Source organism: Miscanthus floridulus, chromosome 18 (assembly GCF_019320115.1).
Source record: "Miscanthus floridulus cultivar M001 chromosome 18, ASM1932011v1, whole genome shotgun sequence".
Lineage (NCBI taxonomy): Eukaryota > Viridiplantae > Streptophyta > Magnoliopsida > Poales > Poaceae > Miscanthus > Miscanthus floridulus.
The window spans coordinates 96,305,190-96,374,758 of record NC_089597.1 but is presented as its reverse complement, the minus strand read 5'-3'; the positions used below and the strand labels follow the sequence as shown (position 1 = coordinate 96,374,758).

Below are 69,569 nucleotides of genomic sequence, written 5' to 3'. Positions count from 1 at the left end.
GTGCTACGGAAAGACAATCATAACAAGTTTGTGTTTCACAATACATGTTTTAGAATCTATTCTACAATTAAGAATCTAATCTCTCAATAGTTCGACTAAGAGAACGTGCTTTGCACGAATACCATGGAGGCTGATAACCTAGATCAGAGAAAGTAATATCTGAGCGACCTCCGCGAGGGCACCGGCGACGAGGACCTCACCCTGGCCCTGCCAGCGGACCCCGGCTCCACGGGCTTCCGGCGCCACCGCACGCTGCCACTACGGCGACCCGAGGTGGCGACGGAGTAGCTGAGGGTCTGCACGAGCTCAAGGATGCCGAGTTCCTGCATCCGCTCCATGTTCTCCTGGATCCTCGCGGCCCACTCTCGCTCGTAGTCCCTAATCACCTCCACCTCGGCCGCCGCCAGCGGGGACGCCGGGCTACCCGATGGCTGGTCGAGGGCAGGGTTCTTCGGCGGCCGGCCCCGCCGTCTTGGGGCCGGAGCAGCACATGGAGGCGGCGTGCACGCGGTAGCGGCAGCCGGTAGGATTGGAACCGCACGTCCTCCAGGCGTCACGGAGCAGCACGGGCAGGAGGTGTACCACGAGGTCCTCTAGTCCCTCCCGCGATAGCCGGCTATGGATGGATCGGCTGGTGAGGAAGATGGAGGACGTCAAAGGCGAGGGCGATGATGGCGAGGACTGCCCGCGATGGTGATGACCGCGCAAGATCCTAGAGGGTGACGGCGACGACGGGGTGGCGGATGAGGACGACGGCAGCCACGCATGGAGAGCAATTGTCTGTCTGCGGTCGAATCTCAGGGCGCGAGCTGGATGACGATTCCTTTTCTCATGGATGAATCACGGGGAGGGACGCGGATGGTGGCGGACGAATCGCGGGGGAGCGACGCGGATGGCGGTTTCCTTTTATATCGCGCGGGGGAAGCGCGGTGAAAGCAGGCGGGGTCGCAGGGGCAGACCGACGACCCGAAGCGGTGATTGTGGCACCAAAAAAATGTCCTATCATAGGGAATTGATTTTTGCCTTCCTGATTTGTTACAGCTGTTATGGGGATTGAGCTGATCGCATGAAACGAGTGCGCGTTGCCTTCCTGATCTGATCGCATGGAGCAGCTTTGGTGTCGCACCTGTGGACGGAATAGTTATGAATGTTTTAGTTGTATATATAGGGGCGATATAAATTTTGCCTATGCCTATAACGACGCACAGCTTATAGCTTTCACGAATCTTTAGGCCTAAAAAATAACCAACATTGTTTTTAAAAAAAAACTAACGTTGTTAGTCACGCTTCACCTGCATGCTGAAAAGAAGCATCAGAACTGGTACACCTACACTTGCGTCCTCCTCATCCTACACTGAGTTGATGAAAAGCTGATGAATCGCTTGATGATACAATAGAAAACAAGCACCAGAGCGGCAGAGCCGCTAGAAGCTCAGAGGAACACAAGGACCTGCTGCTAAGCAGCAAAAGCAGTTCCTGCTGCAACTGCGCTAGATGCATGAATAAATCGACTAAATTAGAAGCAATACAGTCGAGGAACTAACCAGGGCCAACACTAAAAGAAATAGCACCAAAAGAATCAACTGCGGGTGGCATACGTGATGAAATTTTTTATCCTGCTCGCCTGGCGTCTGTGTCTCCTTCGGTCGTTCCACTTTCCCCTTCTGCTGGCTGCTGCTCTTGTTATGTAGCGGATGGGCATCAAAATCCGGAACTGCTGCCGCTTGGCAAGCTGCTCCTGCGCGAGCTCGCCTGCTTCCTCGGTGCCTCCATCTCTTCCCTATCTCGTATTGCTTTAATTCTCGTTCTCTCCCGAGTCCTCCCTCCAGAGAGGAAACCTAAGTTCAGCTCGAAGTTGTTCCCACCGCCGGCGCCCAATGATGCAACACCTGACGTTGTTACATGCTGCCATGGCTCCATCCTCCTCCCTGCTTATCAGCCGAGAAGTCCACCTTTCCCTTCATAGGGTCCATGAGGCAGGCAAGAACACCTCATCGGTGGCGTTCAAGAGGTCAAGAACTCCCGCTTCTCCATAGCTTCCCGGTAATGTCCCTATCCTCCTTCCGTGGCTCCTTCTCCCTTTAGGGAGATGCGGATCTCTGCGGAGCAGCGGTAGGTCCTTCTGACGAAGAGCCACGCGTCTCTGGCAGAGCAGCGGCAGGTCCTTGCAGACGAAGCGTTGGGCCTCGTATCTATGGAGAGAAGTTGGCTGATGAACGATCAGTTTCCTTGTCCAACGTGATTCGTGGATACATACAAGAAGGAAAAGTAAAGGAAAGGGAAGGGGAGGCATGATCTACGGGCTTCCTTTTGTGTCGCTTTCGTTGGATTGGAGGGGGCGACAAGATCACGTAGGACACGGAATTTTACCGGGGAACGAGCGGAGCGATATGGAGGGGCGATGACCGTGTGATATTCACGTCAGGGTGGAACGTCGGGTGCGCACACTAAACTGTCGTTGGACGAAACCCATACGTATTTTTTAGATGGAGCAAATAAGGGAATATTGATTTTTGCCTTCCTGATTTGCTGCGACTGTTATGGGATTGAGCTGATCGCATGGAGCGAGTGCGTGTTGTCTTCCTGATTTAATCGCATGGAGAGGTTTTGATGTTGCACCTGTGGACGGAATAGTTATTGTAGAATAACACCGCACACCCTAATCAGGGGGGTGACCTTCATTATATAGCCTAATAGGCTAGGGTTACAATGTACAAGGCCAATGGGCCATACACCCAATATGGGCTGTTACTATTATATTCTAACATCCTCCCTCAGTCTAAGCGGGAGTGTCACGAACACAAAGACTGGACCTAAAGTCAGTGAACAACTGTATAGGTAACCCTTTGGTCATAATGTCCACGAACTGATGAGACGATGGAACATGGAGCACCCGAACCTGTCCCAAAGCAACCTTCTCACGGATGAAGTGAATATCTATCTCAATATGCTTCGTGCGACGATGATGAACTGGATTGGCGGTCATGTAGACAGCACTGACATTGTCGCAGTAGACGATCGTCGCCGAAGAGATGGGTGCGTGGAGCTCTTGAAGTAACTGACGAAGCCAACAAGTCTCAGCCACAGCGTGCGCAACAACACGATACTCAGCCTCCGCACTCGAACGAGAGACCGTAGTCCGTCGTTTGGAGGACCAAGAGACTAAGTTGTCGCCGAGGAAGACATAGTAGCCTGAAGTGGAGCGCCGAGAGTCTGGACAACCAGCCCAATCAGCATCGGAGTAGGCGGTCAAGCTAGTGATGCTGCATGTGCCGATGTGAAGCCCGGTGGACAGGGTGCCCTTGACATACCGCAGGACACGCTTGAGCATCGCAAGATGAGGCTCTCGCGGGTCGTGCATGAAGAGGCAGACCTGCTGAACTGCATAGGCGAGGTCCGGACGAGTCAGCGTGAGATACTGTAGCGCACCGGCGAGGCTACGGTACTGAGTGGCATCCGCCACCGGAGCGCCGTCCATAGCAGAGAGCTTGGCATGAGTGTCAACAGGAGTCGCCGTAGAATGACACTCAGCCATGCCGGCGCGCTAGAGCAGGTCCACAGCGTACTGGCGCTGAGACAGGAAGAGGCCGTCAGCAGAACGCGTGACAGAGATCCCGAGGAAGTGATGAAGATCCCCGAGATCTGTCATGGCGAACTCGGAGTGAAGGAGCTCGGTGATGCGACGAAGAAGCGGGGTCGACGAGGCTGTCAGGATGATGTCGTCGACATAGAGCATCAAGTAGGCGATGTCGGCACCCGCTTTATAAACAAAGAGGGATGTATCGGAGGTCGAAGCAGTGAAGCCGGACTGCTGGACGAAGCCGGAGAACCGCTGGTGCCACGCCCTGGGCGCCTGCTTGTGTCCGTACAAGGACTTTTGCAGGAGACAGACGTGGTCAGGAGCCGCCGGGTCAACGAAGCCGGGCGGCTGCTGGCAGTAGACTGTCTCGTTCAGATGGCCATGAAGAAAAGCGTTCTTCACGTCCAGCTGATGTATCGGCCAGGAGCGAGAGGCGGCGATGCTGAGGACGACCCGGATGGTGGCCGGTTTGACAACCGGGCTGAACGTCTCGTCGTAGTCGATGCCGTACTGCTGTGAGAACCCACGAACAACCCATCTGGCTTTATGACGAGCCAGAGAGCCGTCAGCACGAAACTTGTGCTTGAAGACCCACTTGCCGGTGATGACGTTGGCACGAGGCGGTCGAGGAACAAGACGCTAGGTGCCATTGTCCACGAGCGCCTTGTATTCTTCGGCCATGGCCGCGCGCCAATTCGCATCGGCGAGCGCGGCGCGAGAGTTGCCCGACAACGGAGAAGCCAGACTGGAGGCCACCGCGGTGAAGCCATACCGCTGCATGGGCGGCGGCAGGGAACCCGTCTGGGAACGAGTCGCCCGTGTAGGAGGCTCTGGAGCCCAGGGCACCACTGCCTGCGGCTCTGGGGCCGGAGGTACCGCCGACGGCGGCTGTGGAGCCGGTGCCGGATGCTGACGACGGCTGTAGTGGATGCCATACCGCTGCCGGACAGGGGCAGGGGCGACGGCACCTGCTGGCGGAGGAGGTGCAGGAGCCATGGCCTGCCGAGGCGCCTGGGGTAGCCGGTGGGCAGCACCGTGCCACCTGTAGCACTGTAGCATTTCGTTTTTATTTAGTAATAATTGTCCAATCGTTGACTAATTAGACTCAAAACGTTCGTCTCGCAAAGTACAACCAAACTGTGCAATTAGTTTTTGATTTCGTCAACATTTGGTACTCCATGTATGCACCGCAAGTTTGATATGATAGGAAATCTTCTTTTTACATAGTGCCAAAGTTTGGATCGTGGAGTAACTAAACAAAGGCCTCGTGGGATAGCGAACCAGGCGGCTGCCGATTGGTTCAAAAACTTGGCCGCCACGGAAAAGGGGAAGTCTTTTCTGGTAAAAGAATTGGCGCCCAAAGTTCAAAAAAAAAAAAAAGAATTGGCGCCCACGAAACCCATATATCTTTTTGGGCCGCAGCCCAGGGTCATTGAAAGAGAGACCGCCACTTCCGGGTCGCCGCGTGCTCTTCTGTTGTACTGTGACCAGAAATGCTTCGGGATGAAGCAAGATACGATCAATAATCAGTTGCGTGAATATCCTTATTATTTTCCATCTGGATATACTACTAAAAAAGCGCACATCTTAATTTTCAAGAATTCAATCAATTTTAAATTTATTCAAGTTTATACAAAAAATACTAACATTTTATAGTACCACAGGTATCTATAATATAATTTTGTAGTAATTATAGTTGGAAACATAAATATTAATACTACTCCCTCTATCTAAAAAAGATGCAAATTACATCGTTTTTAGCCAGGGATAGTATTTTGAGTTAAATGCACAAGAAACACTCGAACTTGTAAGTGTGTGTTACATAGGTCCATGAACTTTAAAAATGCATTTCTGGATCTCTAAACTTGTTAAGTGGTGTACAACAGATCATACTAGTCATGTGGATATTTTTTTTTTGCTGACGTGGCGTGCTAATATGGCATATATTTTACATTTAACACCTCACATTTATTTTTCTAATAAAAAATAGAACCTTCCTTCTCTCTCATCTCCCATGGCTGGCTCGGCTCGCGCGTCTCGCTGGCTCCATCACCATCGTCCGGACGCGACAATCAGGACGACCTTGCCTACTTGCTGATTGAGGCGGAAGAGGGGCTGAATGACCACAAGGTGATCGTGTGCACCATCGAGGGGACGCCACCAATCCCGCCGTTCTCCTGGCGCACTTTCATATATTCCGGCGGCAACGTGTGCCACATCTCGAGATCGGGTACATGAACAACTAAGACAGCCTCTTCGGCTTCGACTGCCCTACCTGGACCTGCGAGCGGCATTTCTCGACATTAACCGACGAGGCGCTCGCGTGGGCCATCAGTGTCATTTCGACACCGTGCGGCAGCCGCACCAGCAGTGCCATCGCCGTGCAACACGATGCCGTTGCTGCCTCTTCTGGCCGTCCCCTTCCTCCCGCCTCCCCTAGTTGCGGCGGTGGCTCTCTCCTCCCTAGCCTATCTCGTCCTCGCCACCGATGACCTCTCCGAGGAGGAGGTCAACCACGCCAGCTGCACTGTATAAAAGTACGACAACGCCACCGGCACGAACGAGCGCGCGCGTCCACGGCCTGCGCGTGGTGTGCCCTCGACCACTCTACATCAATGCCGACGCCGACATAGAAGCCACCGTGGCCTCCGGACACCACGTCTTCTATGAAGAGCTCACACACATGGACTACAAGGAGAAAATCTAAAGACAGCGGCTTGCGTTGGTGATCAAAGCACGTCGCGGCTGGAGGAGGCAGGGCGTCCCTTGGGCGTGGGCGTGCTGGTGTTGCTGGCGCTGTTGCCTGCGTTCATGAGCAGGGCGCGCTAGGGCCTATTTTTTATGAGAAAAATAGATGTAAGGGGTTAAATGAAAAATATATGCCATGCTAACACGACACGTCAGCAAATAGATGTGCACATGGTTGTTATGGACCTGTTGTGCACCTCTTAACAAGTTTAGGGACCTAGAAATGCATTTTTAAAGTTCAAAGACCCACGTGACACACACTTACAAGTTCGAGGGCCACTGGTGCGTTTAGCTCTAGTATTTTTATGAACTTAGTTAAGTTTAAGATTGATTGACTTATTATAAAACAAGATGAGCTCTTTTTCAGATGGATAGATAGGTGGGAATTCGGTAGGTGGAGACTCAAAAGGGACAATATTTTTTAGAACCTCCCATCTTCACACTCACCAACTTGGAATATGCATACCTATATCTATTTAAATTTAAATTTAAATGTGCGTATTGGTGTTTTAAATACGAAGGTGAATCTATGCACCCACACTTTCACCATTGACTCATTTACCATACTCACTAAGAGGAAGTATAACAAGGTGACATAAGCATGCTGTATGAGTTGCTGCGTCAAATTTATACTAAGATACAGGGAATTCTTGTGAGAGAGTGGCATAGACCCATGCATTAATCGTGCGGTATGTATCAAGATCTAACTATTATGCAAGTGGGCTGTTAGATGAGTTGTCATGGCACTAGCATATAGCCACCAACTGGCTAAATCATTAGCCATGCTCTAAAGGGAATATAAATCTTTTTTTCGAGTGGCCAATTAATCTCAAGCCTCATTAGGTTTATAGAAAATAGCATAAATATTTATATATCTTACACATTAAAAAATATATAATTTTTTTATATATTTAATCAAACTTGATATTGATTGATTCTTTGAAAAGTGAAACTTATATTTTGTTATAGAACGATGGAATAGAATTCTAAATACAATAAGTTTGAAAACCGTGAACTATTGAACTACTGTAAAGTTTATGATAGTGGGAAGACAATCCAAACCTGGTCCCATGTTATTACCAACGGTCTACCGAACATTTATCTCTACTATAAGGGATCAATCTAAACTATACTAGGTCCACCAAAAAAAATGTCCCTGCTGAGTGGTTCCAACCATAAGCACCAAAGAAATTGCACCTAGAAAATCGTCTTTATTAAAATCAAGGGCTACAAATCACCCTGAGAGGCTTCAACCCAATCATGTGGCCATGGTTATTTGGATCAAATCAGGCTTCAACGCGTGGCACCGCAAGGCTTCAACGCGTGTCTACCGTAGAACCACCCACGATCGAACCCTCCTATCACTGAAAAAATGAAAAAAAAACAAACGCGCAGAGGACGCCGCCGACGCCGCCAACCAGGCCGCTATCGCCGGCCGAAGAACCCTGTTGGCCGCTCACGGCTACTGCCGGCCGGCCACATCGACGGCAACGCATAGATTGCAGGCCTAGACGCGACATCGCCGAGGACGACGCCGACGCCGACGGGCTGCACCTAGGGCCTGGACGCGGCATCCTCCCGACCATCACGCGCGCGACGGACAGGGGCGCTGGCGGTGACCATGACCGGCCGAGGAACCCTGCTGCCCGCCCACGTCTACTGTCGGCTGCCTACGATGCGACAGTTTTTCTCTGGTAGAAAATTTTGTTTCTGTTTTCTCGGTGTCCTGCCATCTTGCCAATTTTGATTCTCCTTCCTTGTTTGATCGAATGGCAGATTGGATCTCGAGATTTTTTTGCTATGGATAACCAACGACAAGCTGGTGTTATTCTGCAAGTTCGATTTGATTATTATGCAGCCTGCTGTTGGCATACTCGGTGTCTGATCAAGCGTAATGGGAGAAGCTCTAAATGATTAATAGAATTTCTTCTTCTCAAATTCGGACGGTGGAATGATCCTTATATATTGAAGGTGACATTTACTGTTTTGTGTTTACCTGAAAATAGTTTATCTAGATGTTGTCCTTGTTTATATTATTTGTAGCTGATCCACAATTTGAAAGCTGGATGCGTGAGGGAAATCAAACCTGTTTCTGAGGGGGAAGAAATAAAGCAACTCCTCCTTTCGGTTGGAACAGATGAAAGTAATATTCTAAAATTACAACCTTCATTATTAGTAGTATTGCAAGAAGTTGATTGCTTTTCTGGATTCTTGTTCTAAACTACTACTATATTGGCCTCTTTCAGTGGCTGGGCATGTTAAGTGATACATCAAATGCTGAATCACGATTTGATGTCGATGATTTTGGTCCATCATTTGTTCAAAAAGTTCCGGACTATGGTTGCTTGACTATGGTTTAGGGTGCGGTCGGACCGACTCTGCATGGTGGCTGGGCTGCCGCCACTGCGGTCTCCGCTGGATCTGCCTTCCAAAGGCCTGGATATGATCCACCCCAAGGTCGCCTGATGCGCAGAGCGTCGTCGTCTCCCAGCCTGCCTTGCTGCTGCGCGTAGCCATGGGCGTGGACGGACCCGCCGCCGGTGTGGCTAGACCCGCTCTGCATGGTGATCAGCTACATCTGCTGTTACTAGTAACAATATTAATATTGCAGTTGTAGACATGGCTTTAATCCATTCATATTACTATTGCAGGTGCGCTCATTCGGTGGTCATGGTTGGGTTGCAGTTCCAAATTTTACACTCAATGAGTGCTGAATCAAATCTTTTTGTGTGGTATGTTAACTTCATGGAATATATTTGCAGAAAGAATTTGAAAATGGTTGTGTATCCAACAATGTAGTACGAAGTTTCATTTCTTTTTGCATGAATCTTAAAATTACCATTTTATTCTTGAATATGTAAGCATAATCTTTTTGTTATTTTTAAATACATCACTAAATGTCGTCGTATCATTAGCACAGGCATTCTACTATGGCTGTGTTTAGTTCCTAAAAAGTTTCCCAAAAAGTGCTACAGTATCTATTACATCGAATCTTGCGATACGTACATGGAGCATTAAATGTAGACGAAAAAAAAACTAATTGCATAGTTTGGTTGGAAATCGCGAGACGAACGTTTTGAGCCTAATTAGTCCATGATTGAACACTAATTGTCAAATAAAAACGAAAGTGCTACGGTTACCAAATTCTTAAATTTCGCGAACTAAACACAGCCTATGTCAATAATACTACAGTTATTTTAGCTACCTCAAAAATTAAAGGAAAGATGTGTTTCTAAGGGGGTGTTTTATGTTTGCACGGAGCTTGGCAGGTCACACAAACACGCAAGCTTGGTAGAGGTTGTGCACTTTGATATAGCAGAGGAACTTATATATAAGATAAAAAAGATCTAAAGATTCTCTACTTGCAGTTGGATGAGGTTGCCACTTGCCCACTTGCATTGTTCTATCCGCAGTTAGCCCCGCAAAAAGCACAACGGTAATCTCCCTTCCTCTTCGTGCTAATTGGTGTCCTTTCTAGGGCAATCATGCCAACAAATGGATGATTAGTTATTATAGTAGCATACCCGTGCTAATGCTATGGTAAAAGCAAAAAAAACATTTTTTTAACTAAAGTAAATAGTGAGATAGGTTAAGATTCATGCCAAAAGAAATTAATCCTGCAGTTCCACTAAGTATAATCTAGGTGCCGGTGGTGGCCTAGGTGTTCCAAATGCCCCAATATGTCATGATAAAGACTGAGTATTGTTTTCAGTTTTGTGTCAAGAGTCTTGTTTTATAATGATATTGTTGAATCCGTGATAATAAAGTTCTTTTTGGCAAAGAGGTGGGTGTTCCCATAGTAATATTGGATCCAGATCTTTTGAAACTAAGTATTGTGCAGGTAGATCATTTTTTGTTGTTTGATTTGCATTACCAAATGTCACCGTAGCATTAGCACGGACAAATATACTAAGGCCCGTGCTAACGCAACGATGACATTTTAGTACAATAAATCAAACAAATGCTCATCTACAGGAAATTAGGAGGCTTCTTTGTATATAGTTTCATGAAGCCATGGGATGGTGTAAGATTGCAACCGATCAACACTGTAAGCATATATTCTCTAACTATATTCCATACACTATATACAAAATTAATAACTTAACTTATTATATCTACTATGCACAGCTATCAAATTCACTGAGGATAGAATTTTTGGGGGACATTCTTAAGAGCTATGCAAACGAATGTTTTGACAACTTTCCTGAAGATATCCAAGTCATGATTAAGGACTTAAACAAAATGTAACTTAAATGGTTATATGAGAAAAAACTTTACTATGACTTCTTAGTTTCCCGGATTGTATACGTGCTCAAAGATATTGTGTAAAAGTTGAACTATGAAAAAAAAACATTGGTTGTTTTCATGTGCGTCTCTAAGATAAATCCGTTGCGTTAGCATGGGCATTATACTAGTTTGAATAGTTGACATTTCGTCAAGGCTTTTGTAGCTCAAAGCATAATGATGATACTCTTTCAGTCTACAAAATGATATAGCTATGGGATTTGTACAAGTTAATCTAACTTAAATTTAATCAAGTTTATAATTAATAATATTAATATTAATGTCTCCAACCAAGTGTATTATCAAAATTATTCCATAAATCTTTTAATAATACCTATTTTGTTCATAAACTTTAGTGATTTTTTTGTATAACTTTGGTCAAATTTAAAATCACTCAAAATTTGAGAATTGCATTCTTTTATAGATGGAGGGAGTGAAATATTATTTCTATTAGAGTAAATTGCACGGCCCGTCCTTAAAGTATTGGACTGATTTCGTCTGGGTCCCTAAACTATGAAATCGCACTCTTGGCTCCCCAATCTACTTAATTCGGTTCATTTAGGTCCTAAACCGTCCAGGCGGTGTCAAGCAGTCGACGTGGCTATCCACGTACATATGTGAGGCACACGTGACCCTCGGCGGTTACTGGCTTTTTAGCCAAAAAGCCCCCGCACGAAAAGCCTGCGCCTCTTGCGTGCTCGCCGGCGCTGGCGGCATGGCCTGCTCGTCCTATGCGGCAGCAGGGCTCGAGACTGGCGCTGCAGGCGCAGCTCGTGCCCGTGACGCGCACAGCCCACAAGCGCTATCGTATGCTCGCCCGCGCTTCGCCCATCCGCATGCACTCTGCTCCGCCCGCACACAGCCCACCCGCCCCCATGCGCTTCGCTTGCGCTTCGCTCACATGGACTCTACCCTGCTCGCCCACCCACATGCGCTACCGTACGCGCTCACCCGCGCTACGCTCACATGCGCTCTTTTCTTCTTCTACAACGGCGAGCGTCCATAGCCTCTTCTGCTACGACATGGCCCCAGCAGCGTGGCTCCTCACGCGGACGGATGCAGTAGGCGCAACGGCCCCTCACGTGGCCGGATACAGCAGGTCCTCACATGGCTATGGCGGAGCGGCCCCTCGTGTAGCCTTGCGCGGCGCGTGTGCGGGCGTCCATCGAGTCGTCCTCGCTCTCCGTGGTGCTGGTGGGTGCACGCCGCCGCGGCCACGCACAGCGCCGACTACGTGGAGCAGCACATGCACAGCCTGCTCTAGAGCGTCGCCATGGTGCTGGAGGTCGTCGAGCTTGTCCTAGAGGTCACGGGGTCCAACCCGGACGTGCTCGCCCGGCGACGACTGCTATTCACCAAGGACTACAACAGGGACATGCTGGAGCCGAGGCTGTTCCGGTAGAGGCTCGTCGCGTGGTACCTGGCGACATGTGAGCTCGCCGCCAGGATGGACGCGGCATGGAAGGAGGACCGGTGGCTCCTATCGTAGTACCTTAATGAACGGAGGAGCGAGGGCTCACCGAAGCCGCTGACGCGGGAAGGTGCACCCGGCGTCCATGCTCCTGCAGGGCGACTTCCACATCTGGAGGCGGCTTATGGGCAACCTCAAGGAGGTTTAGTGGATGGGGGAGGCCTTTGCGGTGAACCACTTCGTCGGCGCTGACGCCATGGGCGCTGAGGCCGTGCTGCTCATCTCCATGGCGAGCCTCGATCGGATGCTGAAGCCCTTCCCGCTCGCTGTCGTCATTGACGTGATGCTGCAGATCACGCGCGAGGCCGCTCCTAGTGTAGATCGGCTTCCCGACCTCCCTCGCCGACATCGTCGTAAAGAACCATGGCTGCCTCAGGAACCCTAGACGGCGGCACCGCGCTCTCGGTGCCGACCCGCCGCCCACCGCTGCCAAGGAGCCAGCGCTCATTGTGCCCCAGCAAAGGCGCGAGCTTTCGGTGGATCACGACGCGGCGGCGGCAGTGGCAGCGGCAGGAGCACCGGTGCCATCCTGGAGACAGTGGCCACGCTCGCGTCGGTGGCGCTATCGTGGATCGAGTCCGTCAGGACCGCTCGTCCTCGGCGGCCGGAGATGAAGGAAGAGGTGGATTCACGCCATGGGCACGGGCGCGGATACGTCTCACCGACCCGCGAGGCGGCGGAGTCACCTAGGCTGAGCTGCGGTGAGTGCGAGTGAAAGCATCTAGGCCCCTAGTTGGGTTTCGGTGATTAATGACAATACGTGATTACTATGACTAACATGTGTTTTGCAGAGGCAATTAAGTTAGGTCATGGTAATGGAGTTCGATTGGGCAATCATGGTGGTCATGCCCCTACGATGGAAATCATTTTAGTTTTTGAAGGATGGACGACAAGGTTAAGGATGGACTAGTTCTAAGTGTCGTTTGGTGTTGAAGAGACACTTAAAGTAGTTTAGGATTTTGTTTTTCCTTTGACCGTACTATTAAGGGGGTATGGACTGGTATCTTGACCTAGGTGAGTCTAGTGGGTTAGGTGTGGTGCACACTTGCTAAACCTAGCACTAGGTAGCTCCTAAAAAGACTTTAGATCTATTGGAGCAAACTTCATTCATGTACGATCGAAAATTGGAAGTGAATGGAGGGTCAAATACTGAACAGATGCTGGCGCAGAGTCCGGTCAGTTTATTTGATCAAGGTGAAGTCGTCTGGAAGTGACCGGATACTAAGAGGTGAAGTGACTCCAGTAAGGTTCTAGAGAGGAAAAATCACGACCGGACGCGTCCGGTCAGTGATGACCGGATGTTGTCCAGCGTCCGGTCAGCATTTGATCAGTGGAATTCAGGGTGAACTGACCGGCGCGTCCGGTCACCCCACAGAGGCACATAACGGTTCGTGTTTTAGCCCATGTTATAAATACTTCCTATATTCGTGTGTGGGGGTACTTTTGCTCATTTCAACAGCTAAGAAACACCTTTGAGAGTGCCAAGAAGAGCAAGGTCCTAGTAAGGTGATTGAGATTTGAGAATCCCAAATAGAGCCCTCATTAGTGAGATCAAGAGTAGCAAAGTGTGCATCCACCCTTCTTATTAGGCTTGTCGTGGTCAAGTGAGAGTTCGTGCTGGTTACTCTTGGTGATCGCCATCACCTAGTCGGCTTGGTGGTGATTGGGAGCTTGGTGATTATCCGACGGAGCTTGTGGATGACCCAACTCAAGTTATGAGCGGTTGTGGGTGATTCACCGCGATGGAGTGATAAAGAATCAACCCGTAGAGAGCACTTGATCCTTACGCGGATCAAGGGGGAGCTACACCCTTGTGCGGGTGCTCCAACAAGGACTAGTGGGGAGTGGCGACTCTTCGATAACTCGGCAAAACATCGCCGCGTTTCTCCTTCTCTCTTTACTTTGAGCATTTACTTTAAGCATTTACTTTGAGCAATTCAATACTTGTCTTTACATTCATAGAATTGCATTGCTAGAGTAGGATTGGAACTTAGGTTGTAAGACTTTTTGTGCAGTAGAACATTAGAAATACTTTCTAGGCACAAGTGGTTAATTGGGCTAACCGTTGGATTTAATTATTGCAAAGAAAATTAGAATTAGCCCAATTCACCTCTCTTTTTGGGCATCTTGATCCTTTCAATTGGTATCAGAGCCTCGTGCTCACGTATTTAGGCTTGACCGCCTAGAGAAAGATGTCTCACGGGGATAGACCTCCTCCTATCTTTGAGGGGTATGATTTTCCATATTGGAAAATTCACATGGAGACATACTTAGAAGCTCTAGATGTTGGAATACTTAGAGCCGCCTCACAAGGCTTCTCAAAACCTTGGGATGCTACAAACCTACAAGGCGATGAGGTGAATTATGAGAAATTGAATGCAAAGGCTCGAAACACCATCTTTAGAGGCCTTTACAAAGATGTGTTTAACCGGGTGAGGAACCACAAAGACGCCCATGCACTATGGTTGGACGTTTGTGCGCTCCATGAGAAAACAAAGAGTGAGCGTGAGGAACGCTATCATCTTGTCATGAAAAAGCTTAACTCTTTTGAGATGCTTCCTAAAGAATGTGCAAATTAGATGTACTCACGTTTGAATATTCTTGTAGAGGAAGTCAATGGGCTTAGACTCACTCAAATGCAACAATCCGATGTTGTAAGAAAGATTTTGAGTGTCCTCCCCATTGACAAATATGGGCATATTATGACCGTGCTTCATTAAGGTGATCTTTCCACCGCTACACCAACACAAATCTTGGGAAAGATCAATGCTCATGAGATGTATATGCACATTACGCCACAAGATGGCTCATCCTCTACCAAGAAGAAAGACAAGGACTTAGCATTCAAAGCTAGCCAAGAGAAGAGCAAAGCAAGACTTGAGTATGAGAGCTCAAGTGACGATGAAGTTGATGATGCAAGTCTTACTCTCATGGTGAGAAAAACCACCAAGATGCTAAAGAAGCTCAACAAGAGTGGCATCAAGTTCGATGGCTAGAAGAAAAAGTTCTTCACTAGCTCTAGAAGGAAGCCAATCTCTAAGATGGATTGCTACAATTATGGAGAACTTGGTCATCTAGCACACCAATGCACCAAGTCCAAGAAAGACAAGTTCAAAAACAAGTACAAGGGTAAGAAAGATGACTCAAGTAATGAAGAAGAAGATGAGAAGAAGAAAAACAAGCCATATAAGAAGAGAGATGGCAAGAAGGACTTCCACAAGAAGAAGAAAAGTGGAAAGGCATACATCGTCGGTGATTGGCTCACGGACATTGATTCATCTAGTGGGTCATCCGATGATGATAGTGACAACGAGAAAGTGGCCACCATTGTTATTGACTTTTCATCATCTTCACCGCCACCACCGTCATTATCCTCTACACACCTATGCCTTATGGCCAAGGGTGAACGCAAGGTATCAAATGATGATGATAGTAGTGGTGATGAACATGCTAGTAATGATGATAGCGATAGTGACGATGATGAATATGAATCACCTTCTTATGATGATCTTGCTAGATTGCTAAAACAATACACTAAGATCATTATAAAGACTAAAACTAAGAATAAAAAGCTAGAAGCTAAGAATGATTCACTTTTAGCAAAATGTGATATGACAAAAAAGTCTAGTATTGAGCTTAGAGAAGCAAATGATGCTATATCATCCAAACTCAAGGAGCTCAAATCTTCTAAGAAAGAGCTTAAAGATAAACATGATAAACTTGAGAGGATACACAATGAACTCATCACTAGTCATAACAAGCTAAAAGAAGAATATACAACTCTAAAGATCAATCATGATAATCTTGTTATTGCTCAAGAATTCTTATCCAACGAGCCACATGATGATACTAACGATGTTGTTAAGATTGATATAGCTATATCATGTGATGATTTGATCATTGAGAGCATTGAGCAAAGTTCTAGTAGCAAGGGCAAGCAAGTGGTTGAGGCCGATGATTATGATGAGTTTGTCAAGCTCAAGAATGATAATGAAAAGCTCAAGAAAAATCTTGAAGAAATCAAAAACCACAATACTATTGTGCTAGAAACTCTTGATCATGATGGTGATTTGATCCTTGAGAATGAGAAGCTCAAAGAAGAGAACAAGAAGCTCAAGGAAGAGAAAAATAATGATGCTCTCAAGGAAGAAAACAAGAAGCTTAAATTGTAGAAAGAGCATCTCAAGATTGGATTGAGCAAGTTCACAAGAGGCAAGCATCTACAAAATGAGCTACTTATGAACACCATCATAAAGATGAATAGAAGTGGCATTGGATATTTGGCAAACCAAGAGAAGAAGGCTCAAGCTCAACAATAACACAAGTCAAAGCCAAAGCCAAAGAGATATTTTGAGTGTGGACAAGAAGGTCACTTTGCCCATGAGTGCCAAACTCCACCACCACAACCCTTGCCCAAGCATGATAGACCTTTTACCTTCAATGCTCACTACATGCTTAGAAAGGATTCTAGTGGGAAAATGAAAGTCATGTTCTTAGGACCTCCCAACAAGAATAGATCTAAGAAAATTTGGGTTGCAAAGTCACTTATTGAGAAGGTGAAGGGCCCTCAACAAGTTTGGGTTCCTAAAGCTTGATCTCTTATGTGTAGATGAACTACAAGACTGGTGGAAGTCATTGGGTTATTGATAGTGGTTGCACACAACACATGACCGGTGATCCTCATATATTCACCTCACTAGATGAAGAAGTAGATGGACAAGAAAGCATCACATTTGGAGATAATTCAAAGGGCAAGGTTAAAGGATTGGGCAAAGTGGCAATATCAAATAATCATCCTATCTCAAATGTGCTATATATTGCTTTATTGAGCTTCAACTTGCTATCCGTTGGACAATTGTATGATCTTGGCTTCCAATGTTTGTTCACCTAGAAGGAAGTTGTTGTATCTAAGAAGGATGATGATCAAGTGATATTCAAAGGATTTAGATACAACAACCTATATTTAGTGGATTTTACCTCCGAAGATGCTAACTTGAAGACATGTCTATTCACCAAAACAACACTTGGGTGGCTATGGCATAGAAGACTTGCTCATGTTGGGATGAGCTCACTCAAGAAGCTAATGAAGAATGATTTGATGAGAGGGTTAAAGGATGTGAAGTTTGAGAAGGACAAGCTTTGTAGTGCATGTCAAGCCGACAAGCAAGTTGTAAATACCCATCCAACCAAAGCTTTCATGTCAACCACAAGAGTGCTAGAACTTCTTCACATGGATTTATTTGGACCAATAGCGTACAAGAGTTTGAGAGGAAATCTTTATTGTCTTGTGATTGTTGATGACTATTCAAGATACACATGGGTATTCTTCCTTCATAACAAATTCGAAGTTGCATCTTGCTTCAAGAAATTTGCCAAAAGAGCTCAAAATGAATTTGAAGTGAAGCTCAAGAAGATTTGAAGTGACAACGGGAAAGAATTTGACAACACAAACATAGAAGCATATTGTGATGAAGTTGAGATCAAGCATGAGGTCTCCGTAATATATACTCCTCAACAAAATGGTGTAGTTGAGAGAAAGAACCGGAAATTGATCACTCTTGCAAGAACAATGCTAGATGAGTATAACACCCCCGAAGCTCTATGGGCGGAAGCTATCAACACCACATGCTATGCATCCAACCGCCTATTACTTCAAAAGTTCCTTGACAAGACACCTTATGAGTTGCTCAATAGGAAGAAGCTGGACGTCTCTTTCTTTAGGGTGTTTGGTTGCAAATGCTACATCTACAAGAAGTGGCAACACCTAGAGAAGTTTCAAAGATGTTGTGATATTGGTTTTCTTGTTGGTTACTTATCAAAGTCCAAAGCATATAGAGTATTTAATCATGTTTAGTGTGTGTATGTGTGCTAGATTTTAAGCTAATCCTAAGGAAACTCACTTGATTGCCGTAAAAAGAATCCTTAGGTATCTTAAGCACACACCAAGCATTGGCCTTTGGTATCCCAAAGGAGCTAGATTTGAATTAATTGGCTATTCTAATTTGGATTATGCCGGTTGCAAAGTTGATAGAAAAAACACATCCAGAGGGTGCCATTTGCTTGGTAGATCTCTTGTGTCTTGGTCCTCCAAGAAATAAAATAGTGTGGCTTTATCCACCGCCGAAGTGGAATATATTGCCGCGGGTGCTTGTTGGGCACAAATACTTTATATAAAATAAAATTTGATAGACTATGGTGTAGTTCTAGAAAAAGTAGCTCTTTTGTGTCATAATGAAAGTGCGGTAAAACTTGCAAATAATCTGGTTTAACACTCTCGCACCAAGCACATAGATATCCGCCATCACTTTCTTAGAGATCATGTTGCAAAGAATGATATATCATTAGAAGGTGTAAGGACCGAGGATCAATTGGCGGATATCTTCACTAAACCGCTAGATGAGGCGACTTTTTGTCGATTGCGGAATGAGCTCAATGTTCTTGATTTTAGTAACTTTACTAAAAAATAAGCTTGTGTTGTCCCTTGCATTGCATTGTAATATACAACATGTTTAATTTTGGGTAATGCATATAGGGCTTGTCTAACATGGTTAAGATAACCATCGTAAAGCGAGTGAAGAAGATTAACCATGGATCAAACTTGACAAGCAACTAGATTTAATTTCAAGTATTGCATTGCATATGTATGAATGTTGCTTTGTCGTTTATCTTCAATTACCCTCTTATTTCCTATTTTCTTAAAAAGAATTATAGCCTGAGGCAAAATATTTTGAAAATTTTTAAGGGTTTGAGAGAGGTCACTCACATCAGTCCCAATTGATGTTTATTTGGATCTTATTGGAGTTGGGACTCGATTGAGAACAGGCAGCACGAAGGACTTTGAAGATTTGCTAGAAAAAGGGTGGCCGGCCGCTGCACCGGACTCTGATGTGCAGCGTCCGGTCAGTTCACAGGAGGTGAACAGCTGCTGAGAAGGAGTCACCGGACGCTAAAACAGTGTTTTCCCAGCGTCCGATCAGATGGCGATCCATCATCCGATCGATCGAAGACGATAAAGGCAGCTTGCATCAAACTCTGACTGTGTCCGATCGGTGTTCACTGAACATGTCCAGTCATGATTCCAGGGGATTTGGACCTCTCTAGAATCGACCGAACGCTGGGTGGCAGCGTCCGATCGCTGCCACCGGAGCGTTCGGTCTATAGAAAACATGGAGGAATCGAGCTCTCTTCTCCGTTTCCTATTCTACTCCATAGGGGCCACTATAAATCACCGCGCACGTGGTTGACCTATCCTATTCTACATCGTCGCTGCGCCTGCTCGAGCCGTCGCGCCGCCGCTCGTGCCACCACGCCGTGCGCCACCGCCACCGCTGCCCGCGCTAAGCGTCGCCGCCGAGCTTCTCCACGCCGCGCCTGTGCCGCTGCTCGCGCCTCCGCGCTGTGCACCACCGTTGCCATGCCCCGCGACGTCGTCCCCGCGCCTTCCCTGCCCCGCAGCTGCACCGCTGTGCCCTACCCACGCCGCCTCACCAGCGCCGCCTCCATGCACCAGCGCCGCCATCCGATCCAAGTTAGAGTACCTACCATCTCAAGCAACAGAGCCACTTTCCTACTCGCCCGTGCCCTAATCCACTACCCTACATTGCATTGCTCGGCCACCACACTTCGCCGGAACCCTAATCACCTGTTGCCGACCCGGTGGTCCCCCGATCCGTTCCTCTTCTCGTCGTTTCGCCAGTTTGTCAGGTAGCAAGCCCTTGGTTCTGATTTCGCATCTAATTGCTTGCTTTCCTAGGGTTTTATATCTCTAGATGAATAATTAAAATTATTTGTATACCCTTTATTCTATCGTGCAGCGAGTCAGTGTCGTTGTGGTCCTATTTGCAGTTGTCAATCAACTCGGGGCCAAGCTCGCGAGTATAGATTGAGGCCAAGCCTCAGAAGTGACAGTTGGTAGTTGATCTTCGTCAGCGGCAGTTGTTCTTTTCAGATCCATCAGATGGCTCGTGTCAAGAATGTTGGAGGTGGTCCCGGTGATGAGGATTCGAGGCCCCCGCCTCGCCAGCCTACAGATCCAAAAGGCAAGGCAACGAAGAAGCTTGCAACAAAGAAGCGAAAGTATCCAGATGTAGATACAACTAGAGCAGCCGTAGTTGCAGCAGTAGCAGAGCGTGCAGAGGCAGGAGGTGCTAGGAGTGGAGTCTAGATCGCAGATCAGTGCTCTCCATCTACAAGAGCTGCACTAGAGCAGGTTGAGCGCCGCCATGGTGGTCTAGCTAGGACTATTATGGTTGCGGGACGGCGAGTTGTCTTGGATGAGAGTCAGCCTTAGGGGGAGTCACAACAGGAGCCACAACCAGCAGAGCAGACTCAGAAGGGAGAGAAGGCCGTGGAGACAGAGCAGGCACCTGAGCCACAGCTTCGCCGCTCTAGTCGTACCCGTGCTCTAGTCACTCCAAGGTCAGAGACACAGCGGAGGGGTTCACGCCCATCGCCTAGACCACAGGGTCCGCCTCTAGTGACCCACTTAGAGTAGTTTAGGACTTTATTTTTCCTTTGGCCGTACTATTAAGGGGAGTATGGACGGGTAGCTTGACCTAGGTGAGTCTAGTGGGTTAGGTGTGGTGCACACTTGCTAAACCTTTCAGCGAGTCCGACAACGGAGGCAGTGACGCCGCCTCGCTCTGCTCTCCCGACGCCGGTAGCGGTGGCCTCGTCGCCGAGAAGCTCCCGGCGCTGGCGCTGGCCGTGCTCTGCGTGACGTTCTCCAGCTCAGTCGAGAGAGTTCCAGCAAGGCAGACCAGCAGGTAGCAGAGAGTTCAGTGAGCAGGGAGCGGCCCCGTGTGGCCCGATGGGTGCAGGGACGCCTGGAGGCGGCGCAGGCGGCCGTTGCTGGAGGACGGGCGCTTCAGTGCGCTCGTTGGCATTGCGTACGTGGACAGCCACTTGACACCGCCTGGGTTGTTTAGGACCTACGTTGACCGAATTAAATAGATTGGGGAGCTAAGAGTGCGATTTCATAGTTTGGGGATCCAGACGAAATCAGCCCAATACTTTAAGGACTGATCATGTAATTTACTCTTTGTATTATTTCAGAAATCTGTCTACAAAACACTAAAGAAACGTGGTCGTTCATTGACCTCAGGTAAAAAACAATAAAATTTGGAAATACCTTTCATGATAAATCAAGTGAATTTTATCTTACCCTATTTAACTACTTAAATATTTATGTTGATAAAATTTAAAATGATTGACTAGTAGAGTTTGGCAATGCTTAGTAGTAACTTCTGTTCCTTATTGCTTACTGACATTTGTTGTCATTGTCCAGACTTAACCTATTTCTGTCTACAAATTTGGGAGCTTTCCATTACACATCGGTTCAGTAAATTTATTTATCTATACTATAGTATAAAGAGCGTGCAAGCCGCCGAGTTCCGCCTCTCTCACAAAGCACCGCTACCGGCGCGCGATGGGTTTTCGGTGAACAGTAACGGATTTTCTGTGAACAGTAACGGGTTTTTATGAACAGTGACGGGTTACTACAAACAGTACTTTATCCATTAATAAACAGTACGAACCTGTTTTTTTAGGCGCAATACAAACCTTTTTTTTCCCACTATTACCCGCGCAAAGCGCGGGGTTACCTGCTAGTTTATACTTATTATTTCAGTTTTTAGTAGGGTCTAAAAATATAATTTTAGTAGCTTAGCAACCAGGTCATCCAAAGTCAAACGCAGACCCGCCGATCAACTGCGAAGTCCTCGTCAGGCTCCTACCCGAATCTCGAGACCCGCTTACTTCGCTCTTAAACAAAACACAGAGACCCGTTTACCCGCAAGTTCGTTCGTTACCTTCCGCACTGGTACTGTCTTCTCCTTCCCTCGCCCCTTCTTCCCTCCACTCGCGATCTCGCGCCCTCCTTCCCTCAGCTCCGCTCCTTCCGCCTCTCGGACGGGCGAGCGGCCGCCCGAGCGGCCACTCACGCTCACTGCCCCCAACTACGCCCCACCGGCGCCGGAACCTACGACGTCGCAATGGTAACTTCCTCTCGCCACCAGCTACCTGCGCGCCTGCTGGCCGGTCTGGTCCGGCCTGCAGTCCGCTTCGCGAAAAACGCTAGATCCCGATGCGACCTTGCACTTCACGTCCCGCTGGATCGCATTGATGCTTTCCGAGCCGAGATCCGCGGCCGAACCTGTGGGTTGGTGCGTGGATCTGGGGCTCGGACGTGTTACGTGCTATGCGTGTGCTGACTTGTGTCGTCTTCTGTGTGTTTGTTTTTATTGATCGTTGTTGGCGCGGATGATGACGCAGCCGCTCCGGTTAGAGATCAAGGTAATTTCGAGAATACCCGGCTGAATCCGGTTAATTTGGCCGTGCCTTTTGTTGTCAATGTTGAGGTCGTTTCTTTAATGGTGATTTGTATTTTGCTTCATCAGAGGAAGCTCGCGCAGAGGTCGGAGAGGGTCAAGTCCGTGGACTTGCATTCCACGGAACCATGGTAAATTTGCTGGTGCCTTTTGTCTTGGCTAATTGCTGCAATAATTTACTGTGCATTTGAGCGTCCCGAGTGTTGGATTTGCGGAATAATGGGCTTCTGTTCGGTGCAGGATCATGTCAAGTCTTTATTCTGGCAGCGTCTGCATCTGGAACTACCAGACTCAGGTAGGAAGCCCGTATCCTTTTTGAGTTATACTTTTCACCAACTAGTTAATATGACATTGTTTGTTAATTTCCATGAGTGCATATTTGTTATGTACAACCTGTTTGTGGAATACGATATATGACTTGTCAAATGCTAGGCTGCAACCTAAGATCAATGTATTGTCAGCTCTTACCCTTCATATGTGCAGAGTACGAATATTATGAAAGTGAATAATTTTGTTGTGATGTGTCAATAATAATGAATTGTCATGTCATGGTTGGGAATTCTTAATACAAGCATATCAGAGTTTTTAAATATGTTACATGTCGTACACTGCCTAATTAATAAGAATGCACCTGTATCTGTGGGTCTAATGACTGTAGTAATTGTTCACCTTAAGATGATTAATTCCATGCTCGGAGATTGTGAGGAAGTTCTGAAGAGCAGGTAAAGACTAATAATCAAGGAGAGAAACAGAGACATAAAATCTATTATATATTCGATTCTGTAGCAACTTATCAGTTATCATAGATGTAAAAATGTGTGCAAAACCAACTCAGCTGGAGTAGGTGGATCAAGTTGAGATGTTTGGTTTGAGCGTTTTAGTGCTTTAATGAGTGCCGAATGGGCCAATTTGTTAATCTAGTGTTAACATAGGATACAACTTGTCACAACTAATGGGTATTGAGGAAATTCTTAGGTGTCTGTGAGTTCAGTAGAGACTGGGCCATGTCCACTGACCTTTTGCGGTGATCATACTACCTCTACTGCTGAGTGACAGTGATGTGATGAATTGGAGTGGAAAGGACTGTGAAGTAGAATACTATGTGATTACATGTGATGGTTAGGCCATCCACCAAAGCAGAGGTGGGCTTGTCAAGGAAAACAGGCCACATTGTACATAGTTTTTCTGTGGTTACATTGCCCACTGGAAATGGGGTTCCGTTACCCACTGGCACTGTCTAATTCCAGTCTTTTCTTACAGCTGGCAATCTGAAAGATTTATACAGTTTTGTACAGCTGATGTAAAATTTGATCTGATTAATTCTGTGTTATTTTGTTACCAGACAATGGTGAAATCTTTTGAAGTCAGTGAGTTACCAGGTTGCTTTCTCACTCTACTTACATGTTTTTTTTCCTTAATCAGGCAGTAGAATGTGTATCATTATATTAAGAGATGAAAAGGAGTCTAAGAAGACTCAAACAAGCCCATTACTGTTTACACTCTTCTGTATGCATTTGTGTGGTTGTGCCATTATGCTCATGTAACCATGTTAATTGCAGTTCGTTCGGCTAAATTTATTGCACGGAAGCAATGGGTTGTGGCCGGTGCCGATGACATGTTCATCTGTGTGTATAACTATAATACCATGGATAAGGTCAAGTTGTTCGAAGCTCATACTGATTACATCAGGTGTGTGGCTGTTCATCCGACCCTGCCGTATGTATTGTCATCATCAGATGACATGCTTATAAAGCTTTGGGACTGGGATAAGGGTTGGATGTGTACTCAAATTTTTGAGGGCCACTCTCACTATGTCATGCAAGTCACATTTAACCCCAAGGACACAAATACTTTTGCTAGTGCTTCTCTTGATCGTACTGTAAAGGTATACCCATGTATGTTTCATTTTGTTTAAATGATAATGTACTAATTTCTCACTTTCCTCTTTCCTAGTGTTAACAAGCAATTTTCTGCACTTGAAATTTCTAGATTTGGAGTCTTGGTTCTCCTGATCCTAACTTCACATTGGATGGTCATTCAAAAGGTGTCAATTGTGTTGATTACTTCACTGGTGGTGATCGGCCATATCTAATTACAGGCTCTGACGATCAAACTGCAAAGGTATGACATGTTCATTTGCACATATGAGCATTTTGGACATTGTTACTGATCGGTTAACTTCAATTAGGTTTGGGATTATCAAACAAAGAGCTGTGTTCAAACACTTGAAGGACATGCACATAATGTCTCTGCTGTATGTTTCCATCCTGAGCTTCCAATAATAATGACAGGTTCAGAGGATGGAACTGTTCGCCTATGGCACTCCACTACCTACAGGTTCTTATGCTATTTCTGTTCTAGTCTGTGGTCTTGTGACATTCTGTCTTTGTGTTTACATCTTGATGTATGATGTACGTGGTGGTCTTGTATATGTTTTTCTATGCAGAAGTTCTGCTAAACTGATTAAGTGATTATACCAACCAAAATCTCTCATGATCAGACCCATGGTAGTGCTATCATTAAAAACAAGCCAGCGTGATACTGCATCTAATCTGATTGGAAAAAAACTGTCCTGTAACGACCATGGGTTGCAGTTATAATTTCTCAGCTGAGTTGAAAGCTGTAACTGATTATTTAAAAATTCAAGTGGACTTTAGTTTTTAAAAATGAAAACAGTTGATCTATAGTTACAAACATGGATTCAAGTTTTCGGTTTGTAAAATTTCCAGATATTCACGGGTGACAGTAATCAATCTGCTGATGACTGCCCATATAACTGTTCGATTTTCTTTGATTTCTAGATTTCCCTGATTATGTGTTTTCCCCCTCTAAATTGTATCTCAAGCAACTTACCTTGCTACGCACATCCCAGTTCATACAGTTTTTTTTTTAATATGGGAGGGAGGGAGGGGTTTGGGTTTTGCTATGTATTTTAAGGATTCTTTTGTTGGGGAGTGAATGTCATGGTCTCGTGGTGACGCTATGTGATCTTCGACCTCCTGTTATGATTTTCCATGCTATTTGACATAAGGCATAATAAAAAAGGGCGTACCCAGTGTAGAGAGCTCCCGCTCTGTGCGGGGTCTAGGGAAGGGTGTCAGTGGCAAGCCTTACCGTCGCCTGTGCAATGCGAGGAGACCGCGACTCGAACCCGGGACCTTCCGGTCACAGGCGGTAAGACTCTACCGCTTGCACCAGGCCCGCCCTTCGACATAAGGCATAATACTAGCAAAATTATTAGTTGTTGCTTGTTGCTTGTGATTTGATCACAAAGTTACTCATTAATAGCATAACCTTCTGTTTGTGACAGACCTTGAAGCTTTTACTCTTTTTAGGCTATGAGTTTAACTTTTCTTTTCATAGAAACTTGGTAGTAACATTGTGGTTGACTGGTTGGTTCTATTGTCTTGCAGGCTTGAGAATACACTTAACTATGGCCTTGAACGAGTTTGGGCATTAGGTTACATGAAGGGCTCACGAAGGTATTAAAAAAAACTTAGTTTCTTGATTTCTCCAAATTTCTCAGTGTTTTCTTGAATGTATCAATTCCTGCAGAGTTGTCATTGGATATGATGAAGGAACAATAATGATTAAGATTGGCCGTGAAAAACCTGTTGCTAGTATGGATATCAGTGGTAAAATCATATGGGCCAAACATAACGAAATTCAAACTGTCAATATCAAGGCAGTCGGTGCGGATGTTGAGGTTATCTTTGTAAACCGTGCCATCCTTTTGATAATGGTTAATTCCATATTCTGATTTATAATACTCTTAATTTTCTTCATATGTTAGATTGCAGATGGAGAACGTCTGCCATTGGCTGTGAAGGAGCTAGGAAGTTGTGACCTTTACCCACAAGTAGGTTTATGTTTGATATTAAGTGGATGCCTTGTTTAAATAGCACTCTGTTGCTTCATGTTACAGTATGTATAGACAAATAAAGGCACTTCCTACAGTTCTGCATGGTTTTGCCTTGCACTATGCGTGCTAAACTGCTAATAACACAATAAAGTGTGTCACTGCCTTGGTGACATTGAACGTTGTCAGTATCTTTCTATATTTTGTGTTTAGGCTCTTCTTTTCTCTTTTTGCTAGATGTTGCTTACACGCATTTCTCATTAGCAAGGTATATGTATCTGCTGGTTTCCTGAACTATCTCAATTAATTAATGATGAAAATCAGAGTTAATTGGCTAATTTCTAAATATTGCTTGACGGGGCTAAGAGTTATTTATATTATGCTTCTACTAACAAATATTGGATTTTTTTCTTTGTATGTGTAAACTCTTTTTTTTTCTTTTTATGGAAGGAAGAAAGCACCGGTTTGTGACAACTTAGTTCTAACTTATGCTAGGATAGTTTTTTTAACTAATCCTTTCTGTTCTTTCAGAGTTTACGGCACAATCCAAATGGGAGGTTTGTTGTTGTATGTGGAGATGGAGAGTACATTATCTACACAGCACTAGCATGGAGAAATAGATCCTTTGGGTCTGCTCTTGAAATTGTCTGGTCAACTGAAGGAGAGTATGCTGTAAGGGAAAGCACATCAAAAATAAAGATCTACAGTAAAAACTTTCAGGTTTGCTCTTTGTGTGACATGATTTATGAGTTGTTATTTTCATTCTTTTTTATGCTAGTTAATTTTCATCCCTATTCGAAATTTAGAACACTTAAACCTCGCTTCAGATACAGCAATAGTGTTCCAATGTTCTTGGCATTGTGTCTTGGGATTATTGAGCTTTATATGCTTCCATTTTTATTATACCTCAAGGGACTAGATACCATAGACTGCGACGCCATGTGTTACATGTTCGAAGAGAAACAATTTGGATGCTGTTGCTTTTTATAGTAATATATCCAAGGTTCAAATTAGCAAAGTTTATGGCTAGTTTTATTTTATGAAAACTATGCGCTTAAGAAGCAGCTACATCCATTTTTATCGACTGTAGCAAAAGTTGATTGTCAGTTTGGAACATCTTATTATATTGCTTATTAATGTCATATATACATAAATATGCTTCATTATTATTTGCATTTCCGATAACAGCAGCTGTAATTTCAGGAGAAGAAAAGTATAAGACCAGCATTCTCTGCAGAACGTATATATGGGGGAGTATTGCTTGCTATGTGTACAAATGATTTCATTTGTTTCTATGACTGGGCAGAGTGCAGGTTGATACATCGAATTGACGTGAACGTAAAAGTGAGTTGTTACTTTTGCTTCAGGAATGGATACCCATCATGTGTTTTTAGTTCTTTTTTGCCTTAATGACACTGGAATTGATTACTTGTGCCTGCTGCAGAATGTATATTGGGCTGACAGTGGTGATTTGGTAACAATAGCAAGCGATTCATCATTCTACATTTTGAAGTACAATGTGAGTTAATTTCATCACAAATTGCATATACTATAGATCACAGTTTTTTGTTGTGTTGGTTAAGCACTTCTTGTATTCTGCAACTGACAATGATATGCCTTGTTTATTATTTACTAACGCAACTGTAACTTGATAACATCTAGAGGGATCTAGTTTCTTCTCATCTAGATGGAGGGGCATCAGTTGGTGAGGAAGGTGTTGAAGATGCCTTTGAATTGCTTCACGAGATAAATGAACGTGTCCGTACTGGGTTATGGGTCGGAGACTGTTTTATATACAATAATTCTTCATGGCGCCTGAATTACTGCGTTGGAGGAGAGGTTAACACTTAATTTCACCATAATCTATAGCATCTTGTATGCATATCTGTTTTACTCCTGAGAGTGTTCGGTTTTTAGGTGCTGTCTATTTACCATCTCATGTGTTACAGGTTACTACAATGTTTCACTTGGATCGGCCTATGTATTTATTAGGATATCTCGCTAACCAAAGTCGTGTATATCTTGTTGACAAGGAGTTCAAGTAAGCAGCATGCGGCATACCTATTTCTAATCTTCCTTCATGATATGCTTTTGGGTTATGACAACAAATTTGTTTATTGCAGTGTGGTGGGTTATACTTTACTACTCAGTTTGATTGAGTACAAAACACTTGTGATGCGTGGGGATTTGGAACGAGCAAATACTGTTTTACCATCCATACCAAAGGAACAACACAACAGGTGCCAACCTGTTCGACTGTTCGGAAATTTTGTAGTGGATGTTAATTTAAACGTTTATGTGCCCCTGTGTTTATATGATTTACTTTTGGCTTGCAGTGTGGCACATTTTCTTGAATCACGTGGCATGTTGGAGGAAGCCCTTGATATAGCCACTGACCCTAATTACAGATTTGACCTGGCTGTGCAGCTTGGAAGCCTCGAAGTTGCAAAGGCATAGTGCAATTATACCACTTATCTCTTAACTGTTTAGGACACATCATCCAAGAAATTCTCCTTTTCTTAAGCGCACCCTGAGATATAGTTGCTTTGCAGGAAATTGCTATTGAGGCACGGAGTGAATCGAAGTGGAAGCAGTTGGGGGAACTTGCTATGTCCACTGGAAAGGTATTTGTGTCAAATTTTCATGCATGCGCAGATGTGCTTCACTTGATATGTTTTTTCCCCAAATTACTAGTATCTCTAGCTCTGACATTTGAGTTGTACTAGTTACTATGTACTTAGTAATTGTGATGGTTAGCTTGCAGCCTTAATAACATTTCTCAATTTTACAAATCTTGAGTCTTCTATCATAGTTTTCCATTAGATTGAGCTTGCTGCTTCCTCCTTGTCATATATTTGCCCTGTGGTTCTCTAGAGTGCAATCATTTGGACTTGAACAGCTACTTTACCTTCCTCTTTAGTGATATGATAAGCAGCTCTCATGCATATTTGAGATAAACTGCTACTTTATTGCATATACAATAACCGCAGCTCGAGATGGCAGAAGAATGTCTCCTTCAAGCTACAGACCTTAGTGGGTTATTGCTTCTATATTCATCACTTGGAGATGCTGAAGGGATAACAAAACTGGCATCAATGGCTAAAGAACTAGGAAAGAACAATGTTGCTTTCCTTTGCTTGTTTATGTTAGGCAAATTGGAAGAATGTCTTCAATTGTTGGTTGATAGGTTGGCTTCTGCAATTGAATGCATTTTGCCCTACTCAGTAACATCTTGTTTTGGACATTATATGTTGACAATTGGTCCTTCACTGTACAGTAATCGTATTCCAGAAGCAGCATTGATGGCACGATCTTACCTTCCAAGCAAAGTTTCTGATATTGTTTCAATATGGAAAAAGGACCTTCAAAAGGTATCTTCCTAATTAATTCTTTCTCTGCCCTTGTTCTTCCTTCCAATCACACTTCGCATTTTCCCATAAAGTGAAGACTTAATATGCTCTGTTTCTTATTCTCTTAAGCATAAATGGTCACCTCAATTTGTAAGAACATATTTCTGCATGGTACTCGTTTTTCTCTCTCTAATGTATCATTATGTTAAGAACAAGAGGGGCTTGGAGAAACCCTTACAACACCCACCACACTCACTCCTAGGCTTATAAAAAAAGACGTTCAGTGCTAGATCCATGGTACTCATTATGCATTAGCTTGGTATTGTTCTACGGGCTTCTGACTGGTGTTATAGCACTTCCTTTCTTCTGTCTATCACTGTAGAGCTATCACTAATATGAGTATTAGGAAATTAAGCTAATTGGTGGAATATTTTAACTGTTAATGGATGATTTCTTACTAACGTTTACCTTATTTATGGTGGTAACTTGTTGCATTGAGGTTGTTGAGAATGTAAGATTAGCTGTTAAAACAAAGCGATGATGTTAAGGTTTTAAAACAATATCTTACTTTATATACTCGTATATGTATCATGATGTCATGGTAGCACCGATTACCAGTATTCTAGATATCAAAGAAAAATTAGCTTTGGGTTCAAATTTAGAATTTTGGAGAAGCGGGATTGCATTGTTTTTGGAATGCTTAGAATGCAGGATTCTAATTTGTCTACTTCAAATAGGTCAGTATCAAGTTAAGATTCACCATGTAACACTGAATTCTTAGGCTGATGAATAGCATGTACCAACTTCGATCATACAAAACATCGATGTTTTTCCATAGCTTATTTATTGTGCCGATGTGTACACTCTGCTGCTGTTATTCAAGCTATTAGCAAGTGCTGTTTCATCACCTTTTTTTTGTGCCTTTTAAGGTGAACTCCAAAGCTGCAGAATCTCTGGCAGATCCTGCTGAGTACCCAAACCTGTTCGAGGACTGGCAGATTGCTCTCAATGTAGAAGCTACCATTGCTCCCAAGAGGTATTTGTTAGTCCTTATGGATTATATAGCTCAAATCAATTTATCAAGCTTTTAGTACCCTTCTATGATTTAAACAGGCAATCCATCAATATTGTGCAGTTTCAATAGAAACTGTATTCTGGCAATATTTGAGCAATGTTGTCTGAGAAAATATTCGGTGCAAAGTGCAAACCACTCCTTCGGTGCGATCATAAAAACCCCCTTGAAACACGTACCTTGAGGCTTGATTTTTTTTTTTTGAAACGATGCATATCCCTAGTGCATATATACATGTACATTGTTGCAAAAGTTGAGATTCAAATTCAATCTAGAAAAATTCATATGAAAATAACAAAATTCATGCGTATGTGCACTAGAAGACACAATTCCTGTGGTTTTGGTCTTCTAGTACATATGCACCTGAAATTTGTCATTTTCATGTAAACTTTTAGAAAACAATTTTGCATCATAAATTTTGTGACAGTGAACATTTGTAGATGCACTATGGATGGGCATCATTTCAAATTTTTTGAAAACTTCTAGGTATGTACATCAAGAGGGTTTTCACGATTGCACCAAATATTTTGCCATGTCCTGTACTTTTCTGATATTTGTTTTGATATGCATTTGTGCCTTCTTTGCTGTTAAGTAACACATTGGCACAAAATCATCTAGTTGGATTATTCTAATGCTGAACTGCAGGATTTGAAATAATGGCAGACACTGTAACATACTTCCTTCGTCCCAAAAAGAATGCAATTATACGTGCATTCTCGGTTAAAGTGCCTAAAGTTGGACTAAATATATAGATAAAATATTAATGGTTATTGTGCCAAATAAGTATATTATGAAAATATATTTCATGATGAATCCAATGGTTATCTATTTAGCCCGATAAATATGTGTAATTTTTTTTTATATAAATTTGGTCAAACTTGACATACTTTAACATAGTACTGTTTTAAATTGCATTCTTTTTGAGATAGAGGGAGTACCAATGTTCATAGGCTACTTTTTTTTTTTTGAAAAGATGTATTGTAGAATTAAATTCAATGTGAAATCTTCTTTGTTGTTAGAGTGCATTGAAGACAGATTTTAGGTTTGTCCTTTTCACTCCTACAAAATGACGCACACAATGCATCAACCATGGCACTAGAAACTAGATGGGGAAGGATACTCCCACCTGCCTTGGGACCTCTCCCCCATATTCCTCCATGGTCCCCTTGTATCCGGTGGCTTCAGTGTGGCCACGTCATCTTAGCCACTTACCTAGGGAGGGTCCATGAAGGTGATGCACCAACAGCAGCAGCAGTGAACCAAGCTATGGCTACTGCTGGAGTCTGGAGAGATAGATGGTAGGAGGAGCAATGAGAGAATATTTTTCCGAGTGATAAACTGAGACACTGAGCGCATTCATGTGGCATCTCAGTTAGGGCCAACATCAGTCACGGCGTGAGGTTTTGAGTGACCTTACCCCTTAAACTAGTTATGTTATTCATTTAAGGAATGCATATGTTTTATGACATGCATGCACCCACCTAGCAAATTTACCTGTGCTGCAATTTTCTCTGATATAACAAAGATTATGGGACCATTTGGATAAATGCGTTGTTGGACATGTAGTTTTAAAGACATACCTTTCATTTTAACTAGTATCCTGACAAGATCTTGTTTTGACTTCTGAAAAGGGGTGTCTACCCACCTGCTGAGGAGTACATGACTTATGCGGAGAGGTCCAGTGAGAGCCTTGTGGAAGTTTTCAAAAGTATGAATGTGGAAGAAGTACCAAGTGAGAATGAAGATCCTGCTCATGAGGTATTACATTTGGGTTGGTTACTAGCACAATTTGTGTGCTGGATTGGTTTCTGTCTTTTGATCGTCCCTTTGAACTCATAGGAACAGCTGGGATCAGCTCAGAAACATATGCATATATTTGCTGGTGCCTTAATATTATTTTTACCACAGTTGCTTCTATTGCTCTTCTACTTTCTTAAGTTACTGCATGATGCTGACACCAAATGAATTTCTACAGGTCATTGAGGATGAAGGAGTTGAGGAAAGTCAGGAGGATGCTGTTGAAGTTGAACCCGATGTTGTGAGGAAGTTCTGAAGAGCAGGTAAGACTAATAATCAAGGAGAGAAACAGAGACATAAAATCTATCATATATTCGATTCTGTAGCAACTTATCAGTTATCATAGATGTAAAAATGTGTGCAAAACCAACTCAGCTGGAGTAGGTGGATCAAGTTGAGATGTTTGGTTTGAGCGTTTAGTGCTTTAATGAGTGCCGAATGGGCCAATTTGTTAATCTAGTGTTAACATAGGATACAACTTGCCACAACTAATGGGTATTGAGGAAATTCTTAGTGGTTCGTCTGTGAGTTCAGTAGAGACTGGGCCATGTCCACTGACCTTTTGCGGTGATCATACTATCTCTACTGCTGAGTGACAGTGATGTGATGAATTGGAGTGGAAAGGACTGTGAAGTAGAATACTATGTGATTACTGTGATGGTTAGGCCATCCACCAAAGCAGAGGTGGGCTTGTCAAGGAAAACATGCCACATTGTACATAGTTTTTCTGTGGTTACATTGTCCCACTGGAAATGGGGTTCCGTTACCCACTGGCACTGTCTAATTCCAGTCTTTTCTTACAGCTGGCAATCTGAAAGATTTATACGGTTTTGTACAGCTGATGTAAAATTTGATCTGATTAATTCTGTGTTATTTTGTTACCAGACAATGGTGAAATCTTTTGAAGTCAGTGAGTTACCAGGTTGCTTTCTCACTCTACTTACATGTTTTTTCCTTAATCAGGCAGTAGAATGTGTATCATTATATTAAGAGATGAAAAGGAGTCTAAGAAGACTCAAACAAGCCCATTACTGTTTACACTCTTCTGTATGCATTTGTGTGGTTGTGCCATTATGCTCATGTAACCATGTTAATTGCAGTTCGTTCGGCTAAATTTATTGCACGGAAGCAATGGGTTGTGGCCGGTGCCGATGACATGTTCATCTGTGTGTATAACTATAATACCATGGATAAGGTCAAGTTGTTCGAAGCTCATACTGATTACATCAGGTGTGTGGCTGTTCATCCGACCCTGCCGTATGTATTGTCATCATCAGATGACATGCTTATAAAGCTTTGGGACTGGGATAAGGGTTGGATGTGTACTCAAATTTTTGAGGGCCACTCTCACTATGTCATGCAAGTCACATTTAACCCCAAGGACACAAATACTTTTGCTAGTGCTTCTCTTGATCGTACTGTAAAGGTATACCCATGTATGTTTCATTTTGTTTAAATGATAATGTACTAATTTCTCACTTTCCTCTTTCCTAGTGTTAACAAGCAATTTTCTGCACTTGAAATTTCTAGATTTGGAGTCTTGGTTCTCCTGATCCTAACTTCACATTGGATGGTCATTCAAAAGGTGTCAATTGTGTTGATTACTTCACTGGTGGTGATCGGCCATATCTAATTACAGGCTCTGACGATCAAACTGCAAAGGTATGACATGTTCATTTGCACATATGAGCATTTTGGACATTGTTACTGATCGGTTAACTTCAATTAGGTTTGGGATTATCAAACAAAGAGCTGTGTTCAAACACTTGAAGGACATGCACATAATGTCTCTGCTGTATGTTTCCATCCTGAGCTTCCAATAATAATGACAGGTTCAGAGGATGGAACTGTTCGCCTATGGCACTCCACTACCTACAGGTTCTTATGCTATTTCTGTTCTAGTCTGTGGTCTTGTGACATTCTGTCTTTGTGTTTACATCTTGATGTATGATGTACGTGGTGGTCTTGTATATGTTTTTCTATGCAGAAGTTCTGCTAAACTGATTAAGTGATTATACCAACCAAAATCTCTCATGATCAGACCCATGGTAGTGCTATCATTAAAAACAAGCCAGCGTGATACTGCATCTAATCTGATTGGAAAAAAACTGTCCTGTAACGACCATGGGTTGCAGTTATAATTTCTCAGCTGAGTTGAAAGCTGTAACTGATTATTTAAAAATTCAAGTGGACTTTAGTTTTTAAAAATGAAAACAGTTGATCTATAGTTACAAACATGGATTCAAGTTTTCGGTTTGTAAAATTTCCAGATATTCACGGGTGACAGTAATCAATCTGCTGATGACTGCCCATATAACTGTTCGATTTTCTTTGATTTCTAGATTTCCCTGATTATGTGTTTTCCCCCTCTAAATTGTATCTCAAGCAACTTACCTTGCTACGCACATCCCAGTTCATACAGTTTTTTTTTTAATATGGGAGGGAGGGAGGGGTTTGGGTTTTGCTATGTATTTTAAGGATTCTTTTGTTGGGGAGTGAATGTCATGGTCTCGTGGTGACGCTATGTGATCTTCGACCTCCTGTTATGATTTTCCATGCTATTTGACATAAGGCATAATAAAAAAGGGCGTACCCAGTGTAGAGAGCTCCCGCTCTGTGCGGGGTCTAGGGAAGGGTGTCAGTGGCAAGCCTTACCGTCGCCTGTGCAATGCGAGGAGACCGCGACTCGAACCCGGGACCTTCCGGTCACAGGCGGTAAGACTCTACCGCTTGCACCAGGCCCGCCCTTCGACATAAGGCATAATACTAGCAAAATTATTAGTTGTTGCTTGTTGCTTGTGATTTGATCACAAAGTTACTCATTAATAGCATAACCTTCTGTTTGTGACAGACCTTGAAGCTTTTACTCTTTTTAGGCTATGAGTTTAACTTTTCTTTTCATAGAAACTTGGTAGTAACATTGTGGTTGACTGGTTGGTTCTATTGTCTTGCAGGCTTGAGAATACACTTAACTATGGCCTTGAACGAGTTTGGGCATTAGGTTACATGAAGGGCTCACGAAGGTATTAAAAAAAACTTAGTTTCTTGATTTCTCCAAATTTCTCAGTGTTTTCTTGAATGTATCAATTCCTGCAGAGTTGTCATTGGATATGATGAAGGAACAATAATGATTAAGATTGGCCGTGAAAAACCTGTTGCTAGTATGGATATCAGTGGTAAAATCATATGGGCCAAACATAACGAAATTCAAACTGTCAATATCAAGGCAGTCGGTGCGGATGTTGAGGTTATCTTTGTAAACCGTGCCATCCTTTTGATAATGGTTAATTCCATATTCTGATTTATAATACTCTTAATTTTCTTCATATGTTAGATTGCAGATGGAGAACGTCTGCCATTGGCTGTGAAGGAGCTAGGAAGTTGTGACCTTTACCCACAAGTAGGTTTATGTTTGATATTAAGTGGATGCCTTGTTTAAATAGCACTCTGTTGCTTCATGTTACAGTATGTATAGACAAATAAAGGCACTTCCTACAGTTCTGCATGGTTTTGCCTTGCACTATGCGTGCTAAACTGCTAATAACACAATAAAGTGTGTCACTGCCTTGGTGACATTGAACGTTGTCAGTATCTTTCTATATTTTGTGTTTAGGCTCTTCTTTTCTCTTTTTGCTAGATGTTGCTTACACGCATTTCTCATTAGCAAGGTATATGTATCTGCTGGTTTCCTGAACTATCTCAATTAATTAATGATGAAAATCAGAGTTAATTGGCTAATTTCTAAATATTGCTTGACGGGGCTAAGAGTTATTTATATTATGCTTCTACTAACAAATATTGGATTTTTTTCTTTGTATGTGTAAACTCTTTTTTTTTTCTTTTTATGGAAGGAAGAAAGCACCGGTTTGTGACAACTTAGTTCTAACTTATGCTAGGATAGTTTTTTTAACTAATCCTTTCTGTTCTTTCAGAGTTTACGGCACAATCCAAATGGGAGGTTTGTTGTTGTATGTGGAGATGGAGAGTACATTATCTACACAGCACTAGCATGGAGAAATAGATCCTTTGGGTCTGCTCTTGAAATTGTCTGGTCAACTGAAGGAGAGTATGCTGTAAGGGAAAGCACATCAAAAATAAAGATCTACAGTAAAAACTTTCAGGTTTGCTCTTTGTGTGACATGATTTATGAGTTGTTATTTTCATTCTTTTTTATGCTAGTTAATTTTCATCCCTATTCGAAATTTAGAACACTTAAACCTCGCTTCAGATACAGCAATAGTGTTCCAATGTTCTTGGCATTGTGTCTTGGGATTATTGAGCTTATATGCTTCCATTTTTATTATACCTCAAGGGACTAGATACCATAGACTGCGACGCCATGTGTTACATGTTCGAAGAGAAACAATTTGGATGCTGTTGCTTTTTATAGTAATATATCCAAGGTTCAAATTAGCAAAGTTTATGGCTAGTTTTATTTTATGAAAACTATGCGCTTAAGAAGCAGCTACATCCATTTTTATCGACTGTAGCAAAAGTTGATTGTCAGTTTGGAACATCTTATTATATTGCTTATTAATGTCATATATACATAAATATGCTTCATTATTATTTGCATTTCCGATAACAGCAGCTGTAATTTCAGGAGAAGAAAAGTATAAGACCAGCATTCTCTGCAGAACGTATATATGGGGGAGTATTGCTTGCTATGTGTACAAATGATTTCATTTGTTTCTATGACTGGGCAGAGTGCAGGTTGATACATCGAATTGACGTGAACGTAAAAGTGAGTTGTTACTTTTGCTTCAGGAATGGATACCCATCATGTGTTTTTAGTTCTTTTTTGCCTTAATGACACTGGAATTGATTACTTGTGCCTGCTGCAGAATGTATATTGGGCTGACAGTGGTGATTTGGTAACAATAGCAAGCGATTCATCATTCTACATTTTGAAGTACAATGTGAGTTAATTTCATCACAAATTGCATATACTATAGATCACAGTTTTTTGTTGTGTTGGTTAAGCACTTCTTGTATTCTGCAACTGACAATGATATGCCTTGTTTATTATTTACTAACGCAACTGTAACTTGATAACATCTAGAGGGATCTAGTTTCTTCTCATCTAGATGGAGGGGCATCAGTTGGTGAGGAAGGTGTTGAAGATGCCTTTGAATTGCTTCACGAGATAAATGAACGTGTCCGTACTGGGTTATGGGTCGGAGACTGTTTTATATACAATAATTCTTCATGGCGCCTGAATTACTGCGTTGGAGGAGAGGTTAACACTTAATTTCACCATAATCTATAGCATCTTGTATGCATATCTGTTTTACTCCTGAGAGTGTTCGGTTTTTAGGTGCTGTCTATTTACCATCTCATGTGTTACAGGTTACTACAATGTTTCACTTGGATCGGCCTATGTATTTATTAGGATATCTCGCTAACCAAAGTCGTGTATATCTTGTTGACAAGGAGTTCAAGTAAGCAGCATGCGGCATACCTATTTCTAATCTTCCTTCATGATATGCTTTTGGGTTATGACAACAAATTTGTTTATTGCAGTGTGGTGGGTTATACTTTACTACTCAGTTTGATTGAGTACAAAACACTTGTGATGCGTGGGGATTTGGAACGAGCAAATACTGTTTTACCATCCATACCAAAGGAACAACACAACAGGTGCCAACCTGTTCGACTGTTCGGAAATTTTGTAGTGGATGTTAATTTAAACGTTTATGTGCCCCTGTGTTTATATGATTTACTTTTGGCTTGCAGTGTGGCACATTTTCTTGAATCACGTGGCATGTTGGAGGAAGCCCTTGATATAGCCACTGACCCTAATTACAGATTTGACCTGGCTGTGCAGCTTGGAAGCCTCGAAGTTGCAAAGGCATAGTGCAATTATACCACTTATCTCTTAACTGTTTAGGACACATCATCCAAGAAATTCTCCTTTTCTTAAGCGCACCCTGAGATATAGTTGCTTTGCAGGAAATTGCTATTGAGGCACGGAGTGAATCGAAGTGGAAGCAGTTGGGGGAACTTGCTATGTCCACTGGAAAGGTATTTGTGTCAAATTTTCATGCATGCGCAGATGTGCTTCACTTGATATGTTTTTTCCCCAAATTACTAGTATCTCTAGCTCTGACATTTGAGTTGTACTAGTTACTATGTACTTAGTAATTGTGATGGTTAGCTTGCAGCCTTAATAACATTTCTCAATTTTACAAATCTTGAGTCTTCTATCATAGTTTTCCATTAGATTGAGCTTGCTGCTTCCTCCTTGTCATATATTTGCCCTGTGGTTCTCTAGAGTGCAATCATTTGGACTTGAACAGCTACTTTACCTTCCTCTTTAGTGATATGATAAGCAGCTCTCATGCATATTTGAGATAAACTGCTACTTTATTGCATATACAATAACCGCAGCTCGAGATGGCAGAAGAATGTCTCCTTCAAGCTACAGACCTTAGTGGGTTATTGCTTCTATATTCATCACTTGGAGATGCTGAAGGGATAACAAAACTGGCATCAATGGCTAAAGAACTAGGAAAGAACAATGTTGCTTTCCTTTGCTTGTTTATGTTAGGCAAATTGGAAGAATGTCTTCAATTGTTGGTTGATAGGTTGGCTTCTGCAATTGAATGCATTTTGCCCTACTCAGTAACATCTTGTTTTGGACATTATATGTTGACAATTGGTCCTTCACTGTACAGTAATCGTATTCCAGAAGCAGCATTGATGGCACGATCTTACCTTCCAAGCAAAGTTTCTGATATTGTTTCAATATGGAAAAAGGACCTTCAAAAGGTATCTTCCTAATTAATTCTTTCTCTGCCCTTGTTCTTCCTTCCAATCACACTTCGCATTTTCCCATAAAGTGAAGACTTAATATGCTCTGTTTCTTATTCTCTTAAGCATAAATGGTCACCTCAATTTGTAAGAACATATTTCTGCATGGTACTCGTTTTTCTCTCTCTAATGTATCATTATGTTAAGAACAAGAGGGGCTTGGAGAAACCCTTACAACACCCACCACACTCACTCCTAGGCTTATAAAAAAAGACGTTCAGTGCTAGATCCATGGTACTCATTATGCATTAGCTTGGTATTGTTCTACGGGCTTCTGACTGGTGTTATAGCACTTCCTTTCTTCTGTCTATCACTGTAGAGCTATCACTAATATGAGTATTAGGAAATTAAGCTAATTGGTGGAATATTTTAACTGTTAATGGATGATTTCTTACTAACGTTTACCTTATTTATGGTGGTAACTTGTTGCATTGAGGTTGTTGAGAATGTAAGATTAGCTGTTAAAACAAAGCGATGATGTTAAGGTTTTAAAACAATATCTTACTTTATATACTCGTATATGTATCATGATGTCATGGTAGCACCGATTACCAGTATTCTAGATATCAAAGAAAAATTAGCTTTGGGTTCAAATTTAGAATTTTGGAGAAGCGGGATTGCATTGTTTTTGGAATGCTTAGAATGCAGGATTCTAATTTGTCTACTTCAAATAGGTCAGTATCAAGTTAAGATTCACCATGTAACACTGAATTCTTAGGCTGATGAATAGCATGTACCAACTTCGATCATACAAAACATCGATGTTTTTCCATAGCTTATTTATTGTGCCGATGTGTACACTCTGCTGCTGTTATTCAAGCTATTAGCAAGTGCTGTTTCATCACCTTTTTTTTGTGCCTTTTAAGGTGAACTCCAAAGCTGCAGAATCTCTGGCAGATCCTGCTGAGTACCCAAACCTGTTCGAGGACTGGCAGATTGCTCTCAATGTAGAAGCTACCATTGCTCCCAAGAGGTATTTGTTAGTCCTTATGGATTATATAGCTCAAATCAATTTATCAAGCTTTTAGTACCCTTCTATGATTTAAACAGGCAATCCATCAATATTGTGCAGTTTCAATAGAAACTGTATTCTGGCAATATTTGAGCAATGTTGTCTGAGAAAATATTCGGTGCAAAGTGCAAACCACTCCTTCGGTGCGATCATAAAAACCCCCCTTGAAACACGTACCTTGAGGCTTGATTTTTTTTTTTTGAAACGATGCATATCCCTAGTGCATATATACATGTACATTGTTGCAAAAGTTGAGATTCAAATTCAATCTAGAAAAATTCATATGAAAATAACAAAATTCATGCGTATGTGCACTAGAAGACACAATTCCTGTGGTTTTGGTCTTCTAGTACATATGCACCTGAAATTTGTCATTTTCATGTAAACTTTTAGAAAACAATTTTGCATCATAAATTTTGTGACAGTGAACATTTGTAGATGCACTATGGATGGGCATCATTTCAAATTTTTTGAAAACTTCTAGGTATGTACATCAAGAGGGTTTTCACGATTGCACCAAATATTTTGCCATGTCCTGTACTTTTCTGATATTTGTTTTGATATGCATTTGTGCCTTCTTTGCTGTTAAGTAACACATTGGCACAAAATCATCTAGTTGGATTATTCTAATGCTGAACTGCAGGATTTGAAATAATGGCAGACACTGTAACATACTTCCTTCGTCCCAAAAAGAATGCAATTATACGTGCATTCTCGGTTAAAGTGCCTAAAGTTGGACTAAATATATAGATAAAATATTAATGGTTATTAGTGCCAAATAAGTATATTATGAAAATATATTTCATGATGAATCCAATGGTATCTATTTAGCCCGATAAATATGTGTAATTTTTTTAATATAAATTTGGTCAAACTTGACATACTTTAACATAGTACTGTTTTAAATTGCATTCTTTTTGAGATAGAGGGAGTACCAATGTTCATAGGCTACTTTTTTTTTTGAAAAGATGTTATTGTAGAATTAAATTCAATGTGAAATCTTCTTTGTTGTTAGAGTGCATTGAAGACAGATTTTAGGTTTGTCCTTTCACTCCTACAAAATGACGCACACAATGCATCAACCATGGCACTAGAAACTAGATGGGGAAGGATACTCCCACCTGCCTTGGGACCTCTCCCCCATATTCCTCCATGGTCCCCTTGTATCCGGTGGCTTCAGTGTGGCCACGTCATCTTAGCCACTTACCTAGGGAGGGTCCATGAAGGTGATGCACCAACAGCAGCAGCAGTGAACCAAGCTATGGCTACTGCTGGAGTCTGGAGAGATAGATGGTAGGAGGAGCAATGAGAGAATATTTTTCCGAGTGATAAACTGAGACACTGAGCGCATTCATGTGGCATCTCAGTTAGGGCCAACATCAGTCACGGCGTGAGGTTTTGAGTGACCTTACCCCTTAAACTAGTTATGTTATTCATTTAAGGAATGCATATGTTTTATGACATGCATGCACCCACCTAGCAAATTTACCTGTGCTGCAATTTTCTCTGATATAACAAAGATTATGGGACCATTTGGATAAATGCGTTGTTGGACATGTAGTTTTAAAGACATACCTTTCATTTTAACTAGTATCCTGACAAGATCTTGTTTTGACTTCTGAAAAGGGGTGTCTACCCGCCTGCTGAGGAGTACATGACTTATGCGGAGAGGTCCAGTGAGAGCCTTGTGGAAGTTTTCAAAAGTATGAATGTGGAAGAAGTACCAAGTGAGAATGAAGATCCTGCTCATGAGGTATTACATTTGGGTTGGTTACTAGCACAATTTGTGTGCTGGATTGGTTTCTGTCTTTTGATCAGTCCCTTTGAACTCATAGGAACAGCTGGGATCAGCTCAGAAATATATGCATATATTTGCTGGTGCCTTAATATTATTTTTACCACAGTTGCTTCTATTGCTCTTCTACTTTCTTAAGTTACTGCATGATGCTGACACCAAATGAATTTCTACAGGTCATTGAGGATGAAGGAGTTGAGGAAAGTCAGGAGGATGCTGTTGAAGTTGAACCCGATGATTCAACAGATGGCGGTGTCCTTGTGAATGGGAATGATGGTGAGGAACACTGGGGTATGAACAATGAAGGAACTTTTCATTAGCATAAAAGCAGTAGTAGTGGAAGTGTACACTGTACAGTCCAATAATCTTTAGTCATCTCTTTTGATCCCATGCTCAACAAAAAATATATGTAGGTTAAGTATCCAGTGAATGGGTGCTAGTGTCTCTATTATACACACAGTAGTATCCTGTATCCCTTGCCCTCAGCTGTTATCACTAGAATGCCAGTATGTATGTGTTAGAAATCCTCTGGAACAAGACGAACGTGATAAAATACATGATATGAACATTCATAAACATCATCGTTAAGAACTGGCTACGACCGTAACTTAATTTATCTGCAGGGCTCACTATCAAGTATTAGGTATCTAGTGGATCTTAGGAAAAGGCTGTACCATTATCGTAATTGAAATCTTAGTATGACTTTCTGTTAGAAGGGAACTGTTCAATCATAGACTGCATGCACAAAAAAAGTTACCCCATTAGAAAGCTTAATTTTTACACAATGAATCATGTCATGTTTTGATGCTTTTATGTTAGACTCAGCAATTTGAATTGTCGATCTAAATTGTGTGGTTCATCTCAAAGCTGTTTTGACACCCAATAATTAACCTCTTATGACTCAATTACGGTCTTTCTTACTTTTTGCTCTTTGATTTTTTCTTTTCAGTGCTGACTCCTGACCAATAGTAGAGATATTACGACAACATTCTGCACCAGCAGATTAGTTGTTTTTCTGTAAAGGTAAGTACCATTATGTATATTCACAAGCGAAAGAAAAATTAAATGGTCAAAGACTACTGTGCTGCCCAAATCCTTGAACAAACCTATGTTGTATGTAATGTTTTCTAGGCCTAAGTAGTACATGTAATATTGTTCATGTTTGGCATGTAAAACAAAATATATGTCTGCGTGCCAGGGTAGACCATCAATTTTCCTAGTATATTTCGTGGGTTTAAACTTTCTTCTCACAATTGTAGGTTGCCACATGTTCAGACTCGATAGTCATGTAAAACAAGTTCCTCTCAAATTGTACAAGGCGATGTACGTGGTCTAGTATTGAGGTTACAGAAACAGTCCTGGATGGTAATTAGCATTTGGTCTAGATAACAAATTTTGCAATTCGATTCTTTTTGGGTGGGCACTGTAGATTTGTGGTATGTTATAGATTGTCTACCCTTGTATGTTTACCACATGATAAGATACTAACATTCTTTAAGGTTTGAATTTGTTCACCGACACATGGGCTGCGCCCTGCATAGCATGTGAAAGTTGTATTTTTTGGTCTAAACAAACTCTTGGTTTCCCCAGTTGTCGATAACTTGATCCTTGGTTTCTGCTATGTATTGTACTATACCTTCCGAATTGTAAGTTGTTTTGACTTTTTAGATGCACTGTTTTTACTACGTACTCCGTACTGTATTTAGATTCATAGTTATCTAGTTGTATAATAAAAGTATCTAGATAGAAAAGTTAAAGCAACTTACAATTTGGAATGAAGGGAGTAAACATAACACAATTTTGGCACTTACGAGTTATGACTCGTGTATTGATTTTCAGCGTTAACAGATCTTTCATTCAGCCTCTTCGCTGGTTGATTTCTGGATTGATTTAGGCTGGCTGGTGCTGATTTGTTGTGAGAGAAAAACACAGTTGGCTGGTTAATTTGATCTGACTGAAATCAACAAGCGAACAGGCTGATTGGCTATTATGTTGCTTGGCCAAGCAAAAACTGGCGTAGAATAAGCATCGTTATGCATTTCCTTCCACTGTGGCACTGTCCATGGATGAGAGCTCAGGCAAAGAACGCGTGTTGCCAATGGCCCTGTCGCACTAGGCCGATTGGCGTGACGTGGGAGCCTGTCGCGCCAGTGGCGTACTGGCGTGTCATCCACACCCACATCTGCACCAATCTTTCAGCGTGGCCTTGGCATCGTCGTCGGCGGCGCATGTGACACGATGGAGTTATCTAATCACACCACTACGCCTAACAAAAAAAAAAGGAATTTGTTTAGAAATATTATTTAAAAAGAGGTTAAGAAAATGTCGCGTGGCGTTTTGTTCCTTTGCGCATCCCTCACTCTAGAAAAAACAAATAACTGAGATGTCGGCAGCGTCCCTACGCTCGGCCATTGCACCAACAATAAATTATAGGTTCCGCTGCAATAGACGGACATGTTTACTGGTACTAATAAATCTTAACTAAGACACGTAGCACTCTTCCGGTGGATACTGGTGTCCGTCTCCTAGTACCAATAAGTCTAAATTAGCACTAGTACTAATAAGTCTTAATTAACACACGTAGCACTCTTTGGTGGAAACTGGTGTGAACACTCCTGTGTACATCAGAGAGTATCACACAAGAGAACAAAGTATATGTTGACAATTGACCCATGTTATAACTAGTAACTCAAACTAAATCAAACGTTAAACAAATAACAGATGATTCTGTCGACAAGAACTACCAAATTAAAGAGTCGATGTCATATATTTAGAAGAAAAGAACAGCAGTCCCAAAGCATTTCAAACTAAATAAGTTGCTTGAAAAACAAATGGTCTAGAAGAAAGTTACGAAATGCATCTTGATTGAGGAGAGAAGGAACAGATGCATTATTCTTGTCCGTCCCTGACTTGTTTGACGGTAAGCATTGAAAAGGTGTCCAATTTTCTTCCCCAGCGCCGTGTGCCGTGCAGTTAAGTCACCCAGGCCTTGTTTAGATGTCATCCAAGGCCTTGTTTAGATTACCTCAAAGTTCCAAGTTTTTTCATTCTCTTTCTATCACATTAATTTTTGGACGCATGTATGGAACATTAAATGTAGGTAAAAAAAGTAACTAATTGCACAGTTTGGTTGTAAATCACGAGACGAATCTTTTGAGCCTAGTTAGTCCATGATCAGACAAAGTTTGTCAAATACAAACGAAACGTGCTACAATGTCCAGATTGCAAAAATTTGCAATATAAACCAGGCCCAAATTCCAAGTTTTTTCACTCTCTCTCCATCACATCAATTTTTAGCCGCTTGCATGGAGTATTAAATGTAGGTAAAAAAATAACTAATTACACAATTTAGTTGGAAATCACGAGATGAATCTTTTGAGCCTAGCTGGTCCACGATTGGACAATATTTACCAAATAAGACGAAAGTGATACTATTTATCGGGTTCAAAAAAAAATTTGCAAAGTGAACAAGGCCCCAGTCAGGCTCAAATCATGCTACGTACTGTACTATAGAACGTACGAAGCTTCTAACAGGCCAGGGTCTGGTTTAGATTGAGGTGAGGAATCAGTATTTGACACTGTAGTACTTTCGTTTGTATTTGATAATTATTGTCCAATCATGGCCTAACTAGGCTCAAAAGATTCGTCTCGTAATTTACAATCAAACTGTGTAATTAGTTATTTTTTTATCTATATTTAATACTCCATGCATGTGTTCAAAAATTTGATACGATGGAGAGAGTGAAAAAACTTGCAACCTAAACAAGGCCCGGGTAGACTATCAGTGGACCGTGTCGTACGCGGCAGCCAGTCCTGTCCCCCTCACATGACTTCAACCATGGCATTGTTTAGATTGGGGTTAGGAATCAGTATTTGGCACTGTACCACTTTCGTTTGTATTTGACAATTATTGTCCAATCATGGCCTAACTAGGCTCAAAAGATTCGTCTTGTAATTTACAATCAAACTGTGTAATTAGTTATTTTTTTATCTACATTTAATACTCCATGCATGTGTCCAAAGATTTGATGTGATGGAGAGAGAGTGAAAAAACTTGCAATCTAAACAAGGCCCATAGTACTAGCAGTCTAGCATTCCGAACGAAAGTATTTAAGACAGATGGCCTAGGTTTAGTTGAGACTCAGAGATGCAATGCATTACACATACATACTACTCACATAGTTCACCTCTTGATCATCTTAGTTCAATGGAGCTAAGACCTTTGATAGGTAACTATTGGGCAGCAGCAACCCTCCTGCTGCTTGCAGCTGCTCTGATGCTTAGCACCTCATGCTTCGCCTCTTCCATTGCCAAACCTTCACCTCCTGCTGCCACAGCCACCACCAACTTCTCGGACCACTCCGTGCTCCTCAAGTTCAGGTCACTCATAACAAAGGATCCCTTTGGAGCGCTGTCCTCATGGGGCAACAAGTCGCTCCATTTCTGTAGATGGCAAGGTGTGGTGTGCGGGAAGCATGGCCATCGTCGTGGTCGCGTTGTGGGTCTCGACCTCGGCTCCCTCGGTCTGGTCGGTACCATCTCTCCTTCCATCTCCAACCTCACGTACCTCAGAATGCTCCACATGCCAATGAACCAGTTTAGTGGGTACATACCACATGAGCTCGGCCTTCTTGGTGATCTTAAGCATCTAAACCTGAGTGACGACAACGCTCTTGGGGGAGAGATTCCGGTTGATCTTTCTCGCTGCTCAAAGCTCCAGACCATAAGCCTGAAGTATAATAACCTCCAAGGAACAATTCCAGCCAACCTAAGCCGCTGTTCAGTCCTCAGAACAATTGAACTTTTTGCTAATTATTTTGAAGGAGAGATACCGAGTGAGATTGGTACACTGCAAAATCTTGAGCTCCTCAATCTTTTTGACAATGGCCTAAATGGGAGCATTCCCCCTGAATTAGGTAACTTGAAAAAATTATACTTGCTTGATCTGAGCAATAATGGCCTTACTGGCTCCATCCCAGCAGCAATTGCCAAGCTTCATTCTTTGCAGTACATGGACTTCGGGAATAACAAACTGTCTGGATCTGTTCCAGCTTCTTTAAGCAATCTCTCCTCGTTGTCATGGTTGGTTCTAGAAAACAACAGTCTCTCTGGAACCATCTCACAATCATTTGGTGACCTTCCTTATCTTAACACTTTCAGTTTAGCAGGCAACAACCTTGTTGGGGACATCCCTCCATCATTAGGTAACCTTTCTTTCCTCACTGAACTGAGATTTGCAAGAAATTATCTTAGTGGTAAGATTCCTCATTCCTTGGGAAATATTTATGGTCTTAACCATCTCTCTCTAGGAGTAAACATGCTCACAGGCACCATTCCTCCATCATTTGGGAATCTTCTTAATCTAGTTTATCTTGGTTTGCAATTCAACAACCTCGTGGGGGTGATCCCGCCATCGTTATATAACATTTCCTCTCTTCAGAAGTTGGACATGCAAAATAACAGGCTTGGTGGAATTTTGCCAGACTATTTTGGAGACAAGTTTCCTCATCTCCGGGGACTTGCGTTGAATGGAAACAAATTTCATGGCCACATCCCTTTATCACTTTTCAACTGTTCAATGCTCAACATAGTTCAATTAGATAATAACTCGTTCTATGGCACAATTCCTTCAAGTGTAGGAAACCTCAAGATTTTGTTGAAACTGCGCCTGGATTACAACATGCTAGAGGCAAATCAAGCTGCTGACTGGGCCTTCTTGGATGCTTTGACAAATTGCAGCCATCTACAAGTCCTGCAATTGAGTTTCAACAGGCTTAGGGGTGTTCTACCGAACTCACTCTCTAATCTTTCTACCAGTCTGGAACGCCTTGAGATTCTCAACAATGAGATAGAGGGAAATATACCAGAGGGAATTGGAGGACTCACCAATTTAATGGCGCTTTACATGGGTCCAAACCTCCTCACCGGACCCATACCTTCTTCTCTTGGTACGCTTTCAAAATTGAATGTGATATCTCTAGTTGAAAACAGACTATCAGGGGAGATCCCGCCGACACTTGGAAATCTCACTCAGTTGATTGAACTCTTATCTAACTGGCAATGAACTTACCGGGCAAATTCCTCCATCTCTTGGAAAATGCTCATTGGGTATATTAAGCCTTGATAATAACAATCTTACCGGCAAAATACCAAATGAAGTTTTCTTAGCTGACACAATAATAGATTTAAGCTTCCAGAACAACATGCTAGTAGGCCCAATACCTTCAGAGCTTGGTTTGTTGAGGAACATGGTAGTTGTTGATTTCATGGGCAACATGCTAACTGGTGAAATTCCTGTCTCCATCGGAGGCTGTCAAAGCTTGCAGTATCTTTATGTTAGACAGAATCTCCTTCATGGTTCAATTCCTTCTACAATGAAGAAGTTAACAGGCCTTCAGGAGCTGGACCTTTCAAGCAACAACCTATCTGGGACCATTCCAGAGTTTTTTAGCAGCTTTGCTGGTCTCACATATCTGAACCTCTCCTTCAACAACTTGATAGGTGAAGTTCCAGGTGCTGGGATATTTCATAATGCAACAGCATTCTCAATTGTTGGAAACAATGGTCTGTGTGGTGGTAATCCCGGCATTAGGTTTGCCACCATGCTTGAAGCAATCAACGAGAAAGAAAATTTTTCCAAGGTTACCAGTAGTGGTGTCAGTGTCAACAATTTTATCTCTCATCTTCATATCTTTTCTCATATTTCAATATGGGAAACATAAATCTAATAAAAAACAATTAGATCCAATAGCTTCTAGCAGCCAACTACCAAGAGTTTCTTATACTGATCTGTCTAGAGCAACAGATGGGTTCTCCACTGCAAATCTTATTGGTGAAGGAAGATTTGGTTCAGTGTACAGGGGAAATATGAGCCTCGGCGAACATAGTATTGTTGCAGTGAAGATACTCAAGCTCCAGGAGAGGGGAGCATCCCATAGTTTTCTTGCAGAATGTGAAACCCTAAGATATCTTCGGCATCGGAATCTTGTGAAGATCTTAACAGCCTGCTCAACTATAGATCCAAGACAATATGATTTTAAAGCTTTAGTTTTTGAATATCTACCAAATGGCAATCTGGACAAATGGCTGCATGTTAACAAGGGCGAGCATGGTGGTCAACAAGCTCTGAACCTTTGTCAAAGGCTAAGCATTGTCATCGATGTAGCATCTAGCAGTGGAGTATCTTCATGATTTCAAGCCAAAGCCAGTTGTCCACTGTGATCTTAAGCCAAGCAATATCCTTCTGGACAGTGACATGGTGGCTCATGTTGGCGATTTTGGTCTAGCAAGGTTCATAAATCAACAAGATAGAAATCAATTTCAGTCATCAGGATGGACCGCATTTAGGGGGACCCTTGGATATGCCGCTCCAGGTGTGCAAATTTATCACATGCCATATTGATATTAAACATTTCACCACTTATGTTCACTTGTATACAATAAAATGATTAGTTGTATTCAATTGAAAATGGTTCCACAATTGCACTTCACCCTTTTTTACCCTTCTGTTTGGAAAGCAAAATATTTTACACCCTAAAGTACATTGAAACCTTTTGGAATATATAAATCATTTTAGATAATTTACAGTTTGATCTGTTGTGACATTTTCCCATTTGCATAACTTGTGCATTATCCATTATCTGATTTGGCAATTGGCATTAACATCAGTGATATCTAAAATTTTGTGTCATCTGCTTTGGTATTAACACACTGACTTTTGACTTTCATGCAATCACATACTCGCAGAATATGGAATTGGCAATGAAGTTACCACCTGTGGAGATGTCTACAGTTATGGAATACTTTTACTAGAGATGTTCACTGGAAGAAGTCCTACTGAAGAAAATTTTCAGGCAGAATTAGACCTTCATAGTTTTGTTGCGGCAGCATTTCCTAATCATCTTGAGGTTGTAGCTGACCACAATCTCATTCCATTAAGTGAAGACACGGAGAGGGACCCAAACTCACTTCTTAACAAGGAAGCAACACTCTCATGCCTTGCTTCCATTCTGAGGATTGGCCTCATCTGTTCAAAACAACTACCTGCAGAGCGGATGCAAATGCGGGACGTTGTAAAAGAACTTCATAAAATCAAAGAAAGACTCTACCCATTAAGAAACAATGAAGGCACATTCGAAAGTCAGATAGCAGAAAGAACACATGGAGCAAGCACATTGAACAAATCTATGTGTAATTCATAAAGCCAAGTCAATCTTTCTGAATTCTGATTTATGCAGACGAAATTTCATTTCGCGCTGATATTATCTTGTTAGTTAAATCTAGTTTGTTAATTTTAATAAATAAGAAGGATAGTGACTACGTGTAATACATGTGGATGACACCGCAAGAAATATCTGAAGAATAGTGCCAATATAAAAGAGCTATTCAGTGATACCTGACGATATTTTGGAATGTTATAAACCGAGGCCCAGCTTATTAGACTGATCATTTCCTCTTATTCTCTGGGGTTGTGATGATTGGAGCAACAAATCCTGAGAGAGGAATCAAACCACTTCCCAGGGCAGATCTTCTCTTCAAGGACCTTTCTTGCATCATCACCTGAACCACACACTACTGGCGGCTCCACGAGCAAACTCTGCAAAGGTGGCCGCAATGTGTCCACGGCATTCCGTCGAACACCTTGTGCGCGCTATAGAAACAGCTACGAGAAATCGTGCCACAGGCTAGAGAAACAGCAACGGTAACGGCCGGAGACGGGAGAGGACAAATCTATTGTTCGCGGTTAGGCTGGCGCTGCCTAACTTTTTTTTTTTTTTTGGTGGTGTGGTAGGGACTAGGGAGGCATGGAAGCGGAAGGCGTTGGTGCTCGGTGGAATGGTGGTGGCGGCTCTCAGCTTTTCAGCTTGAGAGAATTCTTTATTTTATATTGGGAGAATGAGTCGGTTCTTTTTTTTTCCTAAAATTTTGTTCGTTCTCTATTTGACACTCACCTTAACTTTCATCTCTAATTTGATACTACTGTCAAATCCATTAGCTAACGGTGTTAACTGACTGTTAAAAAGATGTTTTTGCCCCTAGAAAAAAAGCGGCGAAGCAAATTTGAGAGGAAAAAAACCTACGCCTTTTTTTTTTTTTGCAGCTGAGCGCATGCATCAGAGACGGGCGTATGTTTTTTTTCCTCTCAAATTTGCTTCGACGCTTTTTTTTCTAGGGACAAAAACGTCTTTTTAACAGTCAGTTAACACCGTTAACTAACGAATTTGATGATAGTGTCAAATTAGAAATAAAAGTGAAAGTGAATGCTAAATAGGAAACAAAAAAAAATTTTAGAAAAAAAAGAACGACTCATTCTCACAGGTTAAAGTAATTCTCCCTTTCAGCTTCCTGTCGGCACAGGACGAGCTCACGAGCCGAGGAGGCAGCCCAACGCTGGATCCGGATGTGTAGAAATCTAAACAGTAATTGGTGAGCTCACACCTCATCGTCACCGAACTTGTCTGACTAAGTAATAGTATGCTAGTTTCCGCCATGAGCTCTCAGGTGTGTGTTCTCAACACCAGCCATGTCCATCCCGTGCGAACCGACGGCCTGTCGCCGCCGTGCGACGGCGAGCAGAAGCTGTCCTTCTTGGACCTGCTGCAGATCTCCAAGACAATCCAGCGGCTGTTCTTCTTCGACGGCCCCGACCTCCCGCCGTTCCCGTCGCTCGTGAGCGCGCTACGGTCCTCCCTCGCCGCCACTCTCGCAGTCTTCCTCCCCCTCGCCGGCAAGCTTGCCTTCCTCCCCGCCTCCGGCGACGTCGTCCTCGACTTCTCCCCCGCCGCCGTCTCCTCGGGGGTCAGGTTCGTCGAGGCCGAGTTCTCCAGCGGCGCCGACGGCATGCGCCGCCTGGCCAGAGACGCCGAGCACGACACGCGCGCGTTCGTGCAGCTCGTCCCGGATCTCGAGGCGAGGCAGCTGCCCGCCCCGGTTCTCGCCGTGCAGGTAACAAGGCCCGCCGGCGGGGGCGGGGGCGGCGCCGTGGCGGTTGGGGTGTCGATCCGGCACGCGGTGGCAGACGGCCAGGCGGTGTGGCGGTTCTTGAGGGCGTGGTCCACGGCGTCGCGGGAGGGCCCCGCCTCCCTCGCGGCGCCTGGCTTCGTGCAGCCGACGTTTGACCGGACCGGCATTCGGCACCCCAAGGCTGCCGAGATGGCCCGCACGGTACTGAGCTTGGTCGCGCCAGCGCTGCCCCTGGTAATCTTCGAGTATTTATGCCACCGTCTCTTCTAATCTGAATTCTGAAATATTTTCTCGTGAAATTGATCTGTACACGAATCATTGAACAATCCGACAATCGAACAGCTCAGGTCTGCGTCATCCAAACCGGAGATCATGCAGCAGAGCAGAAGAACCTTCCTGCTCCGCGCCGACGAGATCCGGTCCCTGAAGCAGCACATCCTTGAACAGAGCAGAGCAGTCAAGGGCGGCGAACCGTCCAACTCCAAACCGCCGAGCACCTACGTGGCCATCTCGTCCCTGGCGTGGACGTCCGTCCTGCGGGCCAAGCCCTCCATCCACGACGCCGACGACGTCCAACTCATGGTCAGCGCGGACTGCCGCAACCGCCTGCGCCCGCCGCTCGGGGACGCCTTCTTCGGGACCTGCGTCAAGCCGTGCTTCGCTCGGGCCAGCGCGGGCGACCTGCGGCGCGGCGGCGTCGCGCGCGCCGCCACGGCCATCCAGGACGCGATCCGCACGCACCTGGAGGAGCTCGGGGGCGACCCGCTGTCGGACGCCGAGAGCTGGACGGCGGCCTACCGTGCCGTCCCGCAGGAGAGGTTCGTGGCCGTGGGGTCGTCGCACCGGTTCATGGCGTACGAGACGGACTTTGGGTGGGGCGCGCCGACCCGCGTCGAGCTGGTGTCCCTGTTCGTGAGGCAGATGGTGACGCTGCTTGGCGCGAAGGACGGCGGCGTACAGGTGTCGGTGGCGCTCGACGGGTCGGCCATGGAGGCCTTCGCGGCTAGCTTCGTTGTTCCGGTTTCCCTCGTGTGTCCCGCGGCGGAAGGGGATACATAGCACGGGACGTCCCATACCACGATAGTTTGGTGTACTACGCCCCTGCTCGCTTATCTTATAATTCGTATTTTTTAGTTTATTTTTTTTTGTCGAAACAGTATTTCTTTTCGTACTTTTCAGTTTTTTTTTGTCGGAACAGTATTTCTCTCGTAATAAATCAGTCGGAACAGTGTTTCGGTTTGTTTTTTTCAGCGAAGCGAACGGAGCCTAGGTAAGTTCGTTGCATCTCGTAGGCGTAGGCGTAGTCTTCGTCACATCTGATGTTCATCGTCTTCTTCGCATGGTCTCGTGTTTGCATGCTCGCTCCTTGCGCTCGCCTCACGCCCTACTCTAGTCGTCCCAGGTGTCGTCCTCGTCGCCACGGCCAGTGGCCACCCTGACCTGCTTCATTCTGCATTTCCTCCACCGCCAACTCGAGCTCAACCATCGTCTTGCCGCCCTGCAGCAACCCCAAACTCGCCACATCCCCGATGCGGTGCGACAATTTTTCATCGGAAAAAGTCTACGTAACCCCATCACCTTTGGTACTATGTCAATTTCACTTCCTGAACTTTGAAACCGTCTAACGAACGCATTAAACTTTGGGATATTTGGATTAAGGCCATTATAATTCTCGAAGTTCTGAGATTTGCCATTACTATTCGTCTATCCCGAAGCACGCCATCACAATTTTTGCATACGTTGATATATGCCACACTCTACACCCGCCGAATGCTTGGGCCCGCTCGTAGGCTTACGTGGCATACACTGGACCGTATCCGTCCGTCTTCCGTTCCTCAAGTAAACGGCTCGGTTACCTCTGCCGTCTCCTCAGTCTCACTCTCATGCACTCCCCCTCTCTCTCGCCCTCGCTCGAACCCTAACCCGGCGGTGGTGGTGGCGACTTCGGCGATAGCGGCGGCAGCAAACCCGACGGCAGCGTGGCGCAGCAGGGACCCGACGACGGCGACGCAAGGGGCTCGTGGATATGAGCTCGAACTCCACCGCTGGTGGCACCAGAAGGGGGCAGGCCCCCCTACTGGGCTGCCTCGATTGCCATGTTCCTCTGATCCGAATCCAGAGCAAGCAACCGAACTTGTTGAACGAGTGGTTCGTGAAGTGCCCCAACAACAAAAAGGTGAAGATTTGCAGCGTTTTTAATTTTTTCCTGATTTGGTTTTAGTTGAACTGATCTAGGGGTTAGCAGGGTGATCCAACAATGTGTGGATGGATTCGGTCTGAGGAATAGTACGAGGCCTTTGTGCGATTAGAGGCTCAAAAGCAAGGGAAGCAGATTCAGAAGCAGGTGCCATTTCATGGTGGAGATGACATTGGTGATTCGAAGGAACAACTAGCTGAAGTGAAGCAAAGACTGGACAGTGTTTGTCAATGAAGTTTGGAAAATGAAGATGCAAACCGGTGCGTGGCCACTTGGTGATGTTCGTCTAAGGTAGGACAGTGTCAGTGAACCAAGGCAGGATTTGGGTCATAGGAAATTGCAGATTGTGTTGGATGTATCTGTTGTTGTAGGTGTGCTTGTTGGTGCACTGCTAGGTTTAGGTGTTGCCCAAATGTTTAAGTGATTGTGAATCAGTTTTAATGTAATGAATTGAGAATGAATCAATGGATAGATGGATGTTGCTTGAAGTTATGTGTTTGTTGTCTGACTGTGATGCAATGTGATTTGATTGTAGTCATAATTTGAGCAGCATTGTGACTTGATTTTAGGCCAAATTTTAGCAGCATTTTGCAATGATTTTAGTCTTAATTTCATCACCATTTTCACTTGATTTTAGTCAGAATTTTAGCATGACTTTGACTTGATTTTAGTCAAGATTTCAGCAGTATTTTGACATGATTTTGGTAGCATTTCAATGTTCACATTACACATCACAATAGAGTAGCAAGACCATTAGTATAGTAGCAAGTACATTACTTAATATTGTTCACTCAAACAAGCTCACATAAATAGGTTCAAGAAGGCCAATATTACAAGTTCATAGGCCATTACTACATTATAGGAGCTAACAAGTTCATAGCCAACCACCTTAGATTACTACTACATCATAGCGCCAAAATAGGAATATGACAACGCCATGCATAGAAGGCCAACAAGTTTAGATTGCTACCAAAATGACAGCGCCAAGTTCAGATTACTACGTCACAGCGCCAAAATGACAGGCCAGCAGACAACCATTTGATAGGCCACCAAAATGACCAAACCCCAACAAGGTTATTCCACCGAGAACAACAAATCCTTGAGGCTTTTAACCACTTTAGGTGCTGGAGCAGCTGCATCTTTCTTCTGCCTTTTCTTCAGTGGTGTCTTCTTCTTCTTAGGTGACTTCTTCTTAGTTGCCTTCTTCTTAGGTGCCTTCTTGGATGGGCCAGCAGTGTCAACTTCATCTTGCCTCTTCCTATTGTCAGACTGTGCATTGTCATCAGCTGCCTCTGCATTCCCAGTTGCCTGTGCAGTTAGCACTAGAATATACATAGCTTCATCATCCACTCGAACATATTCTTCAGCATTATGAAACATATCAAGCACTACATCTACAACAGCTGCCTTTGGAATGTCATCAGCAGACACATTGCATTTGGTTGTAGGCTCTGTAGGCATGTTAGCATCAAGGTTGCCTAACTCTACATCAAGAGGAACCACATAAAGTGGCTCTAGTGCATCAAATTCAGCATCTGAACAAGCTGCATTATCAAACACTCCAACTACAACCTAACAGCTCCTCTCTTCCTTGTACATTTCAAACATATCAACCATCTGAATCTCATTAGCTAACCTAACATCCTCATGCAGTCTTTGTCATAGAACCACACTGTAGGTTTCTGAGCAGAAGATAAATTCAACTCCTTACACAGACTACTCAGCAGCAACTCAAGTGTCAAACTCCCAAACTCGACATCCCACTTAAAAATAGTTCCCTTAGTGTACGATTTCCTCCCATCAGAGCCATTGGAAGCGAAAGCTTCCACTTTAACCTCTAGCGCGAAGATCTCACACCTAACGCAAATGAAATTGTAAATATGCAGAATGGCGTACATCTACACTAGCAAGCACATAGAACCCTAATCCGAACCCTAATCCCAACACTATGATGGACAAAACGACATCAAGAGTGCAAGAAAGGTACCTGTTGTCGTCGTCCTCCATCACTGTCACCACCAATTATCGCGGAGCACTAGTGGGGGTTATGGGGGCTCCATCGCCTTCGGTGCAGGCATGGTCGCCTCTGGGATCCCCAACCGCCACCGTCTGCTTACTTGCTCGACCACCTATTCTGGTTCTCTAGCCGCCACCGCCTGCACCGCCGCCGCAGAATCGATTCAATCACGCCAGCCACCGTCGCCGCCTTGAATCGCGCCAGCTGTCGCCGCCCCCTTCAATCGCCAAGCTAGGGTTCATCGCTGAGAAAGGGGAACGGGAAGGGGAGAAAGCGAGTGAGAGCGGTGCGAGCTGCTTAATAGAGGAGGCCGATAGATAATGCTCGTTTGCGTCCCTGTACGCATACGGTGCTGACAGTGGGCCCCAGTACGCGGTATGTGTACAACATGGCAAGGTTCAGGGATAACAGGAATTATAATGGCCTATCTCCGAATAGAGGATTTATAATGGCGTTTCTCAAAACTTAAAGAATTGTAATGGTGAAAGGTCCTAATGGCTAGAGGGGGGTGGATAGGCTATTAAAAATTTCTACAACAACACTTAGTAAACCGGTTAGACAATTATAAGGCGAAGCAAGTGTTGTGCTAGCCTACTAAAAAAGCAAGCCACCTACCACAATTCTAGTTTCTATAGTTTCTAACCACACAATAGCTATGTCACTATACTAAGTTAGTGTGCTTTCAAAGGCTAACTAAAGAGCCACACTAACCAAACTAACAAGCTCTCACAACTAGCTATACTAAAGAGCTTGATAACTAGTTTGCGGTAATGTAAAGAGAGTGAGCAAGATGGTTATATCGCAGAGTCGAGGAGTGAACCAATCAATCACAAGAATGAATACCAATGAAGACCAATCACCTCGGAATCAAATGAAGACACAATGATTTTTTACCGAGGTTCACTTGCTTGCCGGTAAGCTAGTCCTCGTTGTGGTGATTCACTCACTTAGAGGTTCACACGCTAATTGGCATCACACGCCAAACCCTCAATAGGGTGCCGCACAACCAACACAAGATAAGAATCACACAAGCCACGAGCAATCCACTAGAGTACCTTTTGGCTCTCCGTCGGGGAAAGGTCAAGAACCCCTCACAATCATCACGATCAAAGCCGGAGACAATCACCAACCTCCGCTCAACGATCCTCGCTGCTCCAAGCTATCTAGGTGGCGGCAACCACCAAGAGTAACAAGCGAATCCCACAGCGAAACACGAACACCAAGTGCCTCTAGATGCAAACACTCAAGCAATGCACTTGGATTCTCTCCCAATCTCACAAAGATGTTGAATCTATGATGGAGATGAGTGAGAGGGCTTTAGCTAAGCTCACAAGGTTGCTATGTCAATGTAAATGGCCAAGAGAGTAAGCTAGAGCCGGCCATGGGGCTTAAATATAAGCCCCCACAAAATAGAACCGTTGTACCCCTTCACAAGGCACTGCTCGGGGTGACCAGACGCTTTGGTTAGATCGATCGGACACACCATTCCAGCATCCGATCAATGGATGGCTACCACATCATCCCTCTCTTTAAATACTGAGCGCCCGATCCCAATGATCAAGTGATGACCGGACGCACCACAGTGCCACGACTGGACGTAGGATCCCAGTGTCCGGTCACTTCTAGTAAGGTTCCAGCTACGACCGGACGCTTCAGTTTGATCATGATCGGGCGTAGGACCCCAACATCCGGTCATTTCCAGTAAGCCTCCACTCACTACCGGACACGTCCGATCAAGCCTAACTAGACTCACCTAGCATCCGGTCACACACTGTCTCCTCTATGCGCTGCCACATCAGCAGGACCAGACGCACTCATCCAGCGTTCGGTCACAAAGTGACCTAGCGTCCGGTCACTCTATGAAATCCTATCTTTTCTGTACAGGGCGTCGGTGACACTCCACCGATGAAGTTTCTTACCCTTGCTCAAATGTGCCAATCACCAAGTGTATCACCTTGTGCACATGTGTGTTAGCATATTTTTACAAACATTTTCAAGGATGTTAGCACTCCACTAGATCCTAAATGCATATGCAATGAGTTAGAGCATCTAGTGGCACTTTGATAACCGTATTTCGATACGAGTTTCACCCTTCTTAATAGTACAACTATCGATCATAAATGTGATCACACTCTCTAAGTGTCTCGATCACTAAAACAAAATGGCTCCTACCACTTACACCTTTGCCTTGAGCCTTTTGTTTTTCTCTTTCTTCTTTTCAAGTCCAAGCGCTTGATCATCATCATGGCATCACCATCATCATGTCATGATCTTCATTTGTTTCACCACTTGGAATGTGCTACCTATCTCATAATCACTTTGATAAACTAGGTTAGCACTAAGGGTTTCATCAATTCACCAAAACCAAACTAGAGCTTTCAATCTCCCCCTTTTTGGTATTTGATGACAACCCTTACACAAAAGATATGAATTAAAATTCAATTGAATCCATGTTGCTTGCCCAAGCATATTTACCATGTGTAAAAGGATATGGACAAGTTTCATGAACTCCAAATGGTAGCAATTGCTCACCCCACATATGTGCTAAGAGTTTGGATTGTAGCTTACACATATGCTTAGATAGGAAATATAGGAGACAATGTCTACCAAATGATGCTAAGGTATAAAAGATGGACCTTTGAAGCGTGATACCAATCGGAGTGCACCAATATACCATCCTTAGCACCATGGTTAGCTCGATACCACTTGAAAATGAAATCACTAGATAACCTATGCATGCTAGTTTTTTATTTCATCATTCAAACCTACAACTAGCATACACCACACAAGCATGGATATTAAAATTTAAAACTTGTGCCATGCAAGCAAACATATGAAATGCACATTCAAATGCACCATACAAGTTCATGAGCTTGCTCCCCCTACTTGTGTGCTCAAAATTTTAATTGATCCCTTTCCTTTGTCATATCTCTCCCCCCTATGTCAAGTTCTCCCCCTTTGTTGTCTTTTTATTATCTTAGTACACTAATATCTTTGCTTTTCTCCCCATGTACTAATATCACTAATATCTTTGTTTTTCTTCTCCTTTGTCATCAATGACCACAAAGGTTCAAAATATGGATAGGTTGAGATTTATCAATGTTAATCAATGGAGTGAGGATCAATTTCCCAAATTTGGTCCAATCTAGATCATTTGCCAAAGATATTTAACTCGGTTTGATCCAAGGACAAGCTTCTTCACATCTCCAAATAAGGGTTATCTTGTACCATGTTGAGTTAAACACTTAGAGCTCATTTTCTAGATGAAACACTAGGTTTACAAGCCCACAAACATGTCATATGCTACCACTAGATCAAAATAAGCATAGAAGCAATAGTGGTACCATATAATCATCAAATTCATTTGATTTTCATGAATGAGCCTATTAAATGTGAAAGATGTCTAGATGCACTAAACATGTCTTTAGCAAGGATGTATGCCATGCCAATTAACTTTTACCTTGGATTGCTCGAAGGAGAGACATGTCATATGAGTGGGGGGTGCATCAACACATATTTGAGAAATCCAATATGTTCAACTCATTCCTTAGCTTGCAAAACCTTTTCTCATCCAATGGCTTGGTGAATATATCAACAAGTTGATCTTCGGTGCCTACACTCTCAATGCAAATGTTCCCTTTTTTTGTGATCTCTTATGAAATGGTGGCGGACATCAATGTGCTTTATTCTTGCATGTTGAACCGGATTGTTGGTTAACTTGATTGCACTCTCATTGTCATATAGCAATGGCACTTTCTTGAACTTGATTCCAAAATCATTCAAGGTGACTTTCATCCAAAGTATTTGTGCACAACAACTACCAGCGGATATGTATTCGGCTTCGGCGGTTGATAGTGCAACACTATTTTGCTTCTTTGATGACCATGAAACAAGTGATCTTCCCAACAATTGACATGTGGCCGAGATGCTCTTCATTTCAACCTTGCATCCCGCATAATCCGAGTCGGAGTAACCAACTAGCTCAAGCTTTGCTCCTTTGGGATACCACAAACCAACATTTTGTGTATGCTTCAAGTACCTCAATATTCTCTTTGTAGCCTTCAAATGACTTTCTCTTGGTGAAGATTGAAATCTTGCACACAAGCATACACTAAACATGACATCCGGCCTTGATGCGGTCACATAGAGTAGGCTTTCAATCATAGACCGATATAATTTTTGATCCACCATATTTCCACTTGCATCACTATCCAAGTTGCCATTTATTCCCATTGGTGTACTAATGGCTTTGCTATCACACAAGCCAAACTTCTTGATCATGTCCTTGATATACTTGCCTTGACTAACAAATGTACCATTCTTCAATTGCTTGATTTGAAGACCAAGGAAGTAACTTAACTCTCCAATCATAGACATCTCAAACTCATTAGCTATCATCTTTCTAAATTCTTCACAAAAATCTTGATTGATTGATCCAAATATGATGTCATCAACATAGATTTGTAACACAAACAAGTCTTTTCCAATCTTCTTGATGAAAAGAGTGGTGTCAACCTTACCTATTATGAACCCTTTAGAGAGTAGGAAGTCCCTCAATCTCTCATACCATGTTGTAGGTGCTTGTTTCAAGCCATACAATGCCTTCAACTTGTACACATGGTTGGGCTTCTCATCATCTTCAAAACCGGGAGGTTGCTCAACATATACTTCTTTATTGATGTAACCATTGAGAAATGCACTCTTAACATCCATTTGATAGAGTTTGATGTTGTGGGCACAAGCATTAGCTAGCAAGATTCTAATTGCTTCCAATCTAGCAACTGGGGCATATGTTTCTCAAAAGTCAAGACCTTTAAGTTGTGTATATCCTTGTGCTACCAATCTTGCTTTGTTCCTTACTACTATTCCATCTTCATCTTGCTTGTTTCTAAAGACCCATTTGGTGTCAATCACATTGTGTCCCTTTGGTCTCTCTACTAATTCCCATACTTGATTTCTTGTGAAGTTATTCAATTCTTCATGCATAGCATTCACCCAATCAACATCCTTCAATGCTTCATCTATCTTCTTTGGTTCAATGGATGACACAAAATGAGAAGTGCTCACAAAATGAAGCCAATCTTGATCTTGTTTGTATACCTCTAGAAATATCACTAATGATAGTGTCCAATGGATGATCCCTTGCGATATTGGTTGGTTGGAGGATTGGAACTTGATTGCTTGCACTTACTTGATCATTGGGTTGAGATGATGTACTAGCCACTTGATCTTATTCATTGTCATGAGATCCACTTGTACTAGCTTGATTTGTATCATCTTGCACATTTGAGTTAGATAGCACTTGCACTTAATCATCTTCATCATCATTCGCTTGCCTAGGCCTCAATTCACCAACATCCATGTTCTTCATGATATTTGAAAGTTGAATGCCTCTAACATCTTCCAAATTCTCATTCTCTTCTTGTGAACCCTTGGTTTCATCAAATTCAACATCATGAACTTCCTCAAGAGTACCACTATCCAAATTCCAAACTCTATATGCTTTGCTTATAGTGGAATAACCAAGCAGGAATCCTTCATCACATTTCTTGTCAAACTTACCCAATCTAGTGCCTTTCTTGAAGATATAGCATTTGCAACCAAAGACCCGAAAATATGCAATGTTGGGCTTTCTACCATTCAAGAGCTCATATGGTGTCTTCTCTTTCAATGGGTGACAATAGAGACTGTTGCTACAATAGCAAACCGTGTTGATAGCTTCGGCCCAAAAGATTGACTCACATTGTACTCACTAAGCATAGACCTTGCCATATCAATGAGTGTTCTATTCTTCCTCTCAATAAGGCCATTTGATTGTGTAGTGTACTTGGCCGAGAATTGATGTCTAATTCCAAATTCATCACACAACTCATCAATTCTAGTATTCTTGAACTCACTACTATTATCACTTCTAACTCTCTTGATGGTTGTTTCAAACTCATTGTGAATGCACTTGACAAATGATTTGAATGTTGCAAACACATCACTTTTGTCTACTAGAAAGAATACCCAAGTGTATCTAGTGTAATCATCCATTATCACTAAGCCATATTTATTTCCACCAATGCTAGTGTATTGTGTTGGCCCAAACAAATCCATATGCAATAACTCAAATGCTTTACTAGTGCTCATCATGCTTTTCTTAGGATGGGTGTTTCCAACTTGTTTGCCGGCTTGACAAGAGCTACAAAGGTTATCTTTCTCAAACACAACATCTTTCAAGCCTCTAACCAAGTCATGCTTAACCAATCTATTTAATTGTTTTATTCCAACATGACCAAGCATTCTATGCCATAACCAATCCATGCTAGACTTAGTGAACAAACATGTAGATAATTTAGCTTCACTAGCATTGAAATCAACCAAGTATAGATTCTCATATCTAAAGCCTTTGGAGATCAAGTTAGAGCCATCTACACTTATGATCTCTACATCATCTACCCCAAATATGTATTTGAATCCAAGATCACACAATTAAGCCATGGATAACAAATTGAAGTTCAAGCTCTCTACTAGCATTCTAGCAACACATTGGAAATGCGCATGTCATTGGATATTGCAATCTTACCAAGCCCCTTGACCTTGCCTTTGCCATTGCCACCAAATGTGATACTATCATAACCATCATTGCCATTGGTGTTGATTGAGTTGAACATTCTTGCATCACCGGTCATGTGTTGAGTGCACAAGAACCCAATGCATTCCTCCAGCTTTGTAATTGACCTACAAAAGAAGGTCAATTCTTTTTAGGTACCTAAACTTTCTTGGGTCCTTAAAGGTTAGTGACCAAGCTCTTTGGCACCTAAATAGCTTTCTTCTTTGAGCCCATCCATGGTTTACCAATGAACTTAGCCTTTACACCATTTGCACCCTTGGTAAGCATATAGAAAGAATCAAGCTTAATGGAGGATACATTAGCATTTTTGCTCTTATTGTTGCATTCATGCTCTTTATGACCAACTTGCTTACAACTAGTGCAAAACCGACCATTGTTCTTCACAAAACTAGCCTTGTGAGGAGCAAAGGCCGCCTTGCCTTTCTTGGGGATATAGCCCAATCCTTCTTTGTAGAGAGAACCTCTTTGGTTACCCAAGCACATAAGCAAGCGGTCCTCACCACCATAGGCCTTAGCTAAGGTGTGAGTGAGCTTATTGACCTCCTTCTTGAGGTTCTCATTCTCAACCATTAGTGAGGCATCACAAGTGAAACCATCACTACTAGATGAGGTGGAAGTAGAAGTACTACAAGAAGGGTTAGTGAGAGCAACAATGATAGGCATAGATAATGATTCATCAATTATATCACAAGTTTAGCCTACATCACAAGTCTCAACATGCTTCTTTTTATTTTGTTCATTAAGCAAAGAGGAATGAGCTTTTTCAAGCTTCTTATGAGCCTTGCTAAGCTTCTCATAGGCTTCCTCTAGCCTCTCATGAGTTTCATTGAGCTCATCAAAGGCTTGCTTAAGGGCTTTTAGTTCCTTAGGCAAGCTTTTGCATTCCCTTCTCTTAATACCAAAGTGTTCTTTAACATCTTCTAGCATGTCAAATAGTTCATCCTTAGTAGGTTCATCATCATCATCATCACTATCATTATCATTTTTATTTTTATTTTCATTATCATGTTCTTCATCACTTCCATCATCACAAATTTGTACCATAGTGGTGTCACAGAACCGACCAATTTATAAGAGCACAAGTACAAAAACAATCGTCGAAACGATCAAATTCTCGAACTTGAGCCCATATAAACCCGGTAGTCAACTGAAATCTCGAAGGATTTCAAACCAACTTGCATACAACAAAGATCACAGTAATTCAACATAACATATCGTACGTTACAACATTTCACAGACGTTTGCAAATAGATTACATCATCACAGAGTCATTGTTATTACAAAACAAGTCTTGTAAAACATGCGGAAGCAAATAGTTTGACTTACACACCGAGTTCAAATACAAATACTGGTTCGCTGATCACAACCCGCAAAAGCATTCAGATAAGAGAAATGAAGATCATGCCCATGATCTAGTCTTCATCACCCGCCGGGTGGAGACAATACTTACAGAATCCCTGATATAGAAGGTCATCTGCAACAAGAGGGAATAAACCCTAAGTACGAGAATGTACTTAGCTAGACTTACCCGTAAAAAACCAAACAAATGACACCAAGGATTATGCATAGCTTAATTTAGTGGATCTGGCTGACACTTTCTTTTTGCGGAAAGCATAAGTAATAATGATCAACTTATAACCGGGACTAGCAGTGACTTTTAGCCATTAACCTATCATCGATATTAGCACATGTACTAAGCAATCATTTTATTAGGGTGCAAACATTAATAACCATATCAGGTACACATTGTGGCAACCTTATCATCATCATCCATTTAACCATATCGTTAAATTAATTGAATCTACGTTGCCACTGCTCAGTCAAGTTCTCACTATCCGGGAGAGACGGCGATTCGAATCGATTCCTATCCAGCTGGAGGGGTATTCCTAAACACAAACCCTGCTTCCCCTGTCAGGGTCGCAAACGAGTCACCTTTGGTACTATTCAGGAGTCATGAGTCCGAACAGATCGACATTCTCAGAGAACCACTCTGCCAAGGTTATTCGGGACTCTAACCCGCCTTGGACTTATGCCAATGGCTCTCCGCACATCCTTACTACCTCCAGAATGCATGCCACTGCTCGCGTCCCCAGCCTAAGTCGAGCTACTAGGCTTCGCGGTCAGAACGACTTATCCGGCCAGCTAAGTGTTAGGCTGCGTTCAACATGACATAAGGACGTGCAGCGTATCGGTCCTTAAACGACGCAGACGGAGTCACTATGTTCAAACCTACACAAGACTCCGCCCGGTCTTAATTCATTATTCACATGGTTCTTTTCCACGATAGCAAATATAGCCAACCGTGATCCACCTCATCCTAAAGCTCACAGGTGACAGGAAATCACCTGACTTCTACCGCACTAAGCATGGCTAAGCATTTAACCCGTTCCTGAACTTAAATAGGATCCCAGTGCGATATCTGGACAAGGAGGGATATATAATGCAGCAATTGGTTCCAACCAATTCCTATACTTAATGCATCATCAATGAATAAAAGCTACTCAATGTATTTGTAAAATACATGGGAGGCTTAATATGCTCCGGGGCTTGCCTTTTAGGAAAGAGGAAGGACGGTGGTCAGGGCACTCGGGCAACTCCTCCGCGGCTGCTTTGTCGGCTTCCTGCACCTTGGGCTCCTCCTCCTGGTTGGCTCCCTCGAACTCCAGCAACGTCACTCCCTCCGGCACACCTATTGCATGAATGCGCAAGATAAATATCATGGATGCACATGAACGAATGTCAGGGATGCTCGGGGAATGCACATGTTCGCTGTAGTCTGCATATTCCAACTTAAGCCCTATTCAAATCACTTTACTTACCAAGTTTATACAACCTAATGTATAATTCCTCATCTTCAGTTAATGACCTAGCACCTGCACCTAATCATATTCTCAAGTTAGGCTAACCCCTAAACAATCAACGAGAACATTGCAACAAGCATACACTCAAGCATTTGTATTTTAGCAAAATGGAGACTATATAGCGGTACAGTAAACTGGCCCTAACTGGAGATTTAGAAATCCAAATGACATGCAATAAGACAATTTGGAAAGCTTATGAAATTGTCTACAATTAATTTTCAGACCTCAAAGCATGATTCAAACCTTTACCAGGTCGAATTCCTTAATCAACAGAACTCTGTCTTCACAAGACAGAGAGTAGGCAAAACATGAACCTAACTTTAAACAGCTGTAGTTCCTAAACTACCGGGCCAAATGCTATCAAATTTTTACAGGAGCTAGATACATAAAATATCTACAACTTTTGTATTCATCACATTCACAGCAAACCAAAATATCATGGGGAACTTTATGAAATCCCCAGATCTGTCCAGAGGGACATAATGCCAACAAAATAATTATTAACTTATGATGTAAACATATAATTGGACAAAACTAACTTTACTCACTTATTACACATATCACAAGAACACCAGAAAGTAGGGTGTTCATCACAAAAACATTTCTTTTAATACCTTTCTTAATTAATTTAATTAATTAGAGGAAATGGTAAACATATATGAAAACTACACCATTAAATCTACAAAAATTACAGTAGATACTACATTCTCTAAGTAGACTACTATAAAAATTTCACACCATTTGAAAAAGTATAACAACCTACACAAAAATGATAAGACATAATGGCTTAAAATGACATAATTAGGATACCTTAGTGAAAAGTGTCAAGCAACAGATTTCATATTTTTCCTAGCATCCTTAAGGTACTAGGATACTACCCATAAAGTTTCATGGTCATAGGATTCCTAGATAATTTACAAAAATTCATACAAGTATCAATCAATGATAAAAGGAAAATCTATAACTCCAAAACCCTAGATGCAATGACTCTCAAATTTTAACCAGAGCTTCTACTAAGCAAGACTAGCTTACCCACAAAATTTCATAATTTTTGGATCACAGAAACTCAAGATATGATTTAAACAAGTTTGCATGCATTTAAAAACACATTTCAAGTTCCTATTTAATTCATCCAAAATTTCTACATCATGTGCTCATGTCATATTTTTCTTAAATACTAGACTTCACTGTGAATCTAACAAAATTTGAATCACACCATTTGGATCTACACATTTGGAGTTACAAAATTAACAAACTATCACTCAAATCTGCAAATTTGAACTATCCTTTTGAACAAACAGTCACTGACGCGTGGGACCTGCCTGTCAGCCGGACCCACTTGTCATCGACACCAGAACAGGGGAGGCGCTCGCGACGGCGCGGTAGCGGTGAAGCTCGCCGACGGCGAGGACTCCGGCGACACCAAGGACACCTACGTGCTCTACGTGATGAGGGGAACCGATTGGTGCTAGTGGCAAGACCTAAGGTCCATCGGAGGTGGCTCGTCACCGGTGATGGCGGCACGACAGAGCTCCGGCACGAGGTGCCGGCGACGGCAAGCCATGGCTGCCTCAACCGAGCTCGGTATGAGCTTTAGGGGGTCGCTACGGTGCTACCCAAGCAAAGAGAGGAGGACGGGAAGGTCACGGTGGTGGTTGGCCACGGCGAGCTCCGCTCCGGCAAGGCGCGGCCATGGATACGGCGACGGAAAAACGGTCACTGGACCTCACCTAAGGCACAGATGGCTCGGCTAAGCGGTCGACGAGGTAGGGGAGGACACGGCGGAGCTATGGTGGAGAGGTGGTTTGCGTTTTTGCGGTGGCGAGCGAGCTAGGCAACGGCGCGGCTTGCTCGGCAATGGTGGAGCGGTGGAGCTCTGTTGCTATGCGCGGTGGAGGCGATGGAGATGAAAATTGGGCTGGCGAACTGGTCGGCAGGCGCGTGGGGTGGTTCATGTCGTGGCCAGCAGCGCCAGAATGGCCACAGCGCCTGGCAGCGCGGTCAGACGACTGGCGACGGGTGTCCACCATGCGGCGGTGGTTTTCTAAAATCAGTCGGCACTGTAGCGTGTCTGAAACTGCGATTCAGTTAACCATCGACGACTGACAGCGTTACTTGATGGTGCTTGATCTCTCAAATCATGACGAATCAGTGAAAACCATATACATGAAAGTTGTAAAGCTATGATAGGGCTACAACAATGCTTTAGACATCATCAGCTAATTCTCAATGGATCACGAGTTATATCAAGCCAAAGTCAGCTCGATCAAACTGAAATTGCATTTAGGACTTAGAAATATTTTCAAGTGTTGAATCAGCCTTCAATACTGACTAGTGGGTCCTTTTTGAACATGTTGTGCACATTTTCATGACTTGGCTTCTAAACAAAGTTTGTTCCTTATAAAATTTGCTACAACTTTGCTTGAGGTTGCTCAGACATGCAAACATTCTAAGCTACACTTTTTAAATAGTCAAACAAAAGAGTTCAGGGGTCAAAACAAGTCAAACCACTATTTGAAATCCTAATTAGGCAACATGGTCAATATGAACAATGTTCCAAATGACATTCTAGGTATCACTAAGTTGTTTAAGAGAATTATTAGCCACACCACACATTGGTCACACAAGAATCAAGCATGGTATGTACTGAAACAATGAAAAACACATGAAATGTTACATTTGTTTCATAGTCATGTTTCACATGTTTCATGATCTTGTTGCATGGTACTAACTAACTTTGTTTCACTAAAGTGAGTTGCACATGTTGCACACTATTCATCTCATAAAAGAAACAACACACATGAAATATACAACATGTTGCAATGTTTCGAAATCATGTTTCATGTGATATAAGCTTATGAATGAATGAGTGATGCTCATGTTCATGAAATGCAAGTGCAAATGTGGAAGCCAAACACCTGGGGTGTTACAGCCCTCCCCCTTATAAAAATCTCATCCCGAGATTTGAAAAGCGTACCATTGTTGATAGAATTCCTTATAACCATCCCTCAAATAATCTTCTCTTTTCCACGTTGCATCGCGTTCACTACCCTGATTACTCTAGATGACTTTGTAAAACTTGACCACCCGACTCCGAGTCACTCGCTCACGAGTGTCAATCACTCGGACCGGCTTTTCTTCAAAGGTCAAATCAGATTTTAACTCGATATCCCCCAATGGAACTCTCTCTTCAGGGACGCGAAGACATTTCTTCAATTAGGATACATGAAAGACATTGAAGATAGCACTCATCTTAGGAGGTAATTGAATCTTGTATGCCACCTTACCACTTTGTCCAATGATTTCAAACGGACCAACATATCTCGGTGCAAGCTTTTGCTTCACACCAAAGCGTTGGACACTCTTCATGGGTGAGACTTTCAGATAAACGAAGTCTCCAACTTCAAACTCAATAGGTTTTCTACGTCGATCAGCATAACGTTTCTGCCTAGCTTGAGCTGTGGCCATATGGGTTTGGATGGTACGGACTTGTTCTTTGGCTTCTTAAACAAAATCAATTCCATAATATCTCCTTTCACCGGCTTCTACCCAATTCAACGGGGTTCTACACTTCTGGCCATACAAAGCTTCAAACGGTGCCATCTTGATGCTCTCTTGATAACTATTATTGTACGAGAATTCAGCTAGGGGCAACCATTTTTCCCATGAGCCCTTAGCCAAGATGACACATGCTCTCAACATATCTTCTAAGATTTGTTTCACTCGTTCAGTTTGCCCATTGGTTTGCGGATGATAGGTAGAACTTCTTATGAGCTTAGTTCCTAATAATCCGTGTAAGTGCTCCC

The 69,569-nt window shown here is 43.0% G+C and overlaps 3 protein-coding genes and 1 long non-coding RNA gene across 6 annotated transcripts; 3 read left to right on the top strand and 1 right to left on the bottom strand.

The window, feature by feature from the left end:
- The first annotated feature begins 21,879 nt into the window (after positions 1–21,879).
- Positions 21,880–32,745, top strand: LOC136524229 (coatomer subunit beta'-2-like). Its single transcript, XM_066517677.1, has 24 exons — positions 21,880–22,078; positions 22,356–22,376; positions 22,481–22,542; positions 22,652–22,706; positions 23,754–23,790; positions 23,971–24,296; positions 24,401–24,532; positions 24,600–24,748; positions 25,825–25,893; positions 25,967–26,117; positions 26,205–26,270; positions 26,802–26,990; positions 27,474–27,614; positions 27,715–27,789; positions 27,933–28,109; positions 28,220–28,311; positions 28,394–28,510; positions 28,607–28,721; positions 28,823–28,894; positions 29,261–29,457; positions 29,548–29,641; positions 30,550–30,656; positions 32,324–32,450; positions 32,668–32,745. Exons 1-24 carry the CDS (start codon positions 22,076–22,078, stop codon positions 32,743–32,745), a joined length of 2,652 nt encoding a protein of 883 aa, XP_066373774.1. The 5' UTR covers positions 21,880–22,075.
- A 623-nt stretch (positions 32,746–33,368) lies between these two features.
- On the top strand, positions 33,369–43,776 carry LOC136520292 (coatomer subunit beta'-2-like). Of its 3 annotated transcripts, none has more exons than XM_066513745.1 (22): positions 33,369–33,411; positions 33,590–33,915; positions 34,020–34,151; positions 34,219–34,367; positions 35,444–35,512; positions 35,586–35,736; positions 35,824–35,889; positions 36,422–36,610; positions 37,093–37,233; positions 37,334–37,408; positions 37,552–37,728; positions 37,839–37,930; positions 38,013–38,129; positions 38,226–38,340; positions 38,442–38,513; positions 38,880–39,076; positions 39,167–39,260; positions 40,169–40,275; positions 41,941–42,067; positions 42,286–42,400; positions 43,059–43,132; positions 43,369–43,776. In XM_066513745.1, exons 1-21 carry the CDS (start codon positions 33,378–33,380, stop codon positions 43,076–43,078), a joined length of 2,565 nt encoding a protein of 854 aa, XP_066369842.1. In that variant the 5' UTR covers positions 33,369–33,377; the 3' UTR covers positions 43,079–43,132; positions 43,369–43,776. The 3 variants fall into 3 exon arrangements, with proteins under 3 accessions (XP_066369842.1, XP_066369841.1, XP_066369843.1); XM_066513744.1 differs by having other exon boundaries at positions 33,373–33,411; positions 42,286–42,385; XM_066513746.1 differs by lacking the exons at positions 33,369–33,411; positions 33,590–33,915; positions 34,020–34,151; positions 34,219–34,367 and adding an exon at positions 34,974–35,204.
- Positions 43,777–46,161: 2,385 nt separating this feature from the next.
- Positions 46,162–53,313, top strand: LOC136522000 (anthocyanin 5-aromatic acyltransferase-like). The gene is made up of 4 exons (XM_066515783.1): positions 46,162–46,637; positions 51,451–51,535; positions 51,631–52,306; positions 52,415–53,313. Exons 1-4 carry the CDS (start codon positions 46,559–46,561, stop codon positions 53,129–53,131), a joined length of 1,557 nt encoding a protein of 518 aa, XP_066371880.1. The 5' UTR covers positions 46,162–46,558; the 3' UTR covers positions 53,132–53,313.
- On the bottom strand, positions 47,729–48,273 carry LOC136522001 (uncharacterized). The gene is made up of 3 exons (XR_010775756.1): positions 48,180–48,273; positions 47,996–48,086; positions 47,729–47,861 (listed from the first exon to the last, which is right to left on the bottom strand). It is a non-coding gene; the product is annotated as an uncharacterized lncRNA (long non-coding RNA).
- Positions 53,314–69,569: the final 16,256 nt, after the last annotated feature.

Excerpts from the sequence above, each read along its gene's own strand:
- LOC136524229 (XM_066517677.1), top strand. Across the intron at positions 22,707-23,753 it reads TCTGGAACTACCAGACTCAG|ACAATGGTGAAATCTTTTGA; the intron begins GTAGGAAGCCCG and ends TTTTGTTACCAG. Across the intron at positions 24,749-25,824 it reads TGGCACTCCACTACCTACAG|GCTTGAGAATACACTTAACT; the intron begins GTTCTTATGCTA and ends ATTGTCTTGCAG.
- LOC136520292 (XM_066513745.1), top strand. The coding sequence starts at position 33,378 with ATGGTGAAATCTTTTGAAGTCAGTGAGTTACCAG. Across the intron at positions 36,611-37,092 it reads TCTACAGTAAAAACTTTCAG|GAGAAGAAAAGTATAAGACC; the intron begins GTTTGCTCTTTG and ends CTGTAATTTCAG. Across the intron at positions 39,077-39,166 it reads CTTCAATTGTTGGTTGATAG|TAATCGTATTCCAGAAGCAG; the intron begins GTTGGCTTCTGC and ends TTCACTGTACAG.
- LOC136522000 (XM_066515783.1), top strand. The coding sequence starts at position 46,559 with ATGGCAAGGTGTGGTGTGCGGGAAGCATGGCCATCGTCGTGGTCGCGT. Across the intron at positions 51,536-51,630 it reads AGAAATCTAAACAGTAATTG|CCATGTCCATCCCGTGCGAA; the intron begins GTGAGCTCACAC and ends TCTCAACACCAG. Across the intron at positions 52,307-52,414 it reads TCGCGCCAGCGCTGCCCCTG|CTCAGGTCTGCGTCATCCAA; the intron begins GTAATCTTCGAG and ends ACAATCGAACAG.